This window comes from Poromitra crassiceps (genome assembly GCF_964638095.1).
Source record: "Poromitra crassiceps genome assembly, chromosome: 8".
In the NCBI taxonomy this organism is placed as follows: Eukaryota; Metazoa; Chordata; class Actinopteri; order Beryciformes; family Melamphaidae; genus Poromitra; species Poromitra crassiceps.
Window position 1 is genome coordinate 15942587 of NC_139629.1, and position 72089 is coordinate 16014675.

At 44.5% G+C, this 72089-nt stretch overlaps 4 protein-coding genes and 2 pseudogenes across 7 annotated transcripts in view; 3 read left to right on the forward strand and 3 right to left on the reverse strand.

The window, feature by feature from the left end:
* dnajc25 (DnaJ (Hsp40) homolog, subfamily C, member 25) overlaps positions 1 to 4368 on the forward strand; it is a 10084-nt gene extending 5716 nt beyond the window's left edge. Inside the window, exons 4-5 of one of the 2 annotated variants that reach the window (XM_083641732.1) lie at positions 289 to 388; positions 1327 to 4368. In XM_083641732.1, coding sequence (XP_083497858.1) covers positions 289 to 388; positions 1327 to 1449 — 223 coding nt within the window. In that variant the 3' untranslated portion in view covers positions 1450 to 4368. The remainder of the gene's footprint in view (positions 1 to 288; positions 389 to 1326) is intronic. The other variant, XM_083641733.1, reaches the window with a different exon arrangement.
* Positions 4369 to 7284: 2916 nt separating this feature from the next.
* Positions 7285 to 20928, reverse strand: LOC310780505 (kelch domain-containing protein 1; the record flags this gene model as incomplete). Its single annotated transcript, XM_083641077.1, has 18 exons — positions 7285 to 7389; positions 8378 to 8482; positions 9881 to 9965; positions 10229 to 10329; positions 10424 to 10511; positions 11886 to 11934; positions 12887 to 12974; positions 13092 to 13177; positions 13280 to 13361; positions 13906 to 13991; positions 15092 to 15192; positions 15814 to 15865; positions 16120 to 16266; positions 16538 to 16626; positions 17760 to 17838; positions 19118 to 19160; positions 19261 to 19333; positions 20867 to 20928. The coding sequence occupies 18 exons, from the start codon at positions 20926 to 20928 to the stop codon at positions 7285 to 7287; spliced, it is 1521 nt and encodes a 506-aa protein (XP_083497203.1).
* A 10548-nt stretch (positions 20929 to 31476) lies between these two features.
* On the reverse strand, positions 31477 to 33345 carry LOC310780870 (uncharacterized protein). Its single transcript, XM_083641377.1, has 2 exons — positions 33029 to 33345; positions 31477 to 31762 (listed from the first exon to the last, which is right to left on the reverse strand). Exons 1-2 carry the CDS (start codon positions 33315 to 33317, stop codon positions 31749 to 31751), a joined length of 303 nt encoding a protein of 100 aa, XP_083497503.1. The 5' UTR covers positions 33318 to 33345; the 3' UTR covers positions 31477 to 31748.
* Positions 33346 to 34427: 1082 nt separating this feature from the next.
* Positions 34428 to 36114, reverse strand: LOC310780506 (tectonic-1-like; annotated as a pseudogene). Its single transcript has one exon. The product of its transcript is annotated as a tectonic-1-like (transcript).
* A 662-nt stretch (positions 36115 to 36776) lies between these two features.
* On the forward strand, positions 36777 to 38132 carry LOC310781748 (tubulin alpha-1B chain pseudogene; annotated as a pseudogene). Its single transcript has one exon. The product of its transcript is annotated as a tubulin alpha-1B chain pseudogene (transcript).
* An 18217-nt stretch (positions 38133 to 56349) lies between these two features.
* Positions 56350 to 72089, forward strand: part of LOC310780834 (ras-specific guanine nucleotide-releasing factor RalGPS1-like) — a gene marked incomplete at its 5' end in the record, with an annotated part of 140086 nt that continues 124346 nt past the window's right edge. Inside the window, 6 exon segments of the mRNA XM_083641339.1 lie at positions 56350 to 56394; positions 56397 to 56483; positions 56798 to 56899; positions 58440 to 58490; positions 68945 to 69028; positions 70339 to 70428. Of these exon segments, the coding sequence (XP_083497465.1) occupies positions 56350 to 56394; positions 56397 to 56483; positions 56798 to 56899; positions 58440 to 58490; positions 68945 to 69028; positions 70339 to 70428 (459 nt within the window).

Consider the following 72089-nt stretch of genomic DNA (forward strand, 5'->3'; position numbering starts at 1 on the left):
CAAACTCAATGTATAGTAAGTGTTAGTTAAAGGTGTGTCGCTGATGTAACCGGTTACAGCTTGAAGTGGCGTTGAGGTCTTGAAATATATTGGAAGGGTCTTGAAAAAGGTCTTGAAAAGTATTGAATTTAACATCAGGATTGCTGCATATACCCTGTATTAGAGACAGACAGTATTACTTATCTCTGTCTTTCTGTCTCTTTGTCTGTTTCTCTCTCTGTCTCTCTGTTTGTATGTCTGTCTCTCTCTGTCTGTCTCTCTTTGTCTCTCTGTCTGTCTCTGTCTCAGGAGGAACATGAAGATGTCTCAGGCTCAGTTTGACAGTCTGGAGGACCATCTGAGAGAAAGCTTCCTGGAGAAATACCTCTGGATCAGAGAGAACTACCAGGTCTGTGTACCAGTCCAACCTTTAACACATTACAACACTTGCCTCACACAACACCACTCTGGTTCAACCTGGCGTCACCCAGAGCATGACAAATAACACAAGCACTTCCGTTGTTAACCTTAAAAATAAAAGCACGCAGTGCAAAATAAACTTTAATAACGGAGTGGAACTCGTCTAAAGCATTACTCAAAATGTATATTAACGTTAACGTGAAAGCCCGCGGCGGAAGACATACTTTTACATTCTGGCTGACTTGATGGTGCTGCAAGGAAACTGGAGAGAGACGTAGAGAGCAGATGCTTTCCCCCTCACTCGTGATGATTAACAGAAACATATCTTAAGTGTACAGTAGGGCGCAGCTTCTAGAGATTTTTTCTAGGCGATTTGATCGCAAATCGCATCAGCCCTACAATGGAGTCATATGCAAAGTAGTTGCCATGCCATTTGCTGAATAAAGCTGCTTGTTAAATCTTACCAACTGGTCTCTCATGATTGAAGTGTGGTCTGCACTAGCGAGAGACCAAATTTCAAGCATGAAGGCCTCCATATTTTCATATCTGATCTAGGGTTGAGTACCGAACTCGGTACTTTTACAGGTACCGACCGAATGACGTCGGTACTACAGAGTACCAGTTCACAGAAAATCAAACGGTGCCAAATTTTGGTACCTGAACACATCTGAGTAATAGAAAGAGAGCGAGTTACGTCAGTACGTCACCCTGCCTGAAACAACAACAAACATGGCGAGCCGAAGGCGGTCCACTGTGGCTACACTTTTCCAAGAGAAGAAAACGCTCACTGCAACCTTTGCAATGTGACATGCAAAGCTGGCCAGGAAAACACCTCAAACTTGAGGAAGCACCTGGTTAAGTCTACGATACCAACCCCAAGAAAACAACTTTGTTTGTTTGTTCCCGTGTTGTTTGTTTGTCCGTTAGGTGTACAAACAGGAGCAGGAAGAGGAGATGAAGGTGAAGATGGCGATGGACCCGAGGATGAAGAGATACCGGCGGTGGATGAAGAACGAGGGCCCGGGCCGAATCACCTTCGCCGACGACTGACGTGTCCCTTCGCCAAGGCTGTGTGCTTCACAGGGCTCCCACGCTCATGGAAAACTTGGAAAAGCAGTGGAATTTCAAAATCTCATTTTCGAGGCCTGGAAAAGTTATGGAATTTGTAAAATGCTTGAAAGTGTTGTAAAAGTCACAGAATTTAGTGCTTATATTATATACATGTATATATATTAGGGCTGTCAATCGATTAAAATGTTTAATCGCGATTAATCGCATGATTGTCCATAGTTAATCGCTATTAATCGCAAATTAATCGAATTTTTTTAAATCTGTTCTAAATCTACCTCAAACCGAGGTACCTCAAACCTGGGAGCTTTGTTCAAAGATGCACTTCTATTTATATGGGTAGTAGCTATTGTCATTAGTATGGGTAAGTATTTGGCCATTGGTATTGTTATTATTGCTACTAGTTACTGGGAATACACATCTCTCAGGCTGCACTGTGTGAAGTTAACTGTGCGATCCTCTACATCTCTCGAGCCACAGTGTGTGCAGACTGTGTGCCAGCTCTCTCCCCCCCTCTCTCTTTCTCCCTCGGTCTCTCTCCCGCTCTCTGTCGGTCTCTCTCTGGTCTGATCGCCCTCCCTCTCTTTCTCACTGTCTCGCTCGCTTTCTCTGCCTCTCTCTCTCTCTCTCTGTCTCTGTCTCCATCTCCCCCCGCCCCTGCTCTCCATCTGTCTCTGTCTCTCTCTCTCTCTCTGCCACGGTCTGATTGCACTGACGCACTCCCTCTCTCTCTCACCCAAAATGCGGGACATCTTCTGAATTTGAAGCTGAACTTGCCATTATACCCATTTTCTTCCTCCCTTTCTGCTCAGATGTTTGTTTCTGCTTGCTATCAACGTTACTGCTTCCTGATTTCCCAAACTATGGGGCGGACCAAGGCTCAAACATCACAGAAAGTGCATGCATTAATCGCACGTAAAAAAAAATAGTGGCGTTAAAAGGAATTTGCGTTGGCAGCCCTAATATATATACAGTATATATATGTATATATATATATATATATATATATATATATATACACATACACACACACATACAGTATATATGTATATTGTAAATATTTGTATGGAAAATTTACAATTTGGGGGGGTTCAATATAGTAATGTGACGCAATTACTCCAAATCAATACCAGAAATGATTACTACCCTGGACAAATAGGACACACTTCTTTATATTGGATTTTTTAGGGGAAATTCATGATTTATTCATTTGTGATGCAGTGATTCTAAAGCACTACAATCCAATATAAAGAGGTGTGTCCTATTTGTCCGGTGTGATAATAATTTCTGGTGTTGATTCAGAGTCACCGCGTCATATTACGTGGAAATTCTATTCATGAAAAAGTGTGGGAACCCTGGCTTCATGTCAAACACGTGTACAGAGAGTGTTTATAGTGAGAGATATTTTCATAGAGATTTCATCAGGTCACAAAGGGGATGAGAGGGTTAGACTGTTTTGGAAAAATTAAGCCACCGCGGAAGTGCCAAAAACTTGAGGCTTTGTGCAAAAACGAGTCATTCCCCATAGACCCCCATGTTAAAGGTACATTCAGCAATGTTTTTGTGTTGAAATAAGTCTTGAATGGCTCTATATTCTGACGGCAATCACTGAAATAGAGTGTTCAGTGGTCATTGACTTGAAACCCACAACCCCACACTGTCCTCTATCTCTCTCCTGTAGTCCTGCATGCAGGGCGGATGTATCTCCGCAACCATAACTCGTAGAGATTCACGGATGGCAGCGTTGGATTCGGGGTGAAAAAATACATGGTCCTTTATAGGCATCGCGATCCGACCTCAAACTATCCAATCAGAGAAAAGTTTACATTTTCTGGGAAACGGAAGGTCAGATAGCGATGCATAAAAAAGGCTTGTATGTATTTGTTTCACCCCGAATAGAACGCCGCCATCCGTGAGTCTCTACGAGTTACGTTTGCGGAGATACGTCCGCCCTGCCTGCAGGACTACAGGAGAGAGAGAGGACAGTGGGGGGTTGGGGGTTTCAAGTCACTGACCAAACACTCCATTTCAGTGATTGCTGTCAGAATATAGAGCCATTTAACACTTATTTTAACACAAAAACATAGCTGAATGTACCTTTAAAATGCCTGACTTTACAGCAGAAATAAACATGTTTACAGCCTGGTACAAAAAACTGTTTTGGTCTCTATAGCTAATTTCACCGTATGGGGTGGATTTTTGTATAACTCACCAGTTCATACAGTCTATGCCTGCAAAAACAAAGTCCAATTGTATAAAAGTCAATGGGAAAATGACCTGACTTCTCAGCTGATTTATGACCTCAGTAAACACTTTGCTAATAAGTTTATATGGTATCAGCATGATGTTCATTTTGTAAATTATGGTCCCATTTCGAGTCAAATAGATGATAAAGCAGACTATGCTTTGGGGTGTGATTGATAGGTCGCCTGTCCAATAATTGCACAGCTCGCTGATCACGGACCAATAGCAGGCGGCGCTACAGCTCTGTGGAAAACTCTCACTAACTGCTTCTGGCTCCAAATAACCAAGATGGCGACGGTGAAAATGCCAAACTGGAGGCTTCAAAATGGGAGTCCACAAAGCAACTGGTGACGTCACGGTGGCATATTTTTATACAGACTATGGCAGTGATCAACAACCCTATCAGATACAGTATTTTATCTTATTTTGTGGGACGGTAAGAATCGTTCTTAATTATGATTAGTTGTTGCCCCTGTAGCTCTGTGGAAGGGAGCTTCTATCTACCAATGTGACGGAAATACACAGAATAATCGCCATGACAACTCTTCAAACATGTTTCATTGACTTTTTATTTTTGTTTGAAGGATGTTGGTTGTTAGGGTTATGGTTAGGCAAATAAAACAACTTGGTTAGGGTTAGGTGTTGGTCATGGTTAAATAACAAAAAACAATCTATATATATATATATATAAATAAATGTGTACAACAAACATACCTATAGATATGTGACTTTATTGTTTCAATACAAAGAAATTTGAAAAAAGAAAGGACAACAGGCTTTTGTGCTGAAAGTCAGTTTTTATTATAAAGTTCACAATCTGGACTCAAACTGTTCATCCTGTTGTTGTGATCAGCTGTTTTAATGTTTCTGTTACAGTCCTCAGATACAGTCTACTGCTTCCGTCCAGTCCAGTCAGTACAATAACACGTTTGCAGGCATGTTAGGTTTCTGCAAACCACAGTTTCATATGTTCAATCTCAATGTTTGTGAACCAAAAATATGTTTCATATCAACATTTCAAGTCCTCCAACCACAGGAGCGTTTCCAACATAAATTTTACACAAACAAAACAACTTGGTTATGGTTTGGGTTCTACTACTTAAATAATAAAAACGTTAAATGTGACTTATGGAAATGTAGACTGGAAATACTGGGGATCAAACTCCGGTGTCCGAGACAAAGGCTTATGCCCTCCACCACCCCCAACTATGACACCCTTACTGTCCACCGTACTATTTCAATAGCAGTCGTTATTTACATGACCACTAGAGGTCTCTAGGCTATAACATTACATAAAGAAATGGTGATGGTTCACAAACGAGAACCAACATATCCGTGGTTTGCATAAAGCGAACATTTTATTCTGATGACTGGTCTGTCGGCCTGTCTCTATCTCTATTTGTCAAGTTCAATACTTTATTGTCATGTCAACACAGTTTATAATAATTTGCTTTTTAGCTCTTAAAAACAGACAAAAAAAACACCCATAAGTCAAAATCTAAAGTAAGAAGAGCACAGCCAGTGATCTCAGTTCTCCATTTAGACACACAGGATATGAGAAGGTGCTAAAGGTCTGTGTCACATGCCTTCAGACAGACAGGATATGAGAAGGTGCTAAAGGTCTGTGTGTCAGATGGCTTCAGACAGACAGGATATGAGAAGGTGCTAAAGGTCTGTGTGTCACATGCCTTTAGACAGACAGGATATGAGAAGGTGCTAAAGGTCTGTGTGTCACATGCCTTTAGACAGACAGGATATGAGAAGGTGCTAAAGGTCTGTGTGTCACATGCCTTTAGACAGACAGGATATGAGAAGGTGCTAAAGACTTGCGTGTCACATGCCTTTAGACAGACAGGATATGATAAGGTGCTAAAGGTCTGTGTGTCACATGCCTTTAGACAGACAGGATATGAGAAGGTGCTAAAGACTTGCGTGTCACATGCCTTTAGACAGACAGGATATGAGAAGGTGCTAAAGGTCTGTGTGTCACATGCCTTTAGACAGACAGGATATGGGAAGGTGCTAAAGGTCTGTGTGTCACATGCCTTTAGACAGACAGGATATGAGAAGGTGCTAAAGGTCTGTGTGTCACATGCCTTATGCTTTAGACAGACAGGATATGAGAAGGTGCTAAAGGTCTGTGTGTCACATGCCTTTAGACAGACAGGATATGAGAAGGTGCTAAAGGTCTGTGTGTCACATGCCTTTAGACAGACAGGATATGATGAGGTGCTAAAGGTCTGCGTGTCACATGCCTTTAGACAGACAGGATATGAGAAGGTGCTAAAGGTCTGTGTGTCACATGCCTTTAGACAAACAGGATATGAGAAGGTGCTAAAGGTCTGTGTGTCACATGCCTTTAGACAGACAGGATATGAGAAGGTGCTAAAGGTCTGTGTGTCACATGCCTTTAGACAGACAGGATATGATGAGGTGCTAAAGGTCTGTGTGTCACATGCCTTTAGACAGACAGGATATGGTAAGGTGCTAAAGGTCTGTGTGTCACATGCCTTTAGACAGACAGGATATGAGAAGGTGCTAAAGGTCTGTGTGTCACATGCCTTTAGACAGACAGGATATGGTAAGGTGCTAAAGGTCTGTGTGTCACATGCCTTTAGACAGACAGGATATGAGAAGGTGCTAAAGGTCTGTGTGTCACATGCCTTTAGACAGACAGGATATGAGAAGGTGCTAAAGGTCTGTGTGTCACATGCCTTTAGACAGACAGGATATGATGAGGTGCTAAAGGTCTGCGTGTCACATGCCTTTAGACAGACAGGATATGAGAAGGTGCTAAAGGTCTGTGTGTCACATGCCTTTAGACAGACAGGATATGAGAAGGTGCTAAAGGTCTGTGTGTCACATGCCTTTAGACAGACAGGATATGAGAAGGTGCTAAATGTCTGTGTGTCACATGCCTTTAGACAGACAGGATATGAGAAGGTGCTAAAGGTCTGTGTGTCACATGCCTTTAGACAGACAGGATATGATGAGGTGCTAAAGGTCTGCGTGTCACATGCCTTTAGACAGACAGGATATGAGAAGGTGCTAAAGGTCTGTGTGTCACATGCCTTTAGACAGACAGGATATGAGAAGGTGCTAAAGGTCTGTGTGTCACATGCCTTTAGACAGACAGGATATGAGAAGGTGCTAAAGGTCTGTGTGTCACATGCCTTTAGACAGACAGGATATGATGAGGTGCTAAAGGTCTGCGTGTCACATGCCTTTAGACAGACAGGATATGAGAAGGTGCTAAAGGTCTGCGTGTCACATGCCTTTAGACAGACAGGATATGAGAAGGTGCTAAAGGTCTGCGTGTCACATGCCTTTAGACAGACAGGATATGAGAAGGTGCTAAAGGTCTGTGTGTCACATGCCTTTAGACAGACAGGATATGATGAGGTGCTAAAGGTCTGTGTGTCACATGCCTTTAGACAGACAGGATATGATAAGGTGCTAAAGGTATGTGTGTCACATGCCTTTAGACAGACAGGATATGAGAAGGTGCTAAAGGTCTGTGTGTCACATGCCTTTAGACAGACAGGATATGATGAGGTGCTAAAGGTCTGCGTGTCACATGCCTTTAAACTGCATCATGATAGAGAGCAGGTGCTCAGAGCGTTTCTGGATGTTGCTCTGTTCCTCCTTCAGCTTCTCCTGCTCCTGCAGTACCTCCTCCTGCAGGCAGGGGAGATTTACCTCTTACTGTCCCATAGAGCAGTGGTTCTCAACCCGGGGTCTGGGGACCACCAGGGGTCCTTGAAGAGGGTTCAGAGGGTCCCCAGCAAATTGTTCTAATATTAAACTTAAACATTTAATTTCCCAAGAAGTTTACACAATTAGAGAATGTAGATCAAGTGGCTGTTTTGATCATATTTTCACTGTTATCTATACGAGCAGTTATGTACAGATAGTCGTGGAATTCTGGACAAATTTTCAGATTTGGGTCTGAGATGTCATGTAGGAACTATTTGCTTTCGACTGAACTACACCTGCTCGCTGCTAGATAGTTCCTACATGAAACTGCAGCTAGCTAGCAGCAGCTATACTAGCAGCTGTAGTTCGGTTGAAAGAAAATAGTTCCTACATGAAACTGCTAGATTATTTTCTATAGTGCAATCCTTTTCCATTGTACTGGAGAGAAGGCAGAAATACCAGACTGCAAAAATTACACTCAGTCACCAGTCACCAGACTCCGCCTCCAAATGATGTCACACAAGCAAGATGGCAGTCCCCCCCCCCCCCTTTTTTTGTGTGTGGACCGGGCTCGTGGCCTGGTACCAAATGCGTTGCGGCCCGGTACAGGTCCGCGGCCCGGTGGTTGGGGGTGCTATAGTCTACTCAAGGTCATTAGCCTCTGGGGCTTGTAGCCCACTCAAGGTCATTAGCCTCTGGGGCTTGTAGCCTACTCAAGGTCATTAGCTCTGGCTGCAGCTGCGGCTTGTGGATCATTTTTGCCAGGCAGGGAGGCACCGTCTCTCCCCAGACTAGGTCTGAGGATCAGAGACCAGATAATCCTCTGAAGTTGTCTGCTATTTTCACATCCTAAAGTAACTAGCAACTAGCGCAGTTACTATTTCAGTAACTGTAATGGAGTTATTAAATTTGAAAAAGTAATTTACTAGTTACTGCAAAAAGTAATTAAATACTGGTGCTGCTGACTCACCCTCAGTCTGCAGAGCTCCCTCCTCTCTCGGTCGTTCTCCTCGGCCCTCGCTCGGAGCCACGCCTCGTTCTGATACCGATGTCTGTCCAGCATCCCGTGGAGCTCCTGACACACACATGCGCACACACACACACACACACACACACACACAAACGCAGGCATGCATGCATACATGGATGCACGCGCACGCACACGCACACACAGATGCACAGAGTATGTTTACAAAATTACAAAAATTACACTGAATGTCTGACTGACGCTGTCAAGATGTCTGACTCTGACCTGCATAATCTGGGTCAAGGCTATCCACCTTATTTTTGAATGCCCCACTGTACAAATAATTTTCCGGTTTAACGTGACTTAGCTTGCCATTTCCTTTGTTATACTCTTTGGCTGCAGAGCCGAATTATAAACCGGAAACTGGAGTACGTTATAAAAGTTATAAATATAGTCACGTTATAAACAACTAACCAACGCTGGGAGTCCGTATGGAAACAGTGTTACTCGAAATGGTTAAAAGTTAAATCAATTTGGTCATTTAGTGGCGTTTTACTGCCATGTAACATAGCTAGCTAGCCGCTAACATTAACCACAGTACACATGATGCACTGCGCTCTTAAAGGGATATTTATCGACGAGATTCTTGGCAAGTTGGACCTGATTAGTGATTTGCTTCGTTCGCCCAGACGGGTGTCAAGCTGTCAGCAACAAGGCTGGGAGGATCACACCAGAAGAAAAATGCATAGGCATCATGGCCACTAGAAATAAGGTGGATAGGGGCGCTATAGAGTACCACAGGGATGACGTATTTTTTTAGGCCAACTCAGCTAGTCATGCTAGTTCCGGTTCCCAAGTCTAAAAGTCAATGGGATTTTTGTATGGACATTTTGGTTAAATGCATGAATCCACCCCTGGGCAAACCCTTAACATGGGTTGCTGCAAGTACCACCAACACAACGGCGTTACATTGCGTTTAAGGGCGTGAGTGTAACCGAAGTGAATCAGCGCCGATTCCTCGTGAGTCCCGAGTGGTAGCGAGTAGGTTGGTTAAACTCACTCCCCCAGTATAAAGGCGAGTTAATCAGCTCCACCAAGGGAGCTAGCTCTCTTGGTGCAGTGGTTAGCGTGTCCGTCCAGCAAGCCGAAGGTCAGCAGTTCGAATCCACCCCTGGGCAAGCCCTTAACATGGCAAGTACCACCAACACAACGCCGTTACATAAAATCATTAATTCAGTCAAAATATATAGTTAAAAATGACCAATATCTAAAAAATTACAGTGATGTGACTTGAGAAAGTAAGAAAATAGAGAGAATTGACCGGAGATCCAAATAATAGGCTGGCGCTCTGTGATGACATCATCGACAAAAAGCGACTCACCTACATGATCCGTGTCATTGAATAAAATTATGGATTTCTCTGGGTTTGAGCACTTTTGAAACATGTTCATATCACGATGATGACGAAAATAGGATCTATCGTGCAGCCCTAGTTGTTGGCTGTACCTGTTGCTGTTGTTGTTGATGTGCTTGTTGAGCATGTCTGTCTCTCTGCAGAGCGGCTGCAGCCTGGCTCAGCTCACTCTTCTCTCTGCAACAAACACACAGGTTTCAAATGAGCCAAGTCAATCATATCTCAAATATATTTGATGAGTTTTTGAGACCTCTACATCATCAGTATGATTATAGAATAGTCGACGTGTTTTGTAGGCCAACCCAGAACTCAGGATGTTTTTCCTGAGATGGATATCTCTATTTGGAACCAGACTATTAGTCTGTCTGATGTCTGTCTGATATGAAACAAACGTAAGTAAACAGAATGGTTTGATGATAATCTCCATGGTAACGCTGTACCGGTCCAGTTTGGTAAACTCCTGGTCCAGCAGAGCGAAGGCCGTCTGGATCATCTTCATGGCCTGCTCTCGCACCACACCAAAGTCCCTGTGCACGGCCACCTGTTGGAGAAAATACAACGTTGTTATTATTAGGCCAGGACAGGAAACTGTGTGTGTGGTGCCTGTATGTGCGTGTGTGTGTGTGTGTTAGCACCTGTGTGTCGGCGTTGCCCCTGGCCGTGCTGGGCAGGGGAGGGTCGCTCAGCTCGTACTTCACGTTGGGAACCTTCGTCGGAGCAAAGCTAACAGGCAGGAGGAGAACCCAGAAGTCACTTTACCAGAGAATTGTCCCTTCGTTATTCAGGGTTAGAGTTAGGGTTAGGGGTTAGGGGTTAGGGTTTGACAGCAGGACTTCTTGATTTCATGCTCAGGTTTTGTAAGGCTTTCCTTCAAACCCCGCCCTCACACTCAAATAGCCTCTGCTCGCGCTTAGATTTGCTCTGCTTGTGCTCAAATAATTAGATGGAAAAACTCCATTATCAGACCATAATATGAATCTGAAACACACACACACACACACACACACACACACACACACACACACACACACACACACACACACACACACACACACACACACACACACCTTCCTCCTGACTAGGAGAGTGACTAGGTCCTAGTAAGTATAAATAATAAATTATTCCTCAGTCATTTAGTGTTGTAAAAACATTCTTGTCTTATAACAATACTCCATTCTGATTGGTCAATTACTGCATTCTACGGTCTGTTTTTTTCTGAATAGCTGATCATAGACTGTAGGGTCTATAGGTCGCTGTAGGGTCTTCGGCACAGCGCCACCTACTGGCAACACAAAAAGCGGTTTATCTTGAGAAACGTTCAGCCGATTGACTTCAAACTTGGGGAGTGTGCTGCTGGGAACCCGAGAAATTGCAGTGGTAAACTTTGTGCAATTCAACCAATAAGATCACAGCTTTCACGTAACGTATCTCCAGGACTGTACATCCGATCGACTTCTGTATGTCTGTCCTTCGCATATCTCAAGAACCGTTTGTTGGATCGATTTCAACCTTGGTGGGTGCTTAGGGGGACCTGACTGAGTGCAGTGTGTGTGGGGGGGGGGAGCGCTCCGGGGTGGTGAATGGGGGGGAACGGGCACTGCACTAGTGTTAAGATTAATTCGAACCAGTGTTGGGGGTAACACGTTAGAGTACTCAGATTACTTTTTAAGGTAACGCGCAACGTAACGCATTAGTTTTACAATTCAAGTAATCCCATTATTAGTTATTTTTCAAACTAGGCATCTCACGCGCTCTATTCCTAGGCTCGCCCGCTGCGTGGGCTCACCTGCCCTGCAGCTCGCCGAGCTGGCCCTGCAGCTCACATACGTGGCTCGGGTGGTTTAAACAACATTTAGATTGTGTATGATAAAAGAGTGTGAATCTGGTTCAATGTGGGTTAAACATTTTGGATTGTGATCCACAGCAGAAACACAGAGAGGCCGATCAGACCAGAGCGGCCGAGCAGGAGAGCATTAATAAGAGATGAGCAGAGAAACACGAGCCACTGTCTCTTGGGCCCGCCCTCCCCCTCTCTCTCTCTCCTCCCACACACACACACACACACACACACACACACACACACACACACACACTGACCCGTGGCTGACTCCCTGAAGACCAAACTCAGACAGAATCTCCTTCATCACTGTGGAGAAAAGATAAAGGACATCAAACAAAACCCCCTCACAATACTGCCAACACTGCTCACAAAAAAGACACAAAGGTAGATGAGCAGGTAGTTAGTCAAAGAGAAGTAACAAAAAAAAAACGATTCTCTGGCCTACCCTGGATGGACGCAGATAGATAATACAATGCTGCAGCATGCGCTGGGACGCGTCATCAGTGATGTTAACTGGGGTCGTAAGGTGTTTCGGGTCTATCCAACATCATACACCCTCGCCCAGTAGACCCGGCCGAGGCCGATTAAGACCCCGACCCGCGTCCCGGAAGCAGCCGCTCACGGATCAGCCTTCCTACTCTGTCTGCAGCGTTGCCCGCAGAAGGGTTGATCATGCCCAATCCGCTGCAATAGAGCTAGTGCTACACCGCAGCATTGAAAGACCCTTCGGTGCATGGAGGGCTAAGGCTCTGTGGGTTAATCCAGGCCGCGCTCCTCCTTCGTCTCACCAGACCCTCCCAAAAGGCAATCCTACTATGCCGCACCATAGGCAAAGAGGATGCCTCAAGGAGGCCTGTGCGCTGCACGTCATTCCCCTGCGACGAGCACCTCGCTCTAGCCTGAAGGACCCCAGGCCGCGCCGATCTTTACACACTTTACTAGAGTGACTATGCCAAGAAGTACTGGCCTGGGAGGGGGCTAGGCCACACCCTTGCAAATTAGCTTACAACTTCACAGCTGAACAATAAGTCCAGGCCTATCACAAAAATGAAACCGCTTTAAGCACTCAGTATCAATCACTGACTAATTACCCAGTATAGCAGAGAATGGCAACGATACTAGTCTACTCACCAACACGCAGCAACTAAAATCCACCAGAAACCAGGCTGACAAGAACTTTGTAGCACAGATGAGAACCTTCTGAAGACAAAATGTAAGACATTTTTTAGATACTACTATACTATACTATATTAGATACCTGGTTGTCTTTCTGAAGGGTTGATCAGCTTCATCACCTTCAGGTCATTAAACTCTTCTTCTTCATTCTTCCCTCCAAATATATACAGCTGTCAATCAAACACCCAGACATATTTCCTGTCACAGCATGGAATTATAAAATATACAATACTACAATAATACTATAATACACATACACACACAGACACACACAGACACACACTGACATGGCTGTGAAGGATGAAGGCAGTGTGTCCATGTCGACGAGCCGGAGGAATCCCAACGTAGAGAGGAAGTTTCCACTTCATCTTAGCTGGACGAGAGACATCGAGAACAACAGAGAGAGAGAGAGGAGACTTCTTACTATTTAAGCACAAAAATCTTATTCTATTCTATTCTGACTTAAGTGACTCACCGATACTGAGCTTATGGATTTCATTTGATGAGCTCGGGGCTCCTTCCTCGTTTGTAATTTTGCCGCCAAACAGATAAATATCCTGGAGGGGATTTAACATGATTAAGGGAATATTATTATTATTAATAATAATTGTGATTATAATATAGTAATAATAATAATAATAGTAGTAGTAGTAATGATAATAATTAATAATCATTAACAACACATAATAATAATGATGTAGTATTATTATATTATATTTTATTATTATAATTATTATTGTTACTAGAAATAACCTCCTTACGGTTGTATGTCTCTGCCAACAAATCAAATTGCAGTTTACATCTATGTCTGTCCAGACCATAGACAGTAAATAGGAGGGACATAGGCTACTGAGCGTGACATCACCCATTGGTTTTTGATACCGCAAAACGAAGCCTCGGAAATCTTGCTTCTGGGAAATTTTTTATTGGATGAATGAATTTTCCTGGAGCATTCTGGGATATCTGTTCAAATCTGGAGCCCGCGAATGTACTTGAGTGTGAGAGTGGGGGAGTGTCAGGGATGGTCGGGGGAGTGTTGGTCGGGGTAATAGCTAACATTTGTGTGTGTGTGTGTGTGTGTGTGTGTATGTGTGTGTGTACCTTGTCGTGGTGTGCGGTCAGTGTGTGGCCTGTGGAGTTTGGAGGTGATTCTCCCTTCACCTCACACTTCTGCCACACCAGGCTCTCTGAGAACACACACACACACACACACACACACACACACACACACACACACACACACACACACACACACACACACACACACACACACACACACACACACACAGAGGCTTTAGATTTTGTTTTGAAATGCATCTTGGTGATTGGATCACAAGTGGACAGTGCTAAAGACAAGTGGAAACGACCACCAAGACGCATTGTGATCTGATCACTCAAACCACTTGGCGAGGTGGTCTGGGACGCATCTAGTCTCTTAGGACTAGTCTCACGTGGTCAGACCCAACGTCGACATCAGCAAACTTCCAGCGACGGAGGGTCTGAATCACATGAATCACAACTTTCTGGAAGCCAAGATGTGCCATGTGGGTTTATCTACTGCCACACCCCCTTTTTTTCCACAAGCCACATATCTTAAACATTCTGACACTAAAATGTAATTTTTCAGCAGACAGATCAGGAGAAAATTAACTTTGTTCAAGTCTTTGTCTCAGTAACACACTCTCATGAGATTTGGCAACAGGAGCTCCCGTTACTAGAGATTAGCTAAAGCTACATGTGAAGTTCTTGATGTAGTAGCTAAATCTGTGGTTGTAAAAAACATTTTTTCAGCCGATATCTTAGTTACAATTAGATTGAGCTAACATGGGGAAGCTTTGTGTTTATAGATGTTATGTGTGTCTAGTTTTGGGAACTCACGATCTCTAGCTCAAGTTAGCTTTCTAGGTCAGTGGCACACTTCAAGGGGAACTGGTGACCACGCCCATTGAGGAGACCAGAAGAGTAATAAGAGTAGTGGCAGAGCCTGGAATGAGCTATACAGTATCTATAGTCCATCATCTCTGATGTTAACTCTGCTCAGACTGTATCAACACCACTAGGCTCAGGTCAGTAATGACAGACTCACTTGTTGCCATGGCAACGCCGACACATTCTGATTTGACAGCGTTCAAATAAAAGTGGCGTGCAGGCATCACGACCCAGGATCTGACTTTGTACCACACAGATCGATGCAGACTGGAATTAAAAAAAAAGTGACTCCATGCCGCTTTTTGCTGTTCACGCCGCTGAGAAAATGATAATACACAAAGATAATAAATGGTTTTACCTGTCTCCAGAACGTGGATATCTTTAAAGTATTCTCCATCTTTTGTACAGCCTCCAAACATAAACACCTGATCACCCACCAGAGCAAAGGTGTGGTTGAACCTAGACACCAACACACACACACACACACACACACACACACACACACACACACACACACACACACACACACACACACACACACACACACACACAGAGTGAGAAAGAGAAAGAGAGGTTAGTGAGATAGCCTTATAAAGCCCCATCTGTGTGGAGCCCTAGCTGATATCACCAGGAGGAAGGATAAGTCTGTGGCATGTGTGTCATGGCCGGTGTGGTGCAGTGTTGTGCAGTGGACAGTGTCATGGCCGGTGTGGTGCAGTGTTGTGCAGTGGACAGTGTCATGGCCGGTGTGGTGCAGTGTTGTGCAGTGGACAGTGTCATGGCCGGTGTGGTGCAGTGTTGTGCAGTAGACAGTGTCATGGCCGGTGTGGTGCAGTGTTGTGCAGTGGACAGTGTCATGGCCGGTGTGGTGCAGTGTTGTGCAGTGGACAGTGTCATGGCCGGTGTGGTGCAGTGTTGTGCAGTGGACAGTGTCATGGCCGGTGTGGTGCAGTGTTGTGCAGTGGACAGTGTCATGGCCGGTGTGGTGCAGTGTTGTGCAGTGGACAGTGTCATGGCCGGTGTGGTGCAGTGTTGTGCAGTGGACAGTGTCATGGCCGGTGTGGTGCAGTGCGGTGTCACCGTGCAGAGGGCAGGGCTCCAGTGGTTTTGACGGGCGTCCAGGTGAGAGACACTGAAACAGAGAGGAGGGGCCAACACAATCAATACACACATCAGTGTTCGCATTATGGTGAGTCACATTTACTGTAGTAGTGCTACTACACAGTATTACTTTTGACTGTCTGACATGATTCAGTAATCAATTAAACATACAGGTAAGTTAAAAGGTTAAAATAAACAAAAAAACAACAACAACCATTGGGTTGATAAATATCTACTACTATGATGATGAAAATAATGATGGCTGTTTTCTTTTTTTCTCCAGACCTGTGTTGAAGACCATGAGGTTGTCGGTTGGAATCCCTTCCACAATCCCTCCGTACACGTAGATGTTATCTCCCACGGCAACAGAACTGTGTCTGAGGGTCCTGAGGGCCACGCCCCCTGTTGCTAGGCGATCCCAGGTGAGAGACACTGTCACAACGGGGGAGGCGGGGGGGGGGGGGGGGGGGCGTGACATCATTCCAAACAAAACACATCACAGCATCCTCCGACACACAGGAAATTATGCGTTTAAAGCCCCCCCCCCCCCCTCTCTCTCTCTCCAGTCGACAGTGAAGCTCGCTCGACCAGGTTTGAAGCTATGTGTTTTTCAGCAGACGTTTGTGTTTGGAGTAGGGCTGGAGGATATGGTTGAAATCAATACCCTGATAATCATAATGATTTTCTGGTTTGCTATGCTCACCGATATCGAAGCAGTAGACTCCTGAGAGACATTCTCGGGCCTTGGGGTCGGACGCTCCTCCAAACAGATACAGCTTTCCTCTCACCACACTGAGTTCAGACCCAAGAACCCAGAGGAGGGGACAGTCACATGACTTGGACTCCAGTCACAGCGCTCGACTCTTGACCAGTGTTGGGTAGCAATATATTAATAGAGTAATATCTTATGTAATATATTACTTTCCCCCAGTAATGAGCAGTGTAACTGATTACAATTTCCAAAAGAGTAATATTACAGTAACTAATCCAAGTAACTTCAAGTTACTGCATTACTTTCTCCAGTGCTGACTCAGGTTAATGTTGCAGGGCTATTTGTGACACAAACACTTGCGTATTGATAGAATGCGCTGCCACTAGAAACAGAAGCTGTTTATTAGAAACAGAAGCTGTTTATTAGAAACAGAAGCTGTTTATTAGTCCCCCTTCACCCTAGGTCTCATGCAAAAAAGAATTTGGACACCCTAGCCCTTCACGTGAATGCGCAAAACGGAGGGTTACGGGCTAAGTGGTAGGGCCAAGGGGGGAATTGGGATTGGGCCTACAAGCTGCGTTCACACCGACCTATTAAAGTTTTTTGCTGGCATTGAGTTTACATACAAAGTCAATGCAAACGAGCAATTGAGCGTATATTCGCCCGGGAGAAAAATCGCTGGGCGTCCGAGCGACAGAGACAGAGCGATAGGGAGAAAATACGCTCGTCGCCCCAGATGAAATATCCCAACTCGAGCGAAAATACGCTGGCATCAGTCGCTCGCTGTTCAACGCTGATTGGCTGCCGTGTCGAGCGAGTCAAGGATCACACTGGCTTGGAACAAACCGCTGGTTTATTGTGTGGCAACAAACCGCATTGACAGGCTGACAGCTGACATGAAGTGAAGTCTGTACTACCAGTATGGAGCTCGCGTTAGGAGCACGCTGATAGGCTTAGCTTGTAAACAACAACGGTGGCTCGTAGTGGACAAACATCATGACATTGCGTAACGTTATAGCCCCCACATGTCCGTCAATTCGTGTGCCTGTTGACGAGCGATTTAAACAGATCGACAGAGCGATTCCAAAGGGTTGAATCAAGCGACAGAGCGAAAAATAAATATCTCATCGTGCATTTAGCTTCCGGTCTGTGAGATATTTAATGAGCAACTTGAGCAAGTGAGAGTGAACACTGGCCTGGTCTTGGCATTTACCAGAGAGTGTGTCCGGCTCTCGCTGGGGGCACGGCTCCGTTCTGAGGAAGCCCTTCCCACACCACGTCGTCAGGAGAAACTGCAGGAACAGAACCTGCCTGTTACTTACAATTACTATTTACAATTTTCCATTTAGCAGACACTTTTATGCAAAGCGATGTACATATGAGATTTTAATACAACACAAGCAAGGAATATTGAGAAGGATTCTGCGGGTCGCGATAAATAGTCTATAACTTGTCTATAACAACTTAACATATATAGACTATTCTATTCTTTTCTGAATGCTTTCCTACATGGTCAGTGGTTAGCACGGTTGCCTTAGCAAGAAGGTCCCGGCTTCGTCCCAGGTCCTTTCTGTGTGGAGTTTGTATGTTCTCCCTGTGTTCCTGTGTGTTTCCTCACACCATCAAAGACATGTATGTTAGGGTTAACACTCCTGACAAAGGTCAAAGTAGCACTTCGGTTCGTAAGGGGAAAAGTGAATGGGATTTCAGAATGGAGATTTCGGTTAAATGCATGAAATAAGGTCAATAAAAGTTTATGGGAGTGGTCATTTGTCCTCAGCAGGATAATCTTCACAGCCGAGGACCACTTTTATTACTTTGAAGCGTAAATTATTTTTTTCATACGATTTTCAGAAAACGTTTCAAAGGTAATACAAGTGGTCCTCGTTTGTGAAGATTATCCTGCTGAACACAAATGACCAAGGCACTGGCCAAAAGAACTGGAGTTGTTCAGGGCTGAAAGCCTAACAATGGAGAAACCCTGTTTAGTCTGCTCAGTTGAGGGTGACCTAATCTAATCTATTCTTTTCTGAACGCTTTCTTCTAACATGCCAGGTTCCCCCTCTATCTTGTTCTCACTCTTTGTCTGCTCAGCCCTTTCCTCTAATGACACCCAGCTCAGTCTGAGCTACGCTGTTGTAACTGGACCCCACACAAAGTCAGAATTATTTATCTTGCCCCCTGTGCAGACTAGTCCACCAGCAGCAAACTGAGCGGTCTGCAACGCAGTACAGCTCTTTTGCTTGTACACTTGAACGTTTATCTGATGCTCTTCCAGAGTCTCACAGGGGAGCAGACAGTGAATCATTCAGATTCAGATTTTATTTACTCTAGACCAGTGGTCTTCACATCTGAAATACAGCTACAGTATGCTTTTCAGCCTAGTTTGAGTGACTTTAAACAAAAACAATTTTTATGTGACAACAAAGAGCAAAGGAAATGTCGATAACTAATTTTTGCAGCGCACATTCCTTCACTGCCAGAAGGGGGAGACAAAAGTTATGCACTACAAAGTTATGCACTACTAGAGCTTTAAATAAACTCAGAATTGTATGTACTTTAACGTCTTACCTGTCAGCATGTAGAAGTCGTTGAGATAAATGGGGTCGTCGTCCTGACCAGACGAGAAGAGACATACAGCACATCAGTATGAAAGATGAACTCAACTTGAATGAGTATAAAGGTGGAATAAAAGAATAGAAAATAAATGCCACCTCTTGGTTGGTGTTGGAAGCTCCACCAAACAGAAAGGCGATATTTCCTGCCACAGCGAAGGCATGGCCATGTCTGGGAGAGAAGAGGTGGACGCACGCACGCACGCACGCACGCACGCACGCACGCACACACACACACACACACACACACACACACACACACACACACACACACACACACACACACACACACACACACACTTTATATGAAGGCACTGATCAAGCTATCTGTACATCTATTTCTCAAAAACTTGAATTAGTTTCCAGGAAACTTTGTGTAACGTTATGGATCATGAAGAGCCGATTACCTTCTCACACTGATTCAACCCGCGCTCCTCTCTCCAAACTGGTCAAATACTGACGTTTGGTCAGGACTTCTTAAAACACTGGTCACCCCTTTTTCCAAATTTTTCAACGTACAGGGTAGTCCATACAGGGTAGTCCAATAGACTTCTATAGGACGAATCAGCATGACGTCACGACCACCCGGAAATGCGGAACCGCAGCAGCGGTTAATTAGTATGAGCTGTGCCAAACAAATGTTAATATCTTCAAAAACTATACATCACATCGCTTATATTTTGACATTGTGAGTGAGAGAGAGTAGCTCAAGAGTCTGTATAATATATATATGTCGTGTTAAAGTTGTGTGAACTGTCAGTTTTTTAAAATGAAGTGAATTTAGTATTCAAGCCTGGCTCCATAGGGTCCCATTATAAAGTTGCCCCAGTAAGCCGTTTGTTTACCAACACTGATCCCTCGTATAGAAGTCCCACAATGTGCAGGGTAGTCCATATAGACATCAATAGAACTCCCACAATGTGTACCACAAGTGTGGCACTGAAATTAAAATGGTGGCCAGTAAGGGCGTTGTGGTCGGGGTGGTGGATGGGCGTATACCATCAATGCCGACGACAAAGGTTCGATTTCCAGCATTTTCAAAGTACATTTAAAAGCCACATTTACATTTATTCGTATTTAACCATAAACATGAACCCTAAACTTAAAGGAACACTCAGGTGATTTTCAACCAGCTTTGCATATCCAGAGACTGTAAACAGTTTTGCAAACATTAATTTAGTTTGACAGTTGAGAGTTGATTTGAGTGAAGTTGTGGATCAGTGTTGTCATTTGGGCATGAATGACATCACTGGTCCACAACTTCACTCAAATCAACTCTCAATAACTGTCAAACTAAATGAATGCCTGCAAACGTTTTACAGTTTTCTGATATACTACTGGTTTTGTAATGATACAAAGCTGGTTGAAAATCAGTGGAGTGTTCCAAACTAAATTTAACCTCAATTTAATCAAAGTGGTTTTAATTGCCTAAATTCATTATCAAACCATTTGAACGTGACATCACATTACAGTATGACATGATAAGTGAAATCACTAACCTGCAAATCAAAAATCTGAACTTACTCATTTACTCGGTGTATACATTTAAAAGTACTCAAGTAATATATATTATTAAAATTACTCAGGTAAGAGTAAAAGTATAGCATTATAAAAATACTTAAAAAAGTACAAATCCCCCCAAAAACGACTAGTACCGGAGTACTTTCCACCTCTGACACACATACGCACGCACACACACACCTACCTGTGACTTGGTGCTTCTCCTCTCATCTCTTTTTCCACCCAGTGACCGCTGGCCAATGCCATATTCACCTTTGCTGTGAAGTACACACACACACACACACACACACACACACACACACACACACACACACACACACACACACACACACACACACACACACACACACACACACACACACACACACACTTATTTTCACTGTCTGAATTGACTGTGAATGTAATCATCTAGAGCAGTGGTTTTCAAACCTTTTGTGGCCAAGGCACACCTGTATTCATATCCATGCAAAGTAGTCTGTAAATGCTTTTTATTTACTTAACGAGCATGTTTACTTAAAATAATTCAAGAATTTAATCAGTTAGAATAATGACATCATTTAACATATTTCATAATAAATCTAGCTGTCTGAGTCCCCTTTTATGTGATGGCACCAGGCAGCTCAATTTAACCCGTTGGTCACAAAATCCCACGGCATACCTGGACTTGCCTCACGGCCAAGGGTGTAGTGGAGGGTAAACGCGAGTAAACGCAGTTTACCCACCTTTTGAAATGAGGCAGATAGTTTACTCACCTATTTTCAGATCACCTATATAAATCAATGAGGGAAAACAAGGTGGGTAAACTACTCACCTTGGATAGTTTACCCACCTCTGTATTTACCACTACACCCCTGCTCACGGCACACCATTTGGGAACCACTGATCTAGAGCTGCCACGATTAGTCGATTAATCAATTCGTCGATCAAGTCCGGAGTTACTGAACATGAGCGTGAATCCACATGTAGGTGGAACACATGTTCCTGCCCTTGCACAAAATTGAATAATGTCACAGTATTAATATAGGCATCAATATCCTATGCCAAATTATTAAGGCCTATTACAAAAACATGAACAAAAAAAGAGTATCCAGTAACAAGTCCGAGTCGTCGTCTCCAACTTCCGAGGTCGAGTGCATGAATGCAGTCAAAGACGTGTCACAAGTCCTGAAAATGAGTCCAGGACTCTACAACACTGGTTGTGTGACTCACCTGATGTGGTGTCTCTGGGTGCTGAGAGCGTCCGTGTCTCTCCGACAGCCTCTGGTCTGGTCTCCAGCTCAGTTTACAGCTAGGCTACACTGTCGTCTGCAGCCACACTGTTGCCTAGCAATGCCTCCAAACAGACCACACAGAGTAAGGCGCCAGTGGTTCCCAACCTTGGGGTTGCGACCCTAAGTGGGGTCACCTGGAATTCAAATGGGGTCGCCTGAAATTATTTTTTATTTTATTTATTTATTTTTAACACCACACACAATTTAAAACTACAGAGTAGGGCCACATGCAGCCCTGCAGGTCGCATTCGCAGTTCGGCTGCTGTGTGGCCTTGCCTGCCCTATTGGCGCGCGCACGTCTTCCTCTCTCTCTCCCTCCTTTCTCTCCCTCAGTCTCTCTCACGACTTTGTGTGTGAGTGAATTTATGACATCACTGATGTCTTCAGTGGGATTTATGACATCACTGATGATGTCATCAGTGGGACAGACAGACAGACAGACAGAGCCCCAGCTCCCATTTATATACTCATATAACTGTTTTGTAGAAATAATTCTGGAGTCAGAGGTTGGACTTACTTGGTTATATATTTAATAAGAGTCTTGCAAGCAGAAGAGGCATACAGCAAGTCGCTCTTACACTTCTTCAAATGACAATTGGTTCTGAAAAGACTTAAACAAGTCTAGTCTTTAATATGATGCTGACAAGGCACAAAGAGAACAGAACAGTTCTGTAACAGAGCATACATCAGTAAATAGATAAGTAGGTAGATACAGTAACTAGATAGGTAGGTATACAGTAACTAGATAAGTAGGTAGATACAGTAACTAGGTAGATACAGTAACTAGATGGAGACGGAGAGACTGCCGAGGATGCACACTTCTAAAGTGATGGGTATGGTAGCCTTGGCCTGGTTCAGAGGTCACAGCAACAGAACCGACTGCATTCCAACACGTCACTTTTTATTCTGAGAATAATGCTATCTTGGGATGTGCAGGGCAACAAATGGTTAGAGAAGTATAATAGCATCAAAGTATAATAGTATAAACACATCACACACACTGTGGCTTAAAAAACAAAACCAAAATATATATTTTGCGATACGAACCGCTTACATACAGTTAAATTAACATAGATGGCTTATTACTTATTTTAAAATCAAAAACATTTTGTTCAATGTTTTGTGTTTGTTTTTTTATACAATAACACATTTTAGAGGTGCGCAATACTGCAATACCGTAAAACCATGGTATTGTTGCCTAAGGTTATCATACCGTCAAAGTCTCATACCGGCCCATGCCTATTACATTATCATTTGTGTATACATTTGCACATTCATAAAACAAAAAACGATATACCGTAGATGTATCTGCGGTATCGCATTACTACTCTTTATCATGATACTTTGCCTGGACAAAATATTGGACACATTTCTACCGGAGCAAGGCATGTTCAAAGAAAGGGGGAACAGAACTAGAATTCGTGAACTTTTTCCTGCTGCCTAACATGTGGGCCAACAGCAGCGAGGACAGGAACAGCACTGGAGTACCGGGACGGTTAAGAGTGTGAGGGCAACAGGCAGGACTGTTAACACGTTCACTGCCAATGACGAGTTGACTCGTCAAACACAATCCAACCGTTCACTGCCAATGACGAGTTGACTCGTCAAAAAATATATTTTTATTTTTTTGACGGTGCTACGTGGATCAATGTCCCCCACGTCTCCTATAAAAATATTGGAAGTATTGAATGTGTATAATCTATTTTACCGACCAACTAAGTGGCGACAGTGCTCTCCCGACAGAGAGAAAGCCAACCAAAAACAGCCGCGGGAGCAAGCCATTCTCAAGGAAATGGCTTGGCGATTTTACAGTCATCAGTCACCAGACTAGAGCGGCCGCGCCAGCAGCAGCACACTGAGAGCGGAGAGCGGTGCTGGCGTGGGGGATTGCAAATTTGCATAATAGATTATGGGTGAAACACACTTTGAAACACCCGCAGAAAGGCCAGAATCGCACGCATTCCGAAAACCCAGAAACGAACGAGCCTCATTCTCATACTGTAGGCGAAAACGCTTTCACGCTGCTGCACACCGGCGCACAACGGTGGGGGGTTCCAAAAATAGACTGGGTCGGCAGCATAAAGCCTAGAATCGCACAAAGCTTCATCAAAGCTCTCAACCGAAAATCCAAGAAACGATTGAGTCCCATCCACAGTCCACACTCGCCACACTCGCCGACGAGGGGCCGCCAGAGAGGGAGGCTGCTCACTGCTCAGACAGGCAGGAGAAACTGGCTTGTGACAAACGCCACCAGACACGCCCACGGAGGGAGGAGTTTAAAGGAGAGGGTGTTCAGAACTATATTGTTCAGATGTCTGATCTCTCACTGATGCCAAAAATAAATGGTTAAAGTGACTGTTCTGCCTGTTTGATTGAATTTCACAAAACTGCGATTATCTCAGCTTTCACTCTCAGACAGCTGAAACCATGCTGTACTCAACGGCTAATATCTACATAACTACTAACTTTACAAACTAACTCTTTTAGACAGAGAAAGCACACATTCTATTAGTACTTTTGTGAACTTTGTGTTCACAAACTCCAAGCAGAAAATAATCCTCGGCTCTTGTAAAATGAGCCAGAATCCTCAAAAAAACCCTCTGGCAGAACCTACCTACAGTAAAAAAAAAAAAAGGCTGGCAGTGAATGTGTTAAGAGTGTGAGGGGAACAGTTAGGACTGTTGGAGTGTGAGGGGAACAGTTAGGACTGTTGGAGTGTGAGGGGAACAGGCAGGACTGTTAAGAGTGTGAGGGGAACAGTTAGGACTGTTGGAGTGTGAGGGGAACAGGCAGGACTGTTAAGAGTGTGAGGGGAATAGTTAGGACTGTTAAGAGTGTGAGGGGAACAGTTAGGACTGTTGGAGTGTGAGGGGAACAGGCAGGACTGTTAAGAGTGTGGGGGGAACAGTTAGGACTGTTAAGAGTGTGAGGGGAACAGTTAGGACTGTTGGAGTGTGAGGGGAACAGGCAGGACTGTTAAGAGTGTGAGGGGAACAGTTAGGACTGTTAAGAGTGTGAGGGGAACAGTTAGGACTGTTAAGAGTGTGAGGGGAACAGTTAGGACTGTTGGAGTGTGAGGGGAACAGGCAGGACTGTTAAGAGTGTGAGGGGAACAGTTAGGACTGTTGGAGTGTGAGGGGAACAGGCAGGACTGTTGGAGTGTGAGGGGAACAGTTAGGACTGTTAAGAGTGTGAGGGGAACAGTTAGGACTGTTGGAGTGTGAGGGGAACAGGCAGGACTGTTGGAGTGTGAGGGGAACAGGCAGGACTGTTAGTGTGAGGGGAACAGTTAGGACTGTTAAGAGTGTGAGGGGAACAGTTAGGACTGTTAAGAGTGTGAGGGGAACAGTTAGGACTGTTAAGAGTGTGAGGGAGTTGGGACTGTTGGAGTGTGAGGGGAACAGGCAGGACTGTTGGAGTGTGAGGGGAACAGGCAGGACTGTTAGTGTGAGGGGAACAGTTAGGACTGTTAAGAGTGTGAGGGGAACAGGCAGGACTGTTAGTGTGAGGGGAACAGTTAGGACTGTTGGAGTGTGAGGGGAACAGTTAGGACTGTTAGAGTGTGAGGGGAACAGCACTGCAGTACTGGGACTGTTACGAGTGTGAGGGGAACAGTCAAACTGGGACTGTTACAGGCAATGTACACCAGACACGTTACGGCTGTGTTGCAGATCCAGAAAAACTGCCGGATCGACTCTCGCCCATGTTAATTGATGGGCGATACATGCGGTAAGGAAAAATTATGCACCTGTTCTATTTTTGTCAGAGCCCGCATCCGTCTGACAGATGACATGAGTGTGGGTCACATCTGTTCCGGAGGCGGTGTACATTAGCCCTTAGTGTGAGTGGAACAGTCAAGGGAAAGGGATCACATGAAGTTAGTCAGAAGGCAGTGTTCCCCATAGAATTAAAATCTACTTGTGGTGGTAGGTTTGTTGGTTGGTTGGGCAGGGCAGGCTGATTTTTGATAATATCGAATATCGCAAACTCGCAATACTTGCACTTACATTTTTCACAATATCTATTATTATTATTATTATTATTATTATTATTATCATCATCATCATCATTATTACGGTCTGCCCTGCTGCCAATTGCGACCCTCATTTCACTGCTTCCCGTACTGTACATTGTACCTTGGCATGAGGAAAATATAACTTTCAGCCGCTGTTATTTTAGTGGCAGCATCGTGGGGCTTTCATTTTTAAAAGAAAATGCATAATGCATGTAATGGGAGAAGTAAAGGATCTAGAGGAAGTGAACAGCATATCAACCTCTCAGTGCTTTCTTCATACTACTAATCATAATATGTAATTATACCTGAAACATAAAATACAATCATATAATTAATATTTGGCCACATGAACCAAACTAATAAGGGGCATCCTCCTCCTACCAATGCAAAAGCAAATGCACTGCACTTTTCTTTGCTTTTAGCTAGATTCAAGTCAAATTAGCCTGACATGGTTTGAAAACTACTGGCAGGCTGGAGTACATCACCCAAAATATGTCATATTAATCACGTCATATTAGTCATGTAACCCAGCATCCTGGATATAGTTTTTACAGTAGTGTTAGCTCAAATGCTAACATTAACAGTATGTGGAGGAGAATGCTAACACCATTAGCGCTATGTTCCGCAACATACAGTAAAATAAAAACTGAGATTTGGCTGGTCTAACCTAGTTTGTTAGTGGATTATTCAAGCTTTCTAGTCAAGTATGCTGCATTTGGCAGTTTATTAGTCCAAAAATGACGTACAGCTGTCTCTTAAACGGCAGCAAGCAAGATCAGAGAGACAGATAGGGTAACAATGCCTGAAAGTTAACCGTAAAAAGTTTGAACCATTCGTGCAACAGTTTTTCATTAGCGTAGAATATTGGTTGTAATCCTTAATCAACATATTCAAATATTTTTTGTCAAAAATGACCAACTTCTTATTTTAAAACTTAGCAAATAGGTCCAGTATAAGTGTAACTGAAAATAACGCCAGAACGGCCAATTACATCAGTCAATAGGTATCGGTTCAGATATGTCGTCACTAGTAATGGGTTCAGATACGTCGGTCACTAGTGATAGGTTCAGATACGTCGGTCACTAGTGATCGGTTCAGATACGTCGGTCACTAGTGATCGGTTCAGATACGTTGTCACTAGTGATCGGTTCAGATACGTCGGTCACTAGTGATCGGTTCAGATACGTTGTCACTAGTGATCGGTTCAGATACGTCGGTCACTAGTGATCGGTTCAGATACGTCGGTCACTAGTGATTGGTTCAGATACGCCGTCACTAGTGATCGGTTCAGATACGTCGGTCACTAGTGATCGGTTCAGATACGTTGTCACTAGTAATGGGTTCAGATACGTCGGTCACTAGTGATCGGTTCAGATACGTTGTCACTAGTAATGGGTTCAGATACGTCGGTCACTAGTGATCGGTTCAGATACGCCAATCACTAGTGATCGGTTCAAATACGTTGGTCACTAGTGATTGTTTCAGATACGTCGGACACTAGTGATCGGTTCAGGGAAATCTCAGTCTGAATAAATGAATGACAGCCATTCAGTGTGAATATCAAGCTATACTAAGGGCAAAATACAATGGAAAGGGTTTGGGTTTCCTCCTGAATGATGGACCATCATGTTCTGTTACTGCTGAACAGTTCAGCTCAACCAGCAGCTTCACCTACTGCTGCTCTCACCACAACACTTATGGCTTTTGACCTGTGACATCTGACTAAAACTTCTCCCACAAACACTGCAACTGAACGGTTTCTCTCCTGTGTGGACTCTGATGTGTCTCTTCAAGTCTCCTTTATGACAAAAACCTTTACCACAGTCTGGGCAACTAAAGGGTTTTTCCCCCGTGTGGACTCTCATATGTGTAACCAGTCCTGCTCGTTGGGTGAACTGTTTTTTACAAACTGAACAGTCAAACGGTTTTTCCCCTGTATGAATTCTCACGTGTGCCTTCAAGGATACTTTATGACGAAAAGGTTTAGCACAATACGGGCAACTAAATGGTTGCTCCCCTGTGTGGATTCTCATGTGTGTCTTCAAGTGTCCTTGATCATTAAAACTTTTAGCGCAGTCTGAGCAACTAAATGGTTTCTCTCCTGTGTGGACTCTCAAGTGTGTTTTCAAGTTTACTTTACGACTAAATTTTTTACCACAGTCTGAGCAACTAAAGGGCTTTTGTCCTGTATGAATTCTCATGTGTGACTTTAATGTCCCACTCTGGCTGAATATTTGACCACAAACTGAGCAATTAAATGGTTTCTCCCCTGTATGGATTCTTGTATGACTTATGAGGACATTGCTTTTCAGTGATTCTAAACCTGACTGAGGATCCCTACTCTCCTCCCAATCATCACTGACTTCAGTCTCAGGTTCAGAGTATGAAGTCTTGCCAGCACTAGTTGATTGTGAATGACGAGCTGGATCTAAGTTCCTGGCTGGTTCCGATACACCACAGTCCTCTCCATCAGCTTCTGATTTCATCTGTTCAGTTGAGCTGCTGGCTCGAGGCTCTGCCTGTCTGTTCTGCTCAGTTTGGCTTTGATGAAGCTCTTCATCATCTTCACTCTTCACAGGAACAGGAGTGAATGGGAACTCGGTGATATGGTCCTCCTCCAGCCCTTGAAGCTGCTCTCCCTCCTGACTGGTCCAGAGTTCCTCCTGTTCCTCTTTAATGTGTGGGGGCTCTGGGTCCTTCTGAAGCTGCTCTGCATCCTGACTGGTCCAGAGTTCCTCCAGTTCCTCTTTAATGTGTGGGGGATCTGCATCGTCCTGGTCCAGACTGGAGCTCCAGTCCTGCTGCTCATTGGGAAACTCTTCTTTACAGATCAACACCTGCTGGACATCTGGAGGCAAGGCTGAAATACACACATACACACATTAAGGAAAATTGTGAGGGGTGTTCCAGTAAACCAGGCATGGCCAAAGTCCGGCCGGGGGGCCAATTGCGGCCCGTGGACCGATTTTAAACGGCCCACAGCTTGTCTCTCAAAATATCGTCGCTGTCCGATGAAAACCACTTAACACGTTGAGTGCCATAGCCGAGATATCTCGTCTTACATAATCCAACGGTTAAGTGCCATAGACGAGCTATCTCGTCTTACATAAACATTTTTTTTTTTTGACGGTGGGACATCAATCAACCGCTTTTACGTCTTCTATATCACTATCGGAGGAAGAGAATGTGTATAATCTATTTTACCGACCACTAAGTGGCGACAGTTCTCTCCAGACAGAGACAGAGAGAAAGCCACAGCCACGGGACCCGTGGACCAAAAGCAGCCGCCTCCCGCGGAAATGGCTTGGCGATTTTACAGTCAGAAACGAACGAGCCTCATTCTCATACTGTAGGCGGGGACGCTTCGCGCTGCTGCGGTGGGGGGTTCCAGAAATGAACTGGGTGAGCAGCATAAAGCCTAGAGTCGCACGGGGCTTCATCGGGGCTATCAAACCCAAGAGACAGTGAGACCTATCCACACTCGCTGCCAGGGAGAGAGGCTGCTCTAACTCGCTGCTCAAACTCCCAGCAGCAGAGCACTCCGCAGCACAGACGGAGGGAGGAGTTTGGAGACACACTCTCTCTCTCTCTCTCTCTCTCTCTCTCTCTCTCTCTCTCTCTCTCTCTCTCTCTCTCTCTCTCTCTCTCTCTCTCTCTCTCTCTCTCTCTCTCTCTCTCTCTCTCTCTCTCTCTCTCTCTCTCTCTCTCTCTCTCTCTCTCTCTCTCTCTCTCTCTCTCTCTCCAAACTCTCTGAAAATCTCTGAAACCATGCTGTACTCAACGGCTAATATCTACATAACTACTAACTCTGCAAACTAACTCTTTTAGACAGAGAAAGCACACATTATATTAGTTATTTTTAGATGATTGGTGTTCACGAATTCTTAACAGAAAATAATCCTCGGCTCTTGTAAAATGAGCCAGAATCCTCAAAAAAAAACCTGGCACAACTTACCTACAGGATTGAAAAAATGGCTGGCACTCAATGTGTTAAGAGCCTTCTTTAGCGATGTGTTAAGAAGGCTGTTAAGAAGGCGTTTGGGAAACACTTCTTTGGAGCCTTCTTAACTCCTTAAGAAGCTTCTTAACTCCTTAAGAAGCTTCTTATTTGGGAAACGCAGCCAATAACAGGAGAGTTTTGGAAGGTATGCTCCACGGACGCGTAGTAGTTGTTTATACTCGTTTCTGGAGTCACGGCCAAGCATGTGTGAAGAGAGAGAGGGGAGGGGAGAGAAGCATTGTTAATGCACTGCGTGCTCACAAGATCACCATCACCATTGTGATTCAGTCAGATGATCCAGACTCAGAAAACTTTAATACATAGTTCAACATGTGGCAAAATTATTTGCTTTCACATGCTGGTTGTCCAAGGCGAGACGGACGAGATTCTCCGTATAATCATAATAATAAAATAATAATCATAATAATAATCATCATCATCATCATTTTCCCCACATTTTAATATTCGAGGTTTATTAATATTTATGCAAATCGGATAATATTCGAATACCGAAATTATTTTCAACAGCCCTACTGTGCACCCCGGAAAAAGTGCATCAAACTCGGACTGATAATCCTCTTAACATCATTTGAGCTTATTCAGGTAAGATATTAATAATGTAACGACACATTCAGCAAGAAACTGTCTATAATGAAGATGTGCCAACTTTGACGTGGTGTTCTGTATTTTAAGAGCAGAGGGTTTTTTCATTTCCTGAAAAGTTGCCGTTTTGGAGATGCGTGGTTTTCATCGGACAGCGACAATATACTATATTTGGCCCTCCACACAGTATTGGTTAATCAAGCAAGTTCACTTCGCGTTTTTTCCGTTCACCTACCCAGCAAGCAAAATTACGTCATGATGACATTGTGATGATGACGTCTTTCAGTGACGTCCAGGACTAGGCCAACTCACAGCCGATTTGGGGATGATTTAGACATCTAAGCCAGGACGTTGCCAGACGCACTACCAATTTTTTTAATAGAAAAATAACAGAATCAATTCTGTTTATTAATGACACAAAGACACCATGACATGACAATATTACAACTCATCTGGCCATAGAATGCGAAAGATACACCGAAAATATTACTTTGAAATGTGCCGCATACAAAATGACGTATTGCCGATCTGATGTATAGTAAGACACCGCCCCCCCCCCCCCCCCCCCCCGAGGAGTTAGGCCCACCGAGTCTGCTCAGCCAGGAAGGATGACATCACTGATGACATCACTGATTACATCATTGCTCGAGTGACATCACATCATTAGGTAATTAGGGCAATTACCAAATTAACAAGGCCAGGTCGAAACCTGGCATAGGGCCGTTGTACCAATTTCGGTACCACGGTAAAAAAAACAGACTGATATTTCTTGAACATATTCTCCTTTATTAAAGTATGCAACCATTTTCAATGAACAAATGGCATGTAGCCTTCAACTTTAAAACAAAACAATGTGCTTCTGCTTACTTCTTCTTACATTCAACTCTGTATGGCAGTGAGTACAGACAGTGCAACACCAGTGGCATGTAGCCCTCAAGTATTTAATTTTATTATTATATTAAATATTATAATTTAATTTATTTCACAGAATTGCTGGAATCCTTTTTTTTCAACGGTGTATATTGGTATTTGATCGATGCATAGGAATTCTGCCAATGCCCTATCACACTTTCTTGCTTCATGCAAGTCATATTTCCTCTGCTTTTCAAAAACATCAGGAATTGTCTGCTGGGTGGTCTTTTGGGCTCCGCGACTTGTTGTGCCTTCCTCTTCATCTTCATCTCTTGCATACTGTTAAATGGAAAGTAACGTCAGTGAGATTTACTAAAATAAAGAGATGATAAAGACAACTGCACATACACACATGTAGAGTGCAAGCAATTTTATGTAGCTAGTTTTAATTCACGGACATGTTTCACCCGAAAGAAGCTTGTATTTATTTTGATGCCATGTTGAACTATGGCTAAGTCCGGCTATTAGCCGTGTCCCATAATGTTTCCATTACAAACATTGCATGCACACGTGTTACACTATGCTAGCTAACGCTGTACCAGGTATTAGCCGGGTCCCATAATGATTCCATTACAAAACATGTTAACGTGAGCGCAAACGTTTTTTGGTTACACAATTACACAATGCATTGCCAGCTATCTCAAAAACGAATGTGACAGGATAAGGTCTGTTTGATATGTTGTTAAACGTGTTATTTTACACCGTTTGAAAGAAGTAACCCACCTTGAATTATTTGAACAGGTCTGGGTGCCTGTCTTTCAGCTGCTTGGCGAGATTGGATGTGCTACCCAGTTTGGTTTGGAACTCCCTTTCACACTTTTTGCAGATGGGACTTTGGGGACTGATATTTCCAAATGCGACTCTTTGCATTCTTCTTCTCAACAAGTTGAGTTGTTGGAATAGGACAGGAGCAGCCGCAACCGAATGCTGTCACATTCACAGCTGCTTTACATTAGGACAAAAAAGACGATACATGTCAACTCCTCAAAAATCGAATCAATAAATTCCTAGTCGGATCGAGAGAGGCACCAGACGGTGAAATGTCCGACGACGGCTCTTGTGGAACTCTCTGAACGAGCTAGCCACAATATTAGCCAGAGGTGCATTACCGCCACCTACCGGACTGGAAAGCGGAAACACATTACATTGCCTGAATCCGTGCTAAAATGGTCTGGGCGACAGAGTGGAATGTAAGGGCCCTGCCGTGCATTCTGCACAACGGCCCCAAAAATCCAGCTCCATCAGGTCACCCACACAGGTGCTCTTTACACTTGCAAGTTTCAGCCCGATCGCACGTAAAATGGCATAGCTGTGGCCGGACAAAATTCTGTTTATACACACACACACGGACACTTCTCATTCTTATTAGAATGAGATCTTAGTAGATTCACAATACAGTAGTAGTTACAAAAAGCGGTGCAACATATTTTCGTCGATAGGGTTTTATTTTGAAAGATGCGACCAGAAGTCATCCGTTCTTATTGTGGCTAGCTTGACGCTACTCCTAGCTACGCCATGGCTACGGCCCGCCCCGCACGGACTTACCTGCTCTGTTCAGCTTCACTTCATCCAGCAGCTTCCTCTGGCGGCGGATCTCCTGCTCTGACCGCTGAACTTTGTCTTCGTACTCCGCCACGGTTTTCTCAAACAGCCCGAAAATCTCCTGCACAGCCGCAGTTAGCCGCTCGGTGAGCAGCGCTCTCAGCTCCTCCGGTGGGATTTCAGCCCTTTTTTTTCCTTTTTCCACCAGCAGCAGAAAGTCTTCAGCAGCACAGCTGATCCGCTCCTGTACACACAGCCTCAGCAGCTGCGCGGCCCCGCTGCTACTGCACATTTTACGCCTTTTCTGCTTTTGCACTTTAGCTTCCTTCCTTCTTCCAAATAAGCAAGCTAGACAGGAAACAGAGACGCTTACTGACTTCCGGGTCTTCTTCTTTCGAGTTGAGTTTTATGGCGGTTGGCATCCTTAAATGGTGCATTACCGCCACCTACTGTTTTTTTATCGGCTTTACAAAACTAAATATAAATAAAAATATATTATATCTATAACTACTAACTATATACAATATCCACCCAACATACTTCCATACACAATACTGTCCAGACTATGATATTATCTCAGCTGTCTGAGTCGGTGCAAATGCTTCATTTAGTGTTTTAACCAAATCATCTCCAGATACATCAATAATATTAAGGAACTTCCTGGCAGCATCCAACACTATCTTGATCCTTTCCGTCTTTCCTTCCATTCCAATAGCACAATTTATGACCATAGCAATAAATGCCAAGAATCATTTACTGTCCATGCATATGTTTTGATTCCCACTAGTTCCCTTCCGCCCTGAACAGGCCAGAGAAGGCGCTAGTGCAGCGACCAGCACACATACAGTACCCCCAATCCGGCTTCCCACCCACAGACACAGCCAATCGTGCCTGTATGGACGCCCGACCAAGCCAGAGGTAACACGGGGCGCGAACCTGCGACCCTTGTGTTGGTAGAAAGGGAATCTACTCTACTGGTACACTACCTGGATGCTCGTTGGGCTAATTTTTTAAGTTACGTTACAGAGGAGATTCACTCATTGGTAATAAAAAACACTTTGTGGACATTTATTTATTCAGAAATCTTACAGAAAGGGCATTTAAAAAATTTAAGAAATAGTGAAGATTAGGGCCAATATAATCTGCTAATGAAAAACCAAAGGTTTAAGCTCTCAAATGCTTTTTATTTCATGTTTTTATCTGCTACAGAGCCTGAGAAATAAAGGTTTTATAGTGAATGCTGACTGTTTTGTTAAGTTGTTCACAAACCCTCAGGCTCAATGGGTTAATATGATACCAACGTCAAAGACGCATGGAAGTATGCGGGCAGTGACAGTTACACCGTTTGAAATGGACGCATTTATTTTCGGACGAAAATGGAGCAGCTCTTTCACGTCTCCAGTCACACACAAGGGTAGTCAGAGGGCAGTTTGGCATCGATGGTAGTCGAGGCTCTAACCAGGAAGAGCCTCGGCAGAGACCGCTATGAAGGTCACCGAGCTGCTGAGTGACATGACACTGCTGCTGCCAGCCAGCAAGGCCAAGTCACTGATGTTGGTGTGGATGACTTCTTTGACACTCACAATCTGAGCTTGGGGATTGACCAAGGATCCGTATTTGGTCCATTCAATTTCCAAATTAAACGACAACGGGATGCTGCAACTCTGGGCTTCCCCAGGTCCACGACTGGAGTTGTTCTTGATCGGCACCCAGTCCAGTGGACTGTGTGTTGTGGATGATCCAAAGGCGGCTACATACTGGAGATAGTTTGGTCCTCTCAGAACATCCAGAAACAGCTGGGAAACCACGATGCAGTTGGCAGCATCTTCCACTCTGAAGGTGCATCCAGACACATAGTCCTGGCCAAACAGGATGGGGGCGCGCCGGTGGCGTCCATGGACACAGTCTTGGGCCTCACCACTTTGCAGAAGAGTCAGCGTTTCTCTGGGGTCGCTGCTTCTGGTAATAATACCATCTGCTGTTTTTTTTCCAGACACTAGAGGGAGTCCTACCACATAACCTGGATTGCCACTGTAGTGGACAGCCACTTCTGCACCAACCTCCTGGACAAATGCGATGCCAAACTTCTGTTCCAAGGGCAGTGTGTCTCCACGGACAAATCCGAGGACCAGAGATGCCACCACTTTCACTATCTCACCAGCTGGGTTGTACTTCACCACAAAATCAACCTGCAGCACCACATTGGCACAGAGGCCTGGGCTCAGTAGCACGGGCTTCAGGTGTTTTCCATCCCTGAGCTTCACCTCAGTCTGAGTCCCATCAACAGACCGCTGCACCACTGACAACACCTCCACAGCAACAAGTGCAGCATCATCACTCTTTGTGGCGAGGAGCTGGATGCTGGTGTAGGTGAGCATGCTGAGGGCAGACAGGCCGCTGCAGTCTCTGTGAAGAAGCAGATGCCTGGAACACACATGACTCTGCTCCTGTAAGAATGCAGCAGGGCTCAGGTCCACACAGTAGGCAGTAACACCAGGGGATGGCAGCCGCAAGATGCCTCTCGCTCCATTCTCTCCTGCCGTCGCCATTACATCCCCAAACAGGTATCCAGATGAGGCGTGCTTCTCTGCTGTGGATAGTGTCCCACTGTTTTCCCCAGAGCCCAAAATATAGCTGGCAAATTGGTTAAAGAGGGAGTCAAAGTTGCTGTCAGTTGGAAGAGCGGGTGAGGCATAAGACAAGCCGTCAACAGGGTTGCGCGAATGAATGCAGAATATGTCATAATTCATCTCCTTCTGGACAGAGGAGTGCAGCTCTGAGAAGCCAGCTACAGTGCTGCCTAATGAGTAGTGCGCTGCTACCGGGCTGCATAGCTGCTTGTTACCACTGACAGTGTGTAGGGTGCAGCTGGTGAACAGAGCCACTTCCTGACTGCAGTCTCTGTCACAGCAGCAGTTGATGTCGCACAGGTCCCTCTGTCCATCACATGGACACAACCTACCAACATCTGTGACAGGGGCCAGAAGGCGGCCTGACAGAGACAGGGACGACAGAGTGGGTTGTCCTTCCTTGGTGGTAAGGTTGTCCAGGTTGACGGTAGGCACGATGCTGATTGGGTTGCAAATCATTGAATTTTCCTGAGGTACGGCGGCGGCAACACTTGTGAGAAGCAAACACAAGAGATTTAGAGTCGAAAAGACAACAGTAACAAAGGGCACCATCTTTGTTATTTTTGTTGTTATTATTGTGGTCTTGACATGATCAGTGATTTATGATCTCATCACTGTCTGTGACATCATCAGTGATTTATGACATCATCTGTGCTATATGACATTACTATTAGTGGTGACCTGACAACCAGGCTTAGCCGTCTAGAATGATGAGTCATTGGTGATTTATGACCTCTTCACTGTGATATCATCAGTGATATATGACATCAGTGATGATGTCACTTATGCAGTCACTGGTGTCACATTAGGATGTATTGGGATGTCTGTTGACATTGTTACATCACTGTATCATCAAAGACATTGATGTTATAGAAATTGTGGCATCATCGGTGATTTATGAGATCACTGATGATGTCACCGACACTAATGATGTGATGTCATCAGCACCACCAATTGCTTGAGTGCCATCACTGGTGACATCACCAATTTATGTGTGACAACAGGACTTATGACATCGCTGAAGATGTCATAGACATTGTGACATCATCAGTGATGTCATAAATCCTTCCCTGCAGAGGCTATAAGTAGGACCGGTAGTGAGTAAGCATGAGTAATTCAAAATGCGTGAGTGTATTTCAGTCCACGTAGGTCAGGCTGGTGTCCAGATTGGGAATGCATGCTGGGAGCTGTACTGTCTGGAGCATGGCATCCAACCAGATGGACAGATGCCCAGTGATAAAACCATTGGAGGAGGAGATGACTCCTTCAACACCTTCTTCAGTGAGACTGGAGCTGGCAAGCACGTGCCCAGAGGAGTGTTTGTCGACTTGGAGCCGACTGTCATTGATGAGGTGCGGACTGGAACCTACCGCCAGCTCTTCCACCCTGAGCAGCTGATCACTGGGAAGGAAGACGCAGCCAACAACTACGCCCGCGGCCATTACACTATTGGCAAGGAGATCATCGACCTGGTGCTGGACAGGATCCGTAAGCTGGCTGACCAGTGCACTGGTCTCCAGGGATTCCTTGTCTTCCACAGCTTTGGTGGTGGCACTGGCTCTGGTTTCACCTCTCTGCTGATGGAGCGCCTGTCCGTTGACTATGGCAAGAAGTCCAAGCTTGAGTTCGCCATCTACCCTGCTCCTCAAGTGTCCACTGCTGTAGTGGAGCCCTACAACTCCATCCTTTGTACTCATACTACCCTAGAGCACTCTGACTGTGCTTTCATGGTGGACAATGAGGCCATCTATGATATCTGCCATAGGAACCTAGATATTGGCCGTCCTACTTATACCAACCTTAATAGGTTGATGAGTCAGATTGTCTCCTCCATCACTGCCTCCCTCCGATTTGACGGTGCGCTGAATGTCGACCTGACTGAGTTCCAGACCAACTTGGTGCCGTACCCCCGTATCCACTTCCCTCTGGCCACCTACGCTCCTGTGATCTCTGCAGAGAAAGCTTACCATGAGCAGCTCTCTGTGGCCGAGATCACAAACGCATGCTTTGAGCCGGCCAACCAGTTTGTGAAATGTGACCCTCGCCATGGCAAGTACATGGCATGCTGTTTGCTTTACCGTGGGGATGTTGTGCCCAAAGATGTCAATAGTTCCATTGCCACCATTAAGACCAAGCGCACCATCCAGTTTGTGGACTGGTGCCCCACTGGTTTCAAAGTTGGTATTAACTACCAGCCCCCAACTGTGGTACCTGGTGGAGATCTGGCCAAAGTCCAGAGGGCCGTGTGCATGCTTAGCAACACCACTGCTATTGCCGAGGCCTGGGCTCGTCTGGACCACAAGTTTGATCTGATGTATGCAAAGCGTGCCTTTGTGCACTGGTACGTAGGTGAGGGTATGGAGGAGGGAGAGTTCTCTGAGGCCAGGGAGGACATGGCTGCTTTAGAGAAAGATTATGAGGAGGTGGGTGCTGACTCCATTGAAGGAGAGGGAGAAGAGGAGGGGGATGAGTATTAAAGAGATGCACGCTGACAGGGAGGAGAGGAGGGCGATGAGAATTACAGGAGAGGTGCGTGGCAAAAGAGACAATGAAGCAAAGAACCTCAGCACACTGACAACCTGTGCTGTGCTCACTCCTTCTCTTCTCTCCACATCGCCCACAGCTTCCATGAGAAGATTATTCAAGCTCGTATACCCGTCAGAGGAAGGAGGGAGAAAAGGAGACTAGAGTTGCTTCAAGCCAAGGACAATAGTTACCTTATTGTAACCCTAGTTATATGATCACTAGTGGAGCTTAGTGGCATCCATTTGCCTATGTGGCCCTACTGTAGGAGAGGTTTCACGCTCTGAAGACGCTGCCTGATCTCATTCTGGTCACATCAGCACGGGAGCGGCAGGCTGAAATTTACACTGAGGGATCACAAAGTGGATTACTAATCTAAGTGCCAGGAGAAGTGATTGGTGTGCGTTCACCATGCTTCTCGTGAAAGAAATCCTTCAGCGTTGAATGCGCCCGTGTGACAAGGCTTCGAGCCCGGGGGAAATAGCTCATTGCACCAGGGCCGCGGGAAGTATGGCTGCTGCAGGTGCTGCAGCACCCCCTAGTGGCAAGATGATTTTTTTCAAAATGTTTTTTTCTTTTTTTACATTTTTTTTTTTACAAATGTAATTAAAAATATTTTGCAGTGCACTATGTTCCTTTCTTGTTTGGGAATGTTTCGGGAAATGATTGCATTATTGATATACTGAAAATGTAGCCTATTTAAATAGAATTATCAACAATAACAATCAAGGAAGTTACATGCTTGTAGGCTATACAAGAAGAAGAAGCGCGCATGCGCGCACATGTGTTGAACCAACCAACAACCAATACGAATTGTTTAATCTGGCAATAAAGAAATGTGAACTTGACATGCTCAAAAATGCACCTCCCACTATACAGCAAAGAGAGGAGTCAATGTTTCTTGATATAATCATTGCCATTCCGATCAGAATAATTAGTCTAGTCATTAAGTTTGCTGATAATATTTCTATCATGTTAACTCTGTGTCATGTTAACTGGTGTATTCAGAGCAAATAGGGAGATATAGAGCATTATCATCATGCTATATATCTCCCTCTTTGCTCTGAATGAGTGAGAAAAGGAGAAAATACTGAATAATTACATCACAACAGTATAATCCTAATGTTAATTTAAAATGAGATATTCCTCTAAATATGGCTAAAAAATGTAAAAATAAACGTCTCATTTTTTGAGAGTCCCTTCCTCCCAGCACCCCCTGCCCGTTTTGTGCGCTTCCTCCATGAAGGGAGATCGATGCTGAGAACGCTTGCTAGCTTTGTCGGACAATAACTCTGGCTGGCGGAGGAATATGAGTATGTAGCACTTCATAAGGTGGCCAAGAGCGCCATCTATCGCATGGCGGTGAAAAGACGGGGCGGGGAAGATAACACTGACACGCAAGATTGATGCAACAAGTCAACCGTAACAGGAAACGTCAACCAACCCTGACCTCTCCAGCAGCATCATCGTGATGTCATCAGTGATAAAGTCAACAGTGATGTCATTCAAGCAATTGTAATGTAATCTGTGAACATGTCATCAATTATGTTACTCGAGCAATTGTGATGCATTGGGGATGGAGTAATCAGTGATGTCACTTGAGCAATTGTCATAGACATTGTGACATCATCAGTCATGAGACTTGACAAAGCCGAAACCGTTGTCAAATAAATTACACTTTCTTGCATCTGGAACCAGAGTGTGCGGCTTCCCCTTCTTCTATGACATCATCACCCGATGATGGCAGGGGGTTTCGTCTACGACGTCTTCAACTTCAAGTAATTAAAACATGACATGTAGCCTACATGATAAACAATGTCAAATAAGATATTGCCACTGCTTTGAAATGACATCTCCAAAGCCTAGGGCAGGGATGGGCAACTTTTGATGATAGAGGGGCCACATTGTGGGCCAGATTGTGACCGTGCACTTTAACACCATCACTCCCAATTATAGCTACTAATTTGATGAAAAGGACTGGTAATCAAAGTTTATTATACCAACATTTATATTTTTCATCTTCAAATTGACTAATTCTTCCATTCAGATGACAGCAGAAACGTTGCTCTCGTTGTAAAACAGCCCGCTACAGCAATTTGATTGTGTACATCATCACCCAAATATGTCATATTAATCATATTAGTAATGTTGCAATGTGCAATGTGCATCCTGGATATAGTTTGATACAATAGCGTTAGGTCAAATACTAACGTTAAACAGTATGTGGATGGACAATGCTAAGGCCATTAGCGCCAGGTTCTGGGATGTAGGCTACAGTAAAATAAAAATACAGATTTGGGTGGTCTAACCCAGTGGTCCCCAACCACCAGGCCGCAACGCATTTGGTACCGGGCCGGCGAGCCCGGTCCAATTCTTTTTTTTAAACATAGGCTATAATACTATAGGCTGTGTGTGGTAGTTGAAACATAGTTTCAAGTTGACGTTTATTTATGTTTGTAGTTGAAACAAAAACATAAATACTCTAGGCTACATACAGTACAACACAAAAGGCTGTTTACCCTTTGTTGCCACCTGGTGAGTAAATATATATTATGTAACTAAAACCATTAAATTGACAACCGGCCCGCAACTTTTTTTTCCATGTATCTACCGGTCCTTGGCACAAAAAAGGTTGGGAACCCCTCATCTAACCTAACCTAACCTAAGCAAAAACGTCTGCCTTGTAAAAAAAAAAAGAAAAGAAGGGAAATTGCAGTTCTTAGCCTATTTCTCAAAAACGAATAGCCCTAAATCAATTTAAACCAGATTAAATTAATAAATTAAATTAAGATTGGAATTTTTGAAGGGGAAAAAACGACTGCTCAACTTGAGGAATCTCCGTCGACTTACGGGTCTCTCGACTGATGACTCGACTAATAGAGACAGTCGGCATGTCTGGGAACGCCCATAGAGACAGTCCGCATGTCTGGGAACGCCCATACAGGCTCTAGGAATGCCCACAATAGACGCTGGTTAGCTGGCTCCGCCTGGCTGGGGGCATGGTCAGGGTGGGGTAAATCCCCCGTTCTATCCATTCAGCAAAGTTAGAATTTAGCTGATAGCCCAGCCCAGGCAGACACGATCGGGAATTTAACCACCGCAGTAAACGCACATCTGAGCAGACGTCTTGTGTTCTGCTCTAGAACCCCCAAACCTGTAGTTTAGAGCCACAGCACCGTCTTTTGGTGAGTCAGCCCATGAGATATATCGGCGGTTTTACCCCTCGCGCGCCAGCCATTTTGTGGGCGTTCCCATCAGGGGCGGACTGGGATTCTAATTCAGGCCGGGCATTAGATACCAAGCAGGCCAGGCCGATATGGGCCGACGTGCGTGCCGACGTGCGGCCGAAAAATTTGGGCTGTTTGAAGCCAGATTTGGGCTGTTTGAAGCCCAATTTGGGCCGTTTGAAGCCCAATTTGGGCCGTTTGAAGCCAGATTTGGGCCGTTTGAAGGCCAATTTGGGCCGTTTGAAGCCCAATTTGGGCCGAGTCCAATTTTACAATGAGATGCACCCACTTTAACCCTGAATAAAGTAATAAAACCACTAGTAAACCAGTAGGCGGCGCCTGGCCTGCTGTTCAGTGAGTGGCCTGACTGGGGGCACCAATTTTTTTTTTTTTTTGCAGGCCAGGCCAGGCCACCGGGCATTTGCCCGACGTGCCCGATTATGCAGTCCGCGCCTGGTTCCCATACATGCCGACTGTCTCTATTGACTTTTAGAGGCCAGCCCTAAAAATAACTAACCTAGCCACAACCAAGAAGTGATGCTGTGATCCGCATTTCTGTGGCTATATGCGCATTCATGAATGCGCGTTCATGGAGTCCCAGAAAATAGAGTTCTATACGGCTCTTAGTGGCTTCTGAAGAAAAATGGGCCCATAAGAAAATATCTGATAATTAAAAGAGTCGTTTTTTACTTTGAGTGACACCCGGAAGAAAATTCCCTGGGCTTAACAGCTGCTGCTTTCCTCTTCCATAGTAAGTGGATGAGAATTTCTCTTTCTGGGCTGCATGGCGTCACACGTGACTTGCAATACCACCTTGGCCACCATGTTGAATTTGCTTCACACCCCGGTGCTGTTCCTGGGGGCCTGGCTGATCTTAAATGCCTCCGCCACTCTGAAACAACAACGCTAGCTCGTTGCTACATTCTGAAAATGGCAAATGTTTATGAAGATTTGGATTGTGCAATAAAGCAGGCCTGCTTGGTACTTTCGGTGGATGGTAGATAACAGAGCCGTTTTACCCACTAGCCCAGAGTGGAGGTATTACCAGTCAGACTCTCCCAGTGCAGGGAGATAGTCTGGCAAGCAAGTCTATACCAGGGGTGCCCAACATTTTTACACTTCAGATGTAAATGTACTTGAATGCGCCGACAAGTCACATTCTTCTGCAGGAGCTTACGAGGAGTACGTGAAGGCAGCACGCATGCACCTGCGTCTGTAGCATGTTTGTATAGAGCCGGGCTGTGATTGGTCTACTTGGATGTTAGGCGGGGCTGTCTGTGGATGCGCGCGGATGATTAGGCAATGCACCTGGCTGTCAAGAGGTGGTGCGCCTGCGTGCCTACCTGACACTTCCTGCTGTTGGTATTTCTTCTTCTTTTCCTCGCTGTTCGCGGTTGGAATGGCAGTTTCCCTGCACATCATGTCTGCCATGTTTGTCTGATCCGTCTCATGTATCAGGCTGGACTGCAGGACCCCCCGTCACAGCGACCTTGGCTCCACGTTCGCCTAAAAGGAGTTAGCTAACCCACTGCAGACTGCCTGCAGACAAACACTTCTCGGGTTTCGTCCACCACAGTGATTTGGACTCATTTTGCTTTATGTGGACGTGTATTTTAGTATTTGTTGATACAGCAGCAGCAGAAGAAGGAGAAGAAGAAGAAGAAGAAGAAGAAGAAGAAGAAGAAGAAGAGGGAGCCTGGCTTGCGGAGAGGTAACGTTAATGCACCACTGGAGCGCTTATAATCGTTCGTTTCTGTTACCGTAGTGAGCTGTGGCTTTGCGGTGTTGTATTTAGTGACCCTGGCGATTCTGTGACCTGCACTGTTCTATGAGCCTGTGTCCAGAGCCTAGCTACGATAGATTCGCAGTTTTCAGCACTCGAAATGCCAGTCAAGGGGCTGGACGCCAGGCTAGTGATAGACAAGAATGTCAGGGCAGGTCACAGAATCTGATGGCTCATTAAATACGGCGTAACGTTAAGCCAAATCTGTGCCCAGCTCAATGTGCGATCGCAGGGTGCTTTGGCACTGTGGTCACATCATCTGACGGCTGCTGTCAGAAATGGTGAAATAATTGATTCTTCCCTCCATAATATACATTTATTTAGGTGTAACGTGCCTTTGCGGCAACCCGGCAGCAGGCCCAGGCATTTTCGCCTATCTGTGGTACACCGTCTCTCATACTGTAGTTTACGTCGTGACGGGAGGCGCTTAAGAGTGCTAAAGTCACGCCCTCTTCCCGGTTAGGCATACGCACCAAGGGATTTCATCCGCCATTTATTTTTCCAGACATTTCGTAAATGCTTATAAAAAATAGTTGTACTTGGTCAAACCATTCGATCAAGCTATATTTAGAATCAGGGGAAACTATATAACATGTCACTCAGACCAAAACTTGGAAAAATAGCGATTTCATAAATTTTTTCTTCTGTGCTTTTCTTTCTTAAAAGAGGACTTACCCCCTAGATATGTATTAGAACAGTGATTTGAAAATACCTATGGAAAAAACCAAGAAATGACATATGCTCTTGTCTATACTAGACTCTTTGGCTGTGTTCAAGTCAAGATATTTTTTCGGAAATCGACGCCATTACAGTTTGCCTACTGCCTCAAAAATACTTTATTTGAGAGGGGCAATATCTTTATAAATATCAACAACTCGCCAACGCTGGTGGCCTGTTTGGAAAGAGCTTTGCTCAAAATGGTTGAAAGTTATATCAATTTGGTAATTCAGTGGCGAACTAGAAATTTAATTATTTTTCTGCATGTATCTCTATGGCAGTGTATCAAACTACATTACGAGAGCAAAGTGACGTGGGCTCGTTACAGCAGCACACCGCACAATACGACAAACCCCCCGTTCTGGGGTAACACAATGCGAGATTTCTCTACGTCATTCCCTCGTCCAAGTTGCCATATAGTCCCTTTTTCATTTTAGTTTGGGGGCTTTTCGTGATTCTTGTTAAAAGTTGTGCAAAAGTTTTCCTCTCAGCGCAGTGCAGGCTGCGCCTCCTCCCTCCTGCCAGACCCCGGCTGGCGAAACAGCCTGCTGCATGCATGGGGCGCTCTGTAACCTCACGGAGCAACAAACAAACACAGACAGAAATAGCTGGTGTGCGATTTTTCTGCTCAATACAGTCTGAGATTGGGTACAGGATTGAGGGAATCCCGCATCTGTTTGCGAAGGTGCGACTGGACAGGACGCTTTTCACAGACGGGCACAGTAGTCGGAGCGAGGCGAGTGTCTCTCAGGGCTACTCAGGGCACAGCTGCAGATCTCTCCTCCTCCTCCTCCGCGCATTCAGTCTGTCCAAAATCAATACCGATATAATCTCAGTAGGAGGGATGCAGGGAAATATATGATAGTAGCCGATGTGTTTAGAGAAGCTTTGTCACGTTGTCACGTCGTAGTATAGCGTTATATTTTACATGTGCGCTAAACTGCGACGATATTTGTTTGCGGAAATATCAGACTGCTCTCTCTGCTCTCAGAGCACAGAGAGCCCAGCTGCTGCTATGTTTTGTTTTGTTATGTTACAGTATGTTTGGTAGGGCTTTTCCCTAGCCCCGCCCCTTTCCTGACCACACCCCCTCCCACCTCCCACATACACTCCCCCCGATACACCTGTCCATGCCCCCTACCCACCTCTCGAATCCAGACTCTCTACGACCTTCCTAGCCCTAGCAACGGACCCTTTTCCCTAGCCCCGCCCCCTCCATTGAGCCGACCCGGATCAGATCCACCCCAAAATGTATTGGGTTCTTCCTTGGCCCAAGCTACACCCTTCCACCAAGTTTCATGAAAATCGGCCCAGTAGTTTTGCCGTAATCGTCCTGCTAACAGACAAACAGTCAGACAAACAGCACCGAAAACATCACCTCCTTTGTGGAGACAATGCCAATTTTGACAATGTTCCAATACTGGGATTTTCTGGGATTTTTAGTATGTTAAATTGGAAGGTTTCAAGAACTGAATACAACAAAAATAATTTCTGTTGCAATTAGTTTAAGGTTGGGTCATTTTTTCTAACAGATTCCCTAGACTATTGGGAGTTTGAGTACTTCATGACATGTTTTGCTCCCAGGGTGCGCTGGAGTTGTTCACTGCGCCGCCGTATCGGTGTGACTGCAATGTTGTTTGCTCGCCGCGTGCAAGGGGTGCACCATGATAGTAATATCAAACACACCCTGCTGTAAATTTGGCACAGGCTGCCAAAAGACTGATTTTAAACGGTTGTTTCATGCAAGAATATCATTTTAGGCAGATGCCCGGGTGTAAATAACCCATGTGTCTATTTGTACCCAGATGTAAATAGCTCATGTGGCTACCCAATTCAGAAAATGATTAGAATGTATTTTATATTTGAAATTTTAAATATAACTAAATGTTTCTAGAGCACAGGTCCTACAATTGATTTAGCAATTAAATATGATTCATGAAGGAATTACTCCAGGACAGCATTCCAATAAGTTTGATATTTAAATTATATTGCCTGCACAAATGTTTCGGGCCAGATGCCCTTCTTCAGTGTGCTTAGTGGCAAATCATCTGTCAGTCAAACACTGGTGAGCTTATCAGTAATCAGGCTGACAGCAGTTAACAAAAAAAAACACATGACATCAACAACAACACTCTTAACAATAAATATGTAGGCTATATATTTTCACACTGCAAATTAGCTTCTTTTTTTCTTCTTCTTCCACTTCCTTTTTAATATATACATCACATTATTTTACATAATTTTATTTTATCCAGGACTAAAGCCAGAAAAGAGGTATAGGACATACAGGGACAAATTTAATCCAGAACAGTATCAATCTCAAGAAAGTTACAAAAAGCAAGATAAATCATAACTCCTCATCAAGTCCAGTTGGGTCCATTGTGTCAAGGAAATGGATCCAGAAACATCCCATCAACCATTTTCACATAGAACGACCGACCGTCTTTTGCACGTCAAACCAATATACGCCGAGTCAGGGTCTATTTATATGTCAGAAACAGAAATCCCAGTGACGTCAATCTTGTCCCTCCTCACAACGCAGAAATATGCCGCTCCCACAACAACAGGTATATTCAGCTATGCTGCTAAAATATGTGCACAGTGTGCATTCAGCAGCGTTCCATATAGCCTATCCTGCGGGATTAGAGCCCGGAACGCCGGCGTATAGCGCTCTAACTTATCCACTGTGCCATCAAATTGGTGAAGTTTCAATGTGCGCTTTAGACATAACGTTTACTTGAGCTGTTTCCCCCCCCACAGTTTTATTCTTTATTCTTTATTTAATTTGATCTGAGAAAAAGCCTAACCTATAGCAAACGGAAATATTTGATTTCAAATAAGCAGCTGCACTACGGTAATTGAAATATTTGTGAGCAATAATTTTTGTTGATTTCTTTGTTTATTTTCAAAGAGTAAGCTAATTCAAATATTATGAGCCATGGCTATTTAAAAGAGTGTTTATTCCAGAGCCATTATGGTTCTTTCAAAGTGTGTTTGTTTTGCCCTAATGAATGCATGCCGTGGCGGCGTGTCGTGGCCTGAGTCTATTGTCGTGAGCCGGGACAAATGATAGGCTAATTGAGTCTTATAGTGGCCTGGTTTATTTTTTACTTTTATAAAGAAAAAACATCGCATGGATGCAACTGGGACGTATCCTCAGTGATGTACCCTGGGGTCATAGGATGTTTCGGGTCTCGCAACATCATACACCATCGCCCAGGTGACCCAGCCGGGGCTGGCCAAGCCCCAACTTACGTCCCAGTAGCTACCCACGGTCAGCCCTGTAGGAAGGGTCGAAGGTGGTCACGCGGTCAGGGCCACTCAATCCGCTGCTCCGGAACCACTCTGCCGGGACCGGGGGGGGGGGGGGGGGGGCTCTGGTACGTAGAGGGATCGGGCTCTGTGGGTTGCCACCCGGCCGGGCTCCTCCCTCGTCTCACCAGGTCTAGGACCTGTGCGCTGCACCAGACTCCCCCGCTCCAAACATCTCATTCCGACGTGATGGTATCTTGGTGGATATACCATGCAGTACCAGTAATTGGTGGCACTGCAGACTCCACTTGCGGCTTCAATGGCCCTCCTAAAAGGCCTCTTGTAAATAAAACATAATATCTACATGCCTAATTATGTCATTCTTTACATAGCCTATGACTATTTCAATTGTTTTTAAGCTCAATATATAATATTGAATATATTTCTCATGCGTGGGATAGGAGGAAAATGATGACATATGATAGATAATTCATATATTTTACTTACTACATATTGTAGTTAAATCTGTGTCTTGCTATCCATGATGTGTGTGCTGTGTGTGTGTTTGTATGGTTTTGTATTGTTTATGCACCGGAATCGATGTGGTAATAATTTTATGTTGATGTGTCTGATAATCCCATATGGGATGGGTCATGTAATTTGTCCTGACACGTAAATAAAACTTTCATTCATTCATTCATTCATTCATTCATTCATTCACACAAGGAGGCACCCCTACTCCTGTCTATTCTGCCTATATTGACTATTATGAGTGGATTGCTGCTGCTGCTGATGTTACTGGTCCTAGGTGTCTTTAATAGGTTGGGAATGGGTGTTGTTTCATATTTTTCTCCAAACAATAATGTTAGTGATTTCAGGGCACCGGAAGGCAGATATTTCACTCAGCACCTTGGACATGGCACCTAAATCTGCATGCAATTCGGTACCAGTAGTACCAGTTGTAATGGTACCGGTACCATAGTGGTACTGGGTTACGATACCCAACCCTAGTCTGGAATAGATTTTGGTTTTGTTGTTGTGTTATTTAGTGTTCCATGTCCTACCTGTTTGATCACAGCATACATGGCAGCTTAATGTTGCATAATACAGCTTTGGTTCGATACATACAACACAGTGGTGTCATGGTTCAGTACATTTTTGATACAGCAAAAAAGTTAAGTAGAAATGCCGGAGAAATGTCCTTGATTTATTTTATTTTATTTTATTTTATTTTACATATTTTATTTTCAGGCTACTTTCAAATTTCATTTAACTTCTGACCTTTCATCATCTTTTTCCTCAGTTTTAGTTTACCATGATATCCTTGTAGAAGTCTTGCACTCTTCTTCAGCAGTTCAGTTCGTTCGTTTTGCAATGCGTATTGAACCTAAAGCCTCGTACCTAAACACTTTGGTACGAATATGCGTATTATTACACCTCTATACAGCATAATGACTGCTGTATCCAAATAGTTGGTTCTTGTATTCATACAGTTCACTATTTGCACACTAGAGGGCATCTTATCATTGAAAATGGGCATCCTTTTTTTTATGATATTTTACTTCAGTACACTCAATTTTGTGTGTGTGTGTGTGTGTGTGTGTGTGTGTGTGTGTGTGTGTGTGTGTGTGTGTGTGTGTGAGACCAGATTGGCTTTTATGGTTTGATTCAAGCAGAACTAAAGAACTCAGCTTCTCCCAACGTTGCTTTGCCTCTTAAGCCCAGTTCAGACCAGTGATTCACAATCAGACCGATGCAACTTGCAGCAACGTGCCAGGTCTGCAACGTTCTAAACCTGGCTGCTCACAACAATTCAACTAGATCTGTACAGTTCTTCTGTTCACTGCTTCAACTTTTTTCTTCTTCTTTTTTTTGCAGCTGGATAATTAATTAATAACAGTAGTAGCCTATTCCTATAATAAAATGTAGGAGGGTACCTTTTTTAAAGTTTATTATTGGGCATTTTGCCTTTATTTGATACGGCAGTGAAACAGTGATACAGGAAAGGTGGGAGAGAGGGGGGATGAAATGCGGCAAAGTGCCACAGGTCAAACTTTGGTCGGCCACGCAAAAGACTAAGCTTTTGTGGCACGCGCTCTACCCAGTGTTTCCCACAGGATTTTGAGTATTTGTGGTGGGGGACCGCAGACCCCCTAGGGGGGTGCGGGGGCATGCTTCCCCGCGAGATTTTTTAAAACATTTTAAAGTAAAATGCATGAATTTGGTGTACTTTGAGAAAGCTTAAGAGCAAAATTAAAAGGCTAGATCTATGAAGAACATGTCATCATTACTGTGCTGTGGGTTTACAATGACAAACTAAATTTCTCCCTATAGGTCAGGGATACTCAACTTGCTTTGCCACTTTTTAGTGTAATGATAGAAGGCGAGGGGCCAGTTAATAAACAAACAATATACATTTTTCTGTAGCGGATTGTAGGTTTTTGGGGTGTCAGCCGGAGTTTAGGCTGACAGTGTTGTACACACCGGATAGTTAGTTAGGTTAAGTTAGTTAGTACATACATAAGTGCCTGGGTAGTGAGCAGATGGCGGTATTTGACAATTTAGCAGCTAAATCATAGATTATTGAAAGATATTCCATATTCCAGACTGAAATGCTATAACAGAAGTATTGGCCAGAATGACATGAACATTTATTGGACACTTATTCAGCGGATATCTTGCATGTTGCGTTCAGGTGCACTGTAAAAAAAAAAAAATTTGGTCAACATCTTATTGTGGCGGTCAAAATATTATTGTGGCGGCCCGCCACAAATTCCTTTATGTATGGGAAACACTGGCTCTACCATGTGATCCCCCCCCCCCCCACACACACACACACACACACACACACACTGTGACGCCCTTTTTTCTACAGTCTATGGCAGTGATACTAAACTTGCGGCCCGCGGGATGGAATTGCAAAAAAATATATATATTGGTTTTTTTCTTTTTTACAGTGCACCTGAACGCAACATGTAAGATACCCGCTGAGTAAGTGTCCAAATGTTCATGTCATTCTGGCCAATACTCCACTTCTGTTATAGCATGTCAGTCTGGAATATGGAATGTCTTTCAATAATCTATGATTTAGCTGCTAAATTGTCAAATACTGCCATCTGCTTGCTACCCAGGCACTTATGTATGTACTTAACATAACTAACTTAACCTAACTAACTATCTATCTATCCGGTGTGCACAACACTGTCAGACTAAACTCCGGCTGACACCCCAAAAACCTACAATCCGCTACAGAAAAATGTATATTGATTGTTTATTAACTGGCCCCTGGCCTTCTATCATTTCCACGAAAGTGGCCCCCGGACAAAGCAAGTTGAGTATCCCTGGTCTATGGTTACAACACTGGCAAATAGCCTAGATGAGGATTCATTGAAGATTGGCATGATTGGCATTTGGTTTCTGAAAGACAATGGGGAGCACTGAAAGCAAAGAGGAAAAAATCATGCAAATTGCTCTGATATAGGCTTAAAGGTGCTGTAAGTGATATTTTTGTTAAAATAAGTGTTAATTAGTGCTACATTCTGACGGCCATCACTGATCGGTGGGAATTTCGTCATTTTAGGGGAAAGGTCATTTGGCCTTCGGCGTCACATTGGCCATTGCTCTATTGACCTCGTGAAGAGTGATTTTTCTGAGATGTGTGTTAAAATGAGCCAATTACATTGAATGAATTGATTGGATTTATATAGCGCCTTTCTAGACACTCAAAGCACGTCGCATATCAGCGGAGGGAGGGAGAGGGAACTCAACTGAACCACCACCGATGTGTAGTACTAGCACCCACCTGGGTGATGCACGGCAGCCAGTTTGCGCCAGAACGCTCACCACACATCAGCTGTTTCCTTTGCATAGGGCAGGCTACATTAAACTGAGACCACTTTTAAAGCAACTGACAGTAGCTGGCTGGTAGCAGGGCACTGCCAACGTGGCCTTAGGGGTCTCAGGGCGTCACGGCCAGAGGGAGGGGCGACAGGGGCCATGGCCTCATGGCCCCTGTATAATTCCCACCACTTTGGTCAGTAACGTTGGTCCCCCAGTCCCTCTGCTCTGCACTAAACAGAAAATAAATGTGTGGAATCCTCTCTCCTGATTGGATAAAAGTGGGATGGCATCCTCTCTCCTGATTGGATAAAAGTGGGATGGCATCCTCTCTCCTGATTGGATAAAAGTGGGATGGCATCCTCTCTTCTGATTGGATAAAAGTGGGATGGGATCCTCTCTCCTGATTGGATAAAAGTGGGATGGGATCCCAGAAAATGTATTTTCTGTATACTGTAGTGATGGCTGGAAAGTAGAGCTATTAACACTTTATTTTTTATTTAATTTGAATTTGAATTTAACACGTTCACTGCCACTGACGTATTAATACGTCAAAAAAAATCCAGCGGTTCACTGCCATTGACGTATTAATACGATTTTTTTTTTTTGACGGTGCTACGTGGATCAATGCCCCCCGCGTCTCCTATGGAGATATTGGAAGTATTGAATGTGTATAATCTATTTTACCGACCAGCTAGGTGGCGACGGTCCTCTCCCGACAGAGAGAAAGTCAACCAAAAGCAGCCGCCTCCCGCGGCTGCTTCCTCCATTCTCAAGGAAATGGCTTGGCGATTTTACAGTCAGAAACGAACGAGCCTCATTCTCATACTGTAGGCGGGGGCGCTTTCGCGCTGCTGCGGTGGGGGGTTCCAGAAATGGACTGGGTGGGCAGCATAAAGCCTAGAGTCGCACGGGGCTTCATCGGGGCTCTCAAACCCAAGAGACGAGTGAGACCTATCCACACTCGCTGCCAGGGAGGGAGGCTGCTCAAACTCGCTGCCAGGGAGGGAGGCTGCTCAAACTCAGCAGCAGAGCACTCGCTTGTGACAAACGCAGGCTGAAAGCCACTAGACACGCCCACGGAGGGAGGAGTTGAAGGAGAGGGCGTTCGGAACTATATTGTTTGGATGTCTGATCTCTCACTGATGCCAAAAATAAATGGTTAAAGTGACTGTTCTGCCTGTTTGATTGAATTTCACAAAACTGCGATTATCTCAGCTTTCACTCTCAGACGCTAAAACCATGCTGTACTCAATGGCTAATATCTACATAACTACTAACTCTACAAACTAACTCTTTTAGACAGAGAAAGCACACATTCTATTAGTACTTTTGTGAACTTTGTGTTGACAAACTCCAAGCAGAAAAGAATCCTCGGCTCTTGTAAAATGAGCCAGAATCCTCAAAAAACGGCTTGGCAAAAGCTACCTACAGCAAAAAAAAAACGGCTGGCAGTCAATGTGTTAATACCTAACCACTTACAGCACCTTTAAAGGGAGGCTTTGCTGATTTTCAACCCGCTTTGAATCATTAATGTCTGTAATTATGCAGATGGGGAGCCTTTACCTTGTCTTCATGTTTTCCTGTGCAGAGAGCTCTGCACTTTATTCCAGGCACTTCCATATCAGAATTCAGGGCTCCAGAGTGCGCCTATTTACACGCATTTTCCCACCTTGGAATTTGTAGCGTCTTTCTCTCACTCTCTCTACCGCCCTGCTCTTGTGCCACAGCGTGCCGTGCTGTCAATCTCTCCCCCTCACACACGCAGAAGGACAGGGAAATACAAAAATAAAATGTTTTCAATTGCTTCGGAGTGCTTTAGATTTCGTCTAAGAATCGCTTTACTTTGAAAATCCGACTGGAAGTCATATCGTTCTTATCGCTAGTGGAACACAGGACAATCTGCAGCCAGCCATCCAGATCCCTACTGGCATGACCGGCCAGACTCACTTGACTCGTACCGGAATCGGAGTCACAAACAGATGGAATTAAAATGTGTCAGATGGTGGTTTTGTACGTGGGAGACAAAGCTACGGCTTCAGCAGACATGAGTTCTGGCTAACGTTAGGCTGGCTGGCATGACAATGACATCTTAGCGTCTAATGTTACCATCGCCAGCGTTAGCTAGCATCCCGCTAACTATAACTATCAAGCAAATTCTGGGAATAACGTTACCCAACATGTAATTCAAGATCGCTAAAATGTGTTGTTGACAATATGACTATGCTGTCTGTTAATGTTAGACCATCTAAAAGCACCTATCTTCTGCGGTTTATCACTGTCTGCGGTGCACAGTGAGATGATCATTTCACGCGTACAGCTTAGTTGCGGGCAGATTGGCTGTCAAACCAGCCCCTGCGACTTGCATCAGCCGGCTGGAGTGGAGATGAGACGGGTGTGTTCAGACCGCTGCAATGTTCTAAAACGGTTTTGTTGCGCTGCGAATCATTGGTGTGAACTGGCTTTTTACCTTTTAAGTCTGTTTGAGCCTCCCTAACCCATTGATACCTGATGCAGCATTTGCGTGTATATCCCTCATTTGTGTGTGTATCCCTTTAAGACTGCGAACCGCGTCAGGTATCAATGGGTTAATACTGCAGAGCTTCCATAGGCTATCTGTCCCTTGCTGATCATTTGCCCACTAGTCCTCTGTTTCTTAGCATATGAGCTAGTTTAAATTTTCCAGACTCCATAAAAAAAATTATGTTTTGTCTGGTGCACGTGTGCATGTGCCTGGCTTTCCACTGTAAAAAGTCACATAGTTTCCTATGTTCCTCTGTGTTCCCCATCTTCCTTTCTGATCTCTCTCCTCATTCTTCAGCTGCCCACAAGCCATTTGTGCAGCAGGTTTATTGCTTAAAGTTGGATGCGAGTATTGGCACCGCTGCATCTTGTAGTTTTCCATGCGATGGCTTGGAAGCTGCTGTCCATGCTATCGGTTGTCTCACGTCTCAGTCTGAAGTCAATCAGTGACAGTTGCTCTCATTAGAAAGGATGGCCTGTGTTATGCCGAGCCACCACAAGCAGTTAACCCATGTCTCTAGACCTCAGGGCCTGAAATTCATTTAGCAAAATGGGAAGGAATTTCCCCCCTTATGTTCTTCAAATAGGGGGGATTTATACCCCGCAGATACCAGGTGTTAGAGGTTCCCTGTCAGGTGCTTGTGTGCAGCGGGATGATTGTTGAGGGGTGTGACGATTTGACCCAATCCAATTTGATTCTACGTTATCGTTGTCCAGGGGCGGACTGGATCAACAATCACATGCTGAAATATGGAACGTTACACAGGCTGGATTTGTCAGAGAAGAGAGGGAGTGCACTAACTCAGCTAGTAGGCCGCGTCTGGTCTGGGAGCGTCTTCTCCGGCCAGCTCCGCTCTGCTGGTTGTGCATGAGGAATCCTCGATTTCCTCCTGCCATCAGGTGGGTCCAGAAGTGGACAAAGATAAGAATCCTTAAAACCGTGTGGACAACTGAACTCTCCTCAGCTAGCGTGAGGCTCCTATGGACGTACTGAGAGCTCTTGCACGCCTAGACGGCGGCCACACCACACATCTCTCATCACAGACAAGATCCAGCCATTTTTCTCAATATAAATGAATATTATGATAGCTATATGTGAAGGGCGAAGGGTGAACATCACAAACTGGAAGAGAGAGAGGCCGAAGAGGAGGCCCAGCGACAGGCCAACGACCAAATGAGATGGTTCCAGATGGCAGTCAAGCTTCGGGAGCGTAAGGTAAAGGCCAGAGAAGATTGGAGGAGGGCCCGACTAGCTTCTGTATATGGTCCCCAGGGGGACCAGACTCAACCTAGTGATTCATACCACCACTCGGAACCAGAGAAGGTAACTCCACACTTGGAGATCTTTGTTGTAACTTTCCTGGTGCGAGGGGCATTGGGTTTGTCAGGGTATCAGAAGACTGGGACTAGCTCCCGAGCATCCCAGGAGTCCATACCATCTCTTAATAAGAGTGCTGGCTGTGCTGAACTAAGGGCAATCAAGTAGCGTGGAACCCATCAAAGAGGCTTTGCGTGACACCCTTCAAACCACAGGTTGTTGTTACCCCATCCGTATGATACAGCTCCTCCGGTTATACAAGGGAGGAGGTCCTATGGGTCGAGCATGGCTCCGGGTCCCATAGTCCCTTTTGCCAGTTACAGTTATGGAGCCGAGTCACTGCCGATGTTTGAAGGTAATTGAGGTCACACCTTTGCCGAGTTTCATCTTAGCACAGACACCACGATAGGTAAACCAGCCTCAAAAGGAGAAGTGGAAATATCAGATGTTGTGCAGTCGAGTACAGGATGAAGTCGCCCGCAAAACCTTTTGATCCCTGCAAGTATTACGAGATGCCATTCGCGGAAGCGATGCAGGCGCTGAAGGATAACTTCGGTCAATCGAGAGAGATCGTCCACAGTAAGCTACATGAGGTACTGGACAGCCCTGATATTAAGAAGGGAGACGCGAACGCCTTCACCATGTTCGCCTTCTCGACCCAATCATTGGTAGTTCTGCTGAGAGCTGTAGAGGGCCCAGATAGTGCCGAGCTCTGAAGCAACATCTAAAGTTGTTGTAGACAGTTGTATAAGTTGCCCGAATCTTACCGGGAAAGCTTCATGGAACATTGCGTTCAAACCTATTCCCGCCACCAGCCCACTACGAGCTTTGGCCCCAAAGCTAGATGAAGTCAGAGAGCTCCTCTGCGTTAGCGGCAGCTTTCAGCGGACGGACCAGACAACAAGTAACCTTATAGCTTTGGATCCGGAGCATCCGAATACCAAGCTCTTGATCCAGGATTATGTCAGACGTCTAAGCCATCTTGGCCCATCCGACATCCATCGCACCTACTAGATCCGGCACGGGCGTGAAGCTGTTCGTCGCTGCCTGGCACTAGAATGACGGGGCTCAAGGTCACTCTGACCTCTCTTTGCTTATGTATTTTCTCCTTTGTTCCCACGCATGGATGACAGGTTATGTAGTCCAGGGGTTCCCAACCTTTTTTGTGCCAAGGACCGGTAGATACATGGAAATAAAAAGTTGCGGACCCGTTGTCAATTTTAGTGGTTTTAGTTACATATATATTTACTCACCAGGTGGCGACAAAGGGTAAATAACAGCCTTTTGTGTTGTACTGTATGTAGCCTACAGTATTTATGTTTTTGTTTTATCTACAAACATAAATAAACGTCAACTTGAAACTATGTTTCAACTACCACACACAGCCTATGTTTATAAAAAAAAAAAAAAAAAAAAAAATTGGACGGGCTCACGGCCCGGTACCAAATGCGTTGCGGCCCGGTGGTTGGGGACCACTTATGCTTATGTCTTCTCTCCTTTGTTCCCAGGCATGGATGACGGGTTATGTGTGCCAGCCAGCTAAGGGCTGCTGCCGCCCCGCCCTGTGCCTCCCACCACGCCCTCTGTGAGCATGTACCGCAGGAATGGGCTCTCGGATGGCACCAGCATCAACTCGGTCACTACAGAGGTAAGAAGAAGCTCCAGACAACAAACACTATGGTTAGTTTAATTTGACTTTAGAAAGTACGCCAGCGATACCCATCATCGTCAGATTACTGAGATTGCAGGATCGGAACCACATCCCAGAGGCTGCGCGCAAGATGGGTAAAGTCACCTGGAACGAGCACCGCGTTATGGTCTTTGCCGACTACTCCAAGTTGGTGATTGAGAAGCGCACAAAGTTCAACAAGTGCAAGAAGATGCTCTATGAAAAACGCATCAGATTCTCTCTTGACTACCCTGCTTGTCGAATTCTTTTGATGGTGTGAATCTCTCTCTCAGGCCAGCAGCAGCTCGGACTCTCTGGACGGGCTCGTGGACTATGCCAAAAGTTACGACGCGGTCGTCTTTGATGTGCTGAAGGTGACACCGGAGGAGTTTGCTGTGAGTATGGATAAATTGTCTCTCTGTATTTCTACAATTAATTATACCAGCCAAGCCTATCATATGGTATCTTAAAGACCCAAGCAGACTATTGATTATTTTATTGGCAATAGGCCTGGGTGATATCCCAAATTGAAAGAGCGTGGTGCAGGTTAAATCGTTTATGAAATGTATACTTCACCTTGTCCATAGGACCATTTGAAAAGTTAATTCAGGATTTAATGTGTTTAAAAACACATGACGAAAAAAAAGTCACGTCTTTTATTTTGTTAATGCACAGCGTGATACGTCAATGCAGGGAGTGGCTCCCTCGCACCCCTCTGCCTCCCCCCTCCTCTCTGCAGTGAGACTGCACTGTGAGATACAGTGTGAAGCAAGCGGTCATTTACTTGCTTGGTCCCGGTCAGCGATCCCACACATTTATACCAATAAACACAGGCAGCAATAACGAATAATGAAATATCGTGAATATTGGCCCCCAGCCTAGTTTGCAAAGGGTATACAAAGGTCTGTGGCAGCAGAGCAGTGTTCACTGATCACTTCAACAGGTCTGTGGCAGCTAGAGCAGTGTTCACTGATCACTTCAACAGGTCTGTGGCAGCTAGAGCAGTGTTCACTGATCACTTCAACAGGTCTGTGGCAGCTAGAGCAGTGTTCACTGATCACTTCAACAGCTCTGTGGCAGTTAGAGCGGTGTTCACTGATCACTTCAACAGGTCTGTGGCAGCTAGAGCAGTGTTCACTGATCACTTCAACAGGTCTGTGGCAGCTAGAGCAGTGTTCACTGATCACTTCAACAGGTCTGTGGCAGCTAGAGCAGTGTTCACTGATCACTTCAACAGGTCTGTGGCAGCTAGAGCAGTGTTCACTGATCACTTCAACAGGTCTGTGGCAGCTAGAGCAGTGTTCACTGATCACTTCAACAGGTCTGTGGCAGCTAGAGCGGTGTTCACTGATCACTTCAACAGGTCTGTGGCAGCTAGAGCGGTGTTCACTGATCACTTCAACAGGTCTGTGGCAGCTAGAGCGGTGTTCACTGATCACTTCAACAGGTCTGTGGCAGCTAGAGCGGTGTTCACTGATCACTTCAACAGGTCTGTGGCAGCTAGAGCAGTGTTCACTGATCACTTCAACAGGGATGGCAGGCAGCTTAGACCCACTTTACACCTTGCATTAACCCATTGATACCTGATGCAGCATTTGCGTGTATATCCCTCATTTGTGTGCGTATCCCTTTAAGACCGCGAACCGCGTTAACGCGGTTCGTGGTCTTAAAGGGATACACACACAAATGCTGCATCATGTATCAATGGGTTAAAATATGCCATAAGCAATCCAATCAGTCACACTTATCTAGATAAAACCTCAGGTGCAAAATCCACCAAGACACATTGGGGACGGATTAAAAAATCCACACATCAACAACGATGGAACACTGTGTCAGCGGACGTCGTCTACAGAAATCGTACTAAGCTGACTTGTTTGGGTACGCACTCCACATGATGGGGCGCTAATGTGGATTTATTTCTTGTTTTTCCAGAGCCAGATCACTCTGATGGATGCCCCAGTCTTCAAAGCGATACAGCCGGAGGTAAGAGAGAGTCTTTAACTGGTTTCTATACAGCCAGAGGTAAGAGAGAGTCTTTAACTGGTTTCTATACAGCCAGAGGTAAGAGAGAGTCTTTAACTGGTTTCTATACAGCCAGAGGTAAGAGAGTCTTTAACTGGTTTCTATACAGCCAGAGGTAAGAGAGAGTCTTTAACTGGTTTCTATACAGCCAGAGGTAAGAGAGAGTCTTTAACTGGTTTCTATACAGCCAGAGGTAAGAGAGAGTCTTTAACTGGTTTCTATACAGCCAGAGGTAAGAGAGAGTCTTTAACTGGTTTCTATACAGCCAGAGGTAAGAGAGAGTCTAACTGGTTTCTATACAGCCAGAGGTAAGAGAGAGTCTTTAACTGGTTTCTATACAGCCAGAGGTAAGAGAGAGTCTTTAACTGTTGTTATGACTGGAAAGGAAGTGATTATAAACACAGTTGGACGTAATGTTGGATGCAGCATGACTTCCGCGATCTGATGATGATCTATAAACTGAGAAGCACTTTTGGATTTTGCGTTAGTGTTACTGACCTTTGACCTCTGGGCGTCTGGCTAGTCTAGAGGTAACAGCACTCTCCTACCACCGCGGAGACGGAGACCCGGGTTAAATTCCCAGCAGCGCTACTTCCGGCTTGGTCAGGCGTTCCTGCAGACACAGTTGGCCGTGTCTGCGGGTGGGAAGCTGGCGGGGTATGAGTCCTGGTTGCTGCACTAGTGCCTCCTCTGGGGGAAGGGGGAACTGGGTGAATAGCGTGATCCTCCCACGCACTACGTCCTGCCGGTGAAATTTCCTCGCTGTCAGGTGAAAGGATACGGCTGGCGGCTGCCCATGTATCAGAGGGAGCATGTGCTAGTCTACGGCTCTCCCCAGATCTGCATAGGCGGTGGGACAATGACTGGGACAGCAGGGGGAATTGGCCAAGTACAGATGGAGTGAAAATGGGACAAAAGCGTGGAGAGAGGGGGGGGGGAGAAAGTGACTGACCTTGCGTTTGTGATTTGTGTGCGTCAGGATAGATTCCACTATAGTCCTCAAGAGAGTCCTCTCACAGAAACACTCCTCACAGGATGGCAGTTGTTCCAGGTCCTCTGTGTGGAAGCCTTCATGTTCTGCTTGATGGCTTTCACAGCTGCTGCCACTCAGATGACCCCAGACTCAACTCCTCCATCAGAAAAGCCTAGTTACCCTCACTTATTCAGTGACACCCCCCCCCCCCCGCCCTTCAACTATTCTGCGTTTTATTGTTTTTCCCCAACCACTTCCACTCACTACTTTATTTTTATTTTATTTCACCTTTATTTTACCAGGAAAATTACTTGAGATCCAAGATCTCTTTTTCTGGCCAAAATGGCAACACCATTAAAAAAAAAAACAAGACGCAAGCACAACAAGAACATAAAAGGCAATACAGTCATGAGGAGAATTGAATGTGGGTTGGAGCAGTTAAGAAAAAGGGGGGATGAGATGGGGGGGGGGGGGGGGGGTAGGTTAAAAGGTAGAAATGAGGAAAAGGGGGTTGGGTGGGGAGGGGTTGTATACAGGATATTAAAAACACTTTATACAGAAAAGCAGTGACATTGACCCATCACATTCTTTAAAAAGTCCGCGACTTGAGTTTTTAAATCAGGAAAGGTGATGAGGTTAGCTAGTTTTAGGGTTTTTTATGCAGTTCATTCCAGGCAGAGGGAGCAGAAAACACGAAGGCCCTTTTCCCAAACTCTGTGTGAGTTTTGGGTACTGAGGCATGGAGGAAGTCCTGAGAGCGTAAACTGTAAGATGGGTTTGATGTGATGGAGATGTAGGAGCAGAGATAAAGGGGGAGCTTACCGGTGATTGCTTTATAAATGAAAACTACTTAGACCAGGGATGGGCCACTTTGATGATAGAGAGGGCCACACAAAAAAATGTCCTCGCTACCAGAGGGCCAGATTGTGACCGTGCACTTCCACCAGTAGCCTACTGTAACACCATCACTCCCCATTATAGCTACTAATTTGATGAAAAGGACTGGTAATCAAAGTTTATTATACCAATGGCAACATTTATATTTTTCATATTCAAATTGAGTAATTCTTCCATTCAGATGACACTAGAAACTTAGTCCGCTACAGCAATTTGATGGGGTACATCACCCAAATATGTCATATTAATCCAGATTACTAATGTTGCATGTGCAATGTGCATCCTGGATATAGTTTGTTACAATAGCGTTAGCTCAAATGCTAACGTTAAACAGTATGTGGATGGACAATGCTAACGCCATTAGCGTCACACACACAAATTTTGATGGTCTAACCTAACCTAACCAAAAACCTCCACCTTAAATTGACCCAGGGGCCACACAGAGTGAGGTCGGGGGCCACATGCGGACCGCGGGCCGCAAGTTGCCCATCCCTGACTTAGACCATGGTCGCCCAATTTGGGGCCCACAAGCCACGTTTGGCCCATACTCCCTTTGTTTTTGAAAAAAAAAAACGGTCTATGATAAACACTACCCGGTCTATGATAAACACTACACGGTCTATGATAAACACTCCACGGTCTATGATAAACACTCCACGGTCTATGATAAACACTACACGGTCTATGATAAACACTCCACGGTCTATGATAAACACTACACGGTCTATGATAAACACTACACGGTCTATGATAAACACTACACGGTCTATGATAAACACTCCACGGTCTATGATAAACACTCCACAGTATGATAAACACTACACGGTCTATGATAAACACTACACGGTCTATGATAAACACTCCACGGTCTATGATAAACACTACACGGTCTATGATAAACACTCCACAGTATGATAAACACTACACGGTCTATGATAAACACTCCACGGTCTATGATAAACACTACACGGTCTATGATAAACACTCCACAGTATGATAAACACTACACGGTCTATGATAAACACTCCACGGTCTATGATAAACACTACACGGTCTATGATAAACACTACACAGTATGATAAACACTACACGGTCTATGATAAACACTCCACGGTCTATGATAAACACTCCACGGTCTATGATAAACACTACACGGTCTATGATAAACACTACACAGTATGATAAACACTACACGGTCTATGATAAACACTACACAGTATGATAAACACTACACAGTATGATAAACACTACACGGTCTATGATAAACACTCCACGGTCTATGATAAACACTACACAGTATGATAAACACTACACGGTCTATGATAAACACTCCACGGTCTATGATAAACACTACACAGTATGATAAACACTACACGGTCTATGATAAACACTACACAGTATGATAAACACTACACAGTATGATAAACACTACACGGTCTATGATAAACACTCCACGGTCTATGATAAACACTACACAGTATGATAAACACTACACGGGGAATAGTGAGTGAGTGAATGAGTGAACCATTCCAGACATGGCTAATGTGTTAATTCCACTACAGGAGAGACTCGATGTTCTCTGGGTTAGCAGTTGTGGCCTATATTTCCACAGTGTTTCCACAGTGTAAATGCATTTACAGCCAGCATATTCCCCTCAGTCCCAACTGTTTTGATTCCTGTCTCCTGTGTGTACGATGGAATGATCTAATAGGGAGTGATATATTGATCTAAAATGATGTGTTGTGTCCAGTGCTGGAACGCATCAGGACTCACTTCAGTAGTAAATCTTAAGGGGAGACAGTATATTATTGGTTCAGGCTGAGCGCAAACCGCCTCTGTTTTTCTACTACAACATTTAGGAAATGATTAAATTCATCAAAATGTCTAGATTATTGGAACAGATATGGATGGATTAGTAGCAAATGCTACTTGGTCTGTCTTCATGATTATTTGACTTGGAACATGCTGTCAAAGCAGAATGTTATCGTCTGTTTTTACAGTAGGACCTACAGTAACGATGAGCCGACGATGTTGCTCTCTTTTCTCCAGGAGGGTCTGAATGAAAAGGTGTCCCGAGTGCGTACGTTATGTGAGGCAGAGCCAGACAGAGCCAGTGAGCGCATTGATTGAGTGAGCAACAGCAGGGAGGGGAGGAGCTGACTGACTGGAGGAGAAAGGACTGTATGCAGCGGTGTCCCTGATTGTTCGGTTATTTTGTCAGCTACAGAACAGTCCCTGATTGGCCCAGTTACATTATCATTTCAGGAAATGGCTGGGAGCGAGTGGATGTACAGACTGATACATAGAGCCAAACGGAATGTGAGATGTGATCAGGATGGTTTTAAAAGCCTACAAGTATTACAGCGCATGGATACTCAACTTGCTTTGCCCGGGGGCCACTTTCGTAATAGGGCCAGTTAATAAACAAACAATATACATTTTTCTGTAGCGGATTGTAGGTTTTTGGGGTGTCAGCCGGAGATTAGTCTGACAATGTTGTGCACACCGGATAGTTAGTTAGGTTAAGTAAGTTAGGTTAAGTACATACATAAGTGCCTGGGTAGTGAGCAGATGGCGGTATTTGACAATTTGCAGCTAAATCATAGATTATTGAAAGATATTCCATATTCCAGACTGAAATGCTATAACAGAAGTGGAGTATTGGCCAGAATGACATGAACATTTGGACACTTATTCAGCGGGTATCTTGCATGTTGCGTTCAGGTGCACTGTAAATGTTTTTTTTTTTTTTTTGTTTCAATTCCATCGTGGGCCACACAGGGGGCGCCTGCGGGCCGCATGTGGCCAGTGGGCCGCAAGTTAAGTATCACTGTATTACAGCATGTTCACACCATACGCCGAAGCAACGCTCAAGCCACGCTGAAGTCACGCAGTCTACTGGGAAGTACATCAAGCTGGGAAAACTTGGCCAAAGCGGAAAGTGAAACTGAGGGAAAAATAATGTCGTGGCTATACAAACAATGTCTTTAACCACTGTTAAACGGGAACTTGCATGTTTCTGACTCTAATTGCTTTCAAATAATTCGCCCGTGCCAGTCCAAACTGTTTGAAATAAGACGTATTTATTTCCGTCTGTACACGTGGAATACATAAACTTTGATCAATCAAACAAACAAAAAGGTAAGCAATAAGCAGGTCAAAAGACTGTGCGCTTTTCCCGTCTGAACCAAAACCCCCAGCTGTCTCTACTTGGTCCCATCTAAATAGATTAGCTGCACCCGCCCCCTACAGCCTATACTGCGGCCGCAAGCACAGAGCAGCAGAGGGCAGACTTGCATCTCCCAACACTATTGACAGCAAATATTAATTCATTCATATATTCCACCTTAATGTACAAATAAGAATTCCACCAAAATAATAATAAACCAAAATGGCTCTAACACACCAGCCCCTATTTGCTTTTTACAGAGCAATTACAACAAAAACAATTCATCAATAGAGCCATTACCACAATACAATACATTATGCCATTTTTATAACCACATGAGAAAAAGATAAGTTGTATATCAATATAAGTAAATTTGTATCGTTTTTCGTAAATTTATAGTTCTGTAAGAGACCATACCTTACTGCCAAGTAAATGTTATAGAGTCCATTGATCGAACAGTCAGGGGTGCACATGACTGAAGAAACAATTCATTGATAAACATTTAATTAGCTCAGTTGGCTGCCTCCAGGAGCAGACAGAGCTTGTTAATTGGTCTTTTTGCGTTTATGATAAATGCCGTGGTGAGGTATGTACCAAACTCCTTTTTCCTCTGGTGGCACCTTCTCTGCATAGCCCTTCATGAGAATATCATTCATGAAGACTTTGTACTCTGTAGCATAAACCTGCTCCTTCTTGAATTTTCTTTTCAAGTTTAATGCCCGTTGTTTTGCCATCGGATAATTGTTTGGCAGGATGGAATTCCGATCGCGGAGAGGCAAAGGTAGGTGGTAATGACCGTCTTTCAGAGTTACAGAATTAGATGCAATGTCCATAAATTTCTGATCTTCAACCGACATCTGACATTCCTCTTCATATTCTTTTTCAGGAAAGTCATGTTGGTATTGTTTTACTAGAAGTTCCTCGAGATGTACAATTGAGATGCGGTTTGCAGATGCAACAGGACGTCCAAATTCATCCATCTCAGAAAGTGAATTGCGTGGGCCGTTAACCACCCATCCTAGAAGTGTTTTCACTGCGTAGGGGCCATTTCCCTGGCTATTGATAATTTGCCAGGGCTCCATTGCTTTGGGGGCATTCACTCCAATAAGGAGATCCACACCTGCATCAATCTCATTTAACTCAATTTCCTGCAAGTAAGGCCATTTGTTGAGATCATTTGGAGTGATGATGTTTTTCTTTGTAACGGGGATTTTAGTTTGGGTGTATGTGTTGGGCAATTTAAGAAATGTGCCTCCTTCCAAACTACTCACTTCCAGTCCCGATACTTCATAGCTATTGACAGGTTTATCCTGCCCCATGGTTTGCAGAAGAACTTCTGTCTTCCTCCCCTTAGCATTGAGCTTCTTCATAAGGTCCTCTGTACAAAATGTCGCCGTGCTACCCGGATCAAGGAAGGCATAGGTAAGCATGGTCTTATTACCATTGCATACTTTAACTTGGACTGGTACTACAGCAAGTATGCAGTCTCTACCAGCCCCAGTTTCATCACCCTTTTCCAAGGAAACATGAGCACTGGTGACAGACTTTTCCTCTAGCTTTACGAGATCAGCATTCAGATCGGTCTTCTGGTGTTCGAAATGAGCTGTCCCCTGTAAAGGTCTTTTTATGTGCAAAATGGTAGGATGTCTGGCCTGACAGCTCTGACAGCTCATCCTTTTCCTGCAATTCCTGCTTAAGTGTCCTCCTTTTAAACATCCAAAGCAGAGACCTTTTTCTCTCAAGAATGCAATCTTATTTTGCTGTGGTTGTCCTTTTATCTCTTGGCATTCAGATAATAAATGTTTGCCTGCACAAAAAACACACAAGGTGGTGTCTGGAGCCCTGAAGGAGATGTTAGCTTTTACATTTGTCTTTTTTGATGTGCATGTAGACGTTTCAGTTTTATTATCTGCCACCTCTGATACTGTAGTAGCAAAGCTACTTTCTTTACTTTTCAGTTTGTATTGTCTAGAATCCGCAGTAACAGATTTGTCTCTTGACACCATTTTGCTGGCAGGAGAATCCTGGATATCACCAAAGAGAGGGTCTTGGAGTATTTGAGCTTGTCTCTCTATGAAGGACACGAGATCAGGAAATGTAGCCCTCCTTTGTCTTTGCTCCAAAATGTCATAAGCCGCGGTCCTCCACCTCTCTTTTAGTTTGTAGGGTAGCTTAGATGCAATGATCTTTAAATTGGAAGGCAAGTTAAGCTCCTCCATGCCAATGTCCCTCATTGCATTACAACATCCTCTGAGGTAGAGTCCGTAACTTTGTAACATCTTTCCATCATCTGATTTTATACTATTCCAGATGATTGCCTTCTCCATATAGGCATTGGCAATCTTGATCTTGTCGCCAAAATGTTTCTCCAGCAATTTCTTAGCTTCAGCAAAGCCTGTGTCTGCATCCATGTGAAAACAACTTCTGACCAATTCTCTGGGCGGGCCAGCAGTATATTGCTCCAGGTAATATAACCTGTCTTGGTGGCTGCTGGTCTTGTCCTCGATACCATGTTGAAATGCTGCCATGAATGATCTAAAGCTGAGAGGGTCACCATTAAAAATAGGGATTTCCCTTCTCGGAAGCAAGGTCTGTCTTTGGTGACTGACGAGCAAGTCAGCGATATCATTCTGTCTTTGTATGACAGATAAGAGATTGCCATCATGGTTTGTAAATGTAGATTGCATTGGGCTCCTAGGTGGCGCTGTTCTCCTAGGGGACATTGGGCTCCTATGTGGTGCTGTGCTCCTAGGTGGCGCTGTGGTCCTAGGTGGCGCTATGATGCTAGGTGGCGCTATGATCCTAGGTGGCGCTATGCTCCTAGGTGGCGCTATGCTCCTAGGTGGCGCTGTGATCCTAGGTGACGCTATGCTCCTAGGTGGCGCCATCTGGAGTGAGTCAGGTGGTGGCTGCTGGATCAAAACTCTTTGGAGCGGTGTTTTGGGGATAGCTCCTAGCTCAGTAAATGTGATTGGAGAGGCTTCTGGGTTTTCTGAAGGGTCCAAGTCATCATTCATGCCATCTCCACCAGCTTCTCCTTGATTTTCCAAGTAATCATTCATGCCATCTCCACCAGCTTCTCCTTGATTTTCCAAATAAATATCCATGCCATCTCCACCAGCTTCTCCTTGAATTGCTGAATGAGACCTGGATTGGCTCTCAAACTCCTCCAGAACTTTCATTTTGGCATCAGATGCAGCTAGGTCCATTTCCAAATCCATTCTTTCAAGTTGGTTTTGAATTTTAACTTTCTCCATTGCATGTCGCTCAATTAAAGCAGCCTTCTCCAGTTCAAGTGCATGCTTTTCCTTTAAAACATCTGCGCGGGCCAAAAGTCCTGCTCTCTCAGCATGGATTTTAAGGCGTGTGGATGACACAGTGGAAATTCCAGATCTTTTTGAATGCTTGGAAGTACGTGTTGTATTGGAAATGCTGTCCTTAGGTTCAATCAGCAGCTGAGGATCATTTTGAGAATTTATCCATAACTGAACCTCCTTTAAGAAGTCTGTAAAAACAGACAATCTTGGTTCATACCAATCAATTCTCTCTTTTTCCATAGCCTCCTCAGATAAATACCTTTGAACCAAAGTGTGAGTCTTTTTAAATTCATCAAGCAGGGTTTCAAACCCTGCTACACCTTCATTCACACTTTCAACATTACCATCATGCTCAAGCAAAGCTTTGATCTCATTCATTTTGCGAGTACACACACCAAGTTTCCCTCTGCGGGATGCACTGAGTGTTTTTAGTTCATCTTCTGCCATGGTGGCAGTCTTATCACCCTCTGGTAATTTATCTTCAGGCATTGCCCCTTTAAACCTTTAAAAACACTCAGTTTTTCAATTCAGTGAATTGTCTTATACAACCTCTGATTTGTCTTATCTAATTCATATCTTTAAACACCCACATTTCTTTTTGATTTAGTGTATCAGGATCACACTTTAAACCCATTTCATTTCACAACTTTATGGGGTAAACACTTTTCATGCACGCAATACCAAATGCCACTCAATGTTAAATAGCAGTCACAAGGTTCAATGTCCCGATCCAGAGCGCATCCATAGTTTATTAAACTCCGTCCGCCATCATTTCAATTGAAAGATTAATCCAGTAGGCTACCATTTTCCTAACTCAGTCAGTAGGCTACAGTTCATCAGTGCTCAGTAAATCGGTCAGTTCATCAAACGTCGTATAGTCTATTAGTCCGATTAGTCCGCGCTCTCTCCGTCTGATTGAGCGACCGCAAAGAACATTGTCACGTCATTCATAAATTTGGAAGTAGGCTAAGCCTACAGCCGCAGTCTTTCTACTCACAACCCTTTGCTTAGTAGTACGGCCGTCCTCCTCTGATTCAAATCCTTCCCGGGAACTGGAATCAAAACCACTCTGTGGCTGCAGCACAGTAATCCATTAGTAATCCAGCTTGATCGATCCCCCTTTTTACTTTATTTTTTATCTTGCGATCCGGCTGGTGCTTGATGCTGACGTTTCCAGTCTTCACGGGTTTACAGCAACTTATCACAAGTGCGGAGTCTTTTGACTTTGTCGTGGCTATACAAACAATGTCTTTAACCACTGTTAAACGGGAACTTGCATGTTTCTGACTCTAATTGCTTTCAAATAATTCGCCCGTGCCAGTCCAAACTGTTTGAAATAAGACATATTTATTTCCGTCTGTACACGTGGAATACATAAACTTTGATCAATCAAACAAACAAAAAGGTAAGCAATAAGCAGGTCAAAAGACTGTGCGCTTTTCCCGTCTGAACCAAAACCCCCAGCTGTCTCTACTTGGTCCCATCTAAATAGATTAGCTGCACCCGCCCCCTACAGCCTATACTGCGGCCGCAAGCACAGAGCAGCAGAGGGCAGACTTGCATCTCCCAACACTATTGACAGCAAATATTAATTCATTCATATATTCCACCTTAATGTACAAATAAGAATTCCACCAAAATAATAATAAACCAAAATGGCTCTAACAAATAATGAGCGATAATAGGGGGATGTCCCGGATGTCCCGCCTAAAGGCAGGTGATTGTAGAAATATGCGCGGGACATGCGGTCGTATTACTCCAATCACCTGCATAGGTTCGAACTTCCTCCGGTCTGAAGTGTTTTTTCCCCCCAACTTCCTTTGACTTTGGTTGTGAAGTACAGACTGTCTATGATGCATTCGCAGAATGTACAGTAGAAGAGACAGTCTGGTTTGAGAGACTACAAAATGTGGGGACATAAAATGTGGGTGTGTAACATAATGAAGTGAAAATGTATCACAATTGGTCGTGTTATTACATAATGCAGTGTTATTAACATTATTGCAGTGTTAATATAAAAGCTTTTGGTTGGTTTGATTGATTTGCTGTTGGTTTGCAGGAGCTGGCAAGCTGTGGATGGAACAGGAAGGAGAAACACAGCTTGGCTCCCAATGTGGTGGCATTCACACGCAGGTTCAACCAGGTGAGGCCTTCAAGATCTCTCATAATGTTCACACGCAGGTTCAACCAGGTGAGAGGCCTTCAAGATCTCTCGTGAAAACCTTGAACCATCCCGTTCATAAATCATTTTCCACAAATAGGAGTCTGTTATGTCATTATTCTGCGCCCGATGAGAGATTTAAAGGAATACTCCTTCATTTGTTCCACCTAGTATAAACTAATCAGCCAGATCAGATGCAGCTGGACGAGTTTGCAGCGTTCAGATTTCTACTTGCATTCATTTGAATGAGGCCATGGAAATAGAGTGAAAACTGTACTTTATACTGTCCATTACAGGTTCCAGCAAAACTGATCCATCTATATCCACATAGGCAAGAGAGTTTTTGAGCTCGTTATTGATGTGGAACCCTCACAAAAATGATGCTGGTCTGCAAAGCCCTTTGCATTGGAGCTTGGCATGCAACGTGTTCCAGTGAGGTTATAGCCTGGCATACGCTCATCTCATCCCCATCTTCTTCCAATTCTGTTTATCCCATGAACATGATTGCTACAATCCCTGGCAAACGGGATCCATACTTTTTCTTTTTTTTTTCTTTTCTTTTTTTTTACCCCTAATGCATCGGTGGAGCGATCACAAGATAAACAGCCCTTGTTTGTTTGTTTGTTTGTTTATTTATTTATTTATTTATTTATTTATTTATTTGCTTCTTAGGGCATAATTCTTTCTTTCTTTATTAATTTATTTGCTTCTTAGGGCATAATTCAAACCATGCATGCCCAAAGCCTTTTCGGGCATATTAAGTCTGTTTATGGGTATTTTCTAAATACAAATATACACTGCCAGTCAAAAAGTTTTGACTCGCATCTTACTTTATCTTCACTATTTTCCACGTTAGAATAACGTTAAAGACATCGAAACTATGAACTAGAAAATTGCACGCACTGAGTAGAGTGCAGATCTCCACCAGGAACCGCTGCGCCTAACCATGGTCAAACCGAAACCCAACTTTGGCCACATGGTTGGTCACATGGTTCCAAAAGTGGAACAAAACAATATTTCCTAAAACAATGCTCTAACATAAGCTGGCAACAAGCGGTCTTCTCCACTTCGGTCTTCTGTGTGGTCTACTGAGAGGGCTGCCCACAAGTGTGGAGGCCATCTTAAAGACTCTCTAGCAGCCCCAAAATAGACCGAAGGGCGCCACCTGCCATACACTACCCCTTATCACAGATAAATCCAGCCATGATCAATAACCCTGAATATTATGGTCGACACACGTGAAGGGCGACTGGGGGTGAACCGTAATGGTACGTATGTATGTTGTTTTTCAGGTGAGCTTCTGGCTGGTGAGAGAAATTCTGACTGCCCATACGCTGAAAATCCGAGCAGAAATACTGAGCCATTTTGTCAAAATAGCAAAGGTGAGTTCATAATAACTAAATAGATGTGGAACTGCCCAAAGTAATTGCAGTTATTTTGAAAATAACTGCAATATTTTCCTCTTAGAATGACGGAACACACAGAGAGAGCCTAACAATGCTGCAAAATGTTTGAAATAATATCTCAAAACTGGGGTCGGAAACGTTTGAGCAGTGAGCAAGATTTTGAAAGTACACGACAAAAAGTCTCCCTGAATATTCATTCTGAGGGACTGACACCAAAACCTGATATTTTACCTCTGATGTTTTATGTTGCTGAAACCTTTTCTGCTATTCAGCTCCATTGTAGCTGCTGGAAATATCTCCGTATGATGTCATGATGTCATTATGATGTCATGTGGTCAATGTTTTCACCAGTTATCCACAGGAATAAGAGCTAGAGAACGTCTTGTGACGGGATCACGCCAGCCGCAACGCTCGCGAAAAACACACCAGCTGCAACGGCTGCGACAATCGAGCAGTGCACAAACTATGGACATTGATATGGACAAAAGGCGTCCCACTACAAGCTATAGTCACCTCCTTTGATAAACAGCCAACAAATATGAAACCTAAATATATATCTTACATGAGCCGAGAGGGGCTGTAACACGCACGCACGCACACACGCACGCACGCACGCACGCACACACGCACACACGCACGCACGCACGCACACACACAGTGAAAACAATACCAGCCCCCAAACAGCAAAGATTTGTTCAGAAGTGCAAGTACATCGCCAAAAGCTGTTTTTTGAACGGCATTAAAGATTTATGCCGTTTTTGGTCCAAATGTCACTACCAATACGCCGACATAGAATCCATTCTACTCTGTGAACCTCCAGGAGGGGAAGTATACAGGAGCTGCCCCCTGACACTTGATGAGAGTCTATGAGGAGTAATGGGGAAAGCAGGCAAACCAATGGCAAAAACACTGGTGGCTCTGGAGCGAGCAGGGGAGAGCAGCACAAAGGCTTTCTCCCCCAGGTCACACAGCGTGGGATGCAAAGGCAGGAAGTTGAATGGAACGATGACATCATATCCTTGGTAAACAGCGGGGGATGCTGACCACCCCAAAAAAGGGGACAACCTTTACAAATCTTAACACAGCACTTCTCCATCGCTTTCACATCTACACCCCAATTTGACCCCCACCCACGTCGGTGACCAGAGCATGTGAGCGGAGAGGAGCGGTGATCATTACCGCTCCTCGCTCACGGAGCGGCCCTCTCCACCCGCTCCACCGCTCACGGCCTGTGTAGGTGAAATTTAGTGTCCTCTAGAGAGAGAGTGGCGTCAGCGGAGGACCAAAATGCGAGACTCATTAGCCAAGGAACAACCAGGAATGGGTCTCGCGCTACTTTTGCATGCTAAAATAAAGCTGATAATGTGCAATTTGATTCGGGGGGGGGGGGACTGTACAGAGTACAACACAAACTGTCTATTTTGCTGCAATTCGACAGTGCTGCTTAATCCAGGACCTTACTTCCTGGAACTCTTGAGAGTAAAAAACTGGTCCATTGGAGTGAATGGAGATGTCGCGACTCTTCTATCTACATGGCTCTGGGTGAAATATACACCTACACAGAGCTTTGTGTAAAAGTCAGCCATTGTTGAAAATTGAAAATCAATTTGAGAAAATGCCTTTGTGTAGCCTATAGT

Bases quoted from the DNA above. Each gene is read 5' to 3' on its own strand.
- LOC310780870 (XM_083641377.1), bottom strand. From the start codon at position 33,317: ATGTGCAGTAGCAGCGGGGCCGCGCAGCTGCTGAGGCTGTGTGTACAG.